The sequence below is a fragment of the Panthera leo genome, chromosome A2, assembly GCF_018350215.1.
Source record: "Panthera leo isolate Ple1 chromosome A2, P.leo_Ple1_pat1.1, whole genome shotgun sequence".
NCBI classification, from domain to species: Eukaryota; Metazoa; Chordata; class Mammalia; order Carnivora; family Felidae; genus Panthera; species Panthera leo.
In genome coordinates, this window is record NC_056680.1 from 10594667 (window position 1) to 10664839 (window position 70173).

Sequence of the window (70173 nt, forward strand, 5' to 3'; positions counted from 1 at the left end):
TTCGTACTTGAACAGTGGTACATTTACAAAACAAACTTGCTGTGATTTTTCAGACGCTTCTCATAAGCTCCTTTCCAGTTTCTCCTGTTATGAATACATCCTCTCTCTTACACATGTTACTTTTAATTGTCCTATCTGTTGACCTTCCACATGCAGTGACTTTTTCCTCAGTCTTCCTTTGTTCTTGAAGCAATTGATAGTGCTAAGAGTACTGGTCAGGAGTGCTGTGAAAAAAATCTTTTGGGCTTGTCTTCTTCTTCTTGTTCTCCTCCTCCTCCTTCTTCTTCTTCTTCTTCTTCTTCTTCTTCTTCTTCTTCTTCTTCTTCTTAATGAGAAGACTGGGACATGGATGTTGGACAAGGAGACTGGAGAGGGAAAGAGGCATGTTCATTTCCTGACATCAAGGGTACACATTATCAAAATGACTATTTCTCATTGGTGTTGATATCGATGTCCTGGCTGACATGATATTTGTCAGATTTGTCTTTCCCCTTTCTTTCCATCCTGTCCTCCTGTAGGAAGTTTCTATGCACAACCCCATCTTTAAGTAGTGGTAGTTATCTCACACCTCCTTAAGTGTAGAATATTTCTGTAAATCATTAGTTTTCTTCTACACTGGAGATTGTGTCTTCCTTATTTTTTTCAATTATTTACATTATATACTCTGTGTTATAACCCAATACTACTTTATTTTGTTGCTCAAATTGTTTCAGCTTTGTCAAAGGAGAGCTCCTTCAGTTACTGATATGTCCCTTTGGCATGTCCCAACATTCTTGGCTCTTTGGAGGTATCATTTCATTACTGTCTTACAGGGGAAGATGCTTCAGCTTCACCTTCAGCTTATTGTATGTTCCTCTGGAGTTCTACGATGAGTCGTTTCTGCAAGGACCCCTGTTTTATTTTATTGGATCATGGGATAAGATTCAAGATCTTGGTACCTGCTGTGCTTTTTGCTACCAGATTCTCTATATCCCATCAACTGACCTGGCAAAGACACATACACATTTACTACTCTGTGTATATGCAGACATCCATACATGTATCTGTATGTAACCCTCCGTATTTTTATATAAGCTGAAGCAAGTTCATACTGATGGCTCTAAAACTAATTTATTACCAGGGGATCATAAGAGCTACTCCACCTTGCTTACATGTGAAGTCCCACGCCAAATGTGATCACCTCTTTCCCACCATTTACTATTCATTTCCTTATGTGTTCAATCAGTTCACACGTGCAGGAGTATCAGAATTGTTAACAGTATCCTCTGGGACACATTTTATCAAGAATGGTGCAGTGCTTCTCTGCAGTTTCTTTCATGCCCAGTTTTACACACTCTTCTCCTTTCCCAGGTCTTGTTTTTCTGCACTTTTTTTGCCCTCCTGTGTCACTGAGATTGTGTCCTACAGTTGTAATATAGATTGTTTTTTTCACATGTACATTCCAGTGTAAGATTCCATCTGTCACTTGGGTTTGATGTTTGCATTGATTTCTATTCTGCATTATGCAGATTTATATTGATTTATTATATTTTATTATATTTACATATATAATATAATAATATTGTAATACATTTATTATATTTATAATATAATATTATATTGATTTATATTCTGCATTATATTCACATGTTTGCATTAATTTATATTCTGAATTTATTACTCTAAGAGTTTTTCCTGTTTTTGATGCTTTCTTACTTTCATTTTTATTTATTGAAAAAATTTGAAAATATTTATTTATGTTTGAGAGAGAGGGACAGAGCGTGAGTGGGGAGGGGTAGAGAGAGATGGAGACACAGAATCCAAAGCAGACTCTAGGCTCTGAGTTTTAGCACAGAGACTGATGTGAGGCTCGAACCCATGAACCATGAGATCATGACCTGAGCTGAAGTTGGACGCCCAACTGACTGAGCCACTCAGGTGCCCCTTAATGTTTTTTTTTTTTTAATATGAAATTTATTGTCAAATTGGTTTCCATACAACACCCAGGGCTCATCCCAACAGGTGCCCCCCTCAATGTCCATCACCCACTTTCCCCTCCCTCCAACCCCCCATCAACCCTCACTTTGTTCTCAGTTTTTAAGAGTCTCTTAAGGTTTGCCTTCCTCCCTAACTTTTTTCTTCTCCTCCCCCATGGTCTTCTGTTAACTTTCTCAGGATCCACATAAGAGTGAAAGCATAAGGTATCTGTCTTTCTCTGTGTGACTTATTTCACTTACCATCACACTCTCCAGTTCCATCCACGTTGCTACAAAAGGCCAGATTTCATTCTTTCTCATTGCCAAGTAGTATTCCGTTGTGTATATAAACCACAATTTCTTTATCCATTCATCAGTTGATGGACATTTAGGCTCTTTACACAATTTGGCTATTGTTGAGAGTGCTGCTATAAACATTGGGGTACAAGTGCCCCTATGCATCAGTACTCCTGTATCTCTTGGGTAAATTCCTAGCAGTGCTATTGCTGGGTCATAAGGTAGATCTATTTTTAATTTTTTGAGGAACCTCCACACTGTTTTCCAGAGCGGCTGCACCAGTTTGCATTCCCACCAACAGTGCAAGAGGGTTCCCGTTTCTCCACATCCTCGCCAGCATCTATAGTCTCCTGATTTGTTCATTTTAGCTACCCTGACTGGTATGAGGTGGTATCTGAGTGTGGTTTTGATTTGTATTTCCCTGACGAGGAGTGACATTGAGCATCTTTTCATGTGCCTGTTGGCCATCTGGATGTCTTCTTTAGAGAAGTGTCTATTCATGTTTTCTTCCCCTTTCTTCACTGGCTTAGTTGTTTTTTGGGTGTGGAGTTTGGTGAGTTCTTTATAGATTTTGGATACTAGCGCTTTGTCTGATATGTCATTTGCAAATATCTTTTCCCATTCCGTTGGTTGCCTTTTAGTTTTGTTGATTGTTTCCTTTGCAGTGCAGAAGCTTTTTATCTTCTTGAGGTTCCAAAGTTAAATTTTGCTTTTAATTCCCTTGACTTTGGAGATGTGTCAAGTAAGAAATTGCTGTGGCTGAGGTCAGAGAGGTGTTTTCCTGCTTTATCCTCTAGCGTTTTGATGGTATCCTGTCTCACATTCAGGTCCTTCATCCATTTTGAGTTTATTTTTGTGAATGGTGTAACAAAGTGGTCTAGTTTCTTCTGCATGTTGCTGTCCAGTTCTCCCAGCACCTTTTGTTAAAGAGACTGTCTTTTTTCCATTGGATATTCTTTCCTGCGTTGTCAAAGATTAGTTGGCCATACTTATGTGGGTCCAATTCTGGAGTCTCTATTCTATTCCATTGGTCTATGTGTCTGTTTTTGTGCCAATACCATACTGTCTGATGATTACAGCTTTGTAGTAGAGGCTAAAGTCTGGGATTGTGATGCCTCCCACTTTGGTCTTCTTCTTCAATATTACTTTGGCTATTTGGGGTCTTTTGTGGTTCCATACAAATTTTAGGATTGCTTGTTCTAGCTTCGAGAAGAATGTTGGTGCAATTTTGATTGGGATTTTTTTGAATGTGTAGATAGCTTTGGGTAGTATTGACATTTTAACAATATTTATTCTTCCAATCCATGAGCATGGAATGTTTTTCCATTTCTGTATATCTTCTTCAATTTCCTTCATAAGATTTCTATAGTTTTCAGCGTACAGATCTTTCACATCTTTGGTTAGGTTTATTCCTAGGTATTTTATGCTTCTTGGTGCAATTGTGAATGGGATCAGTTTCTTTATTTGTCTTTCTGTTGCTTCATTATTAGTGTATAAGAATGCAACTGATTTCTGTGCATTGATTTTGTATCCCGTGACTTTGCCAAATTCATGTATCAGTTCTAGCAGACTTTTGGTGGAGTCTATCGGATTTTCCATGTATAATATCATGTCATCTGCAAAAAGCGAAAGCTTGACTTCATCTTTGCCAATTTTGATGCCTTTGAGTTCCTTTTGTTGTCTGATTGCTGATGCTAGCACTTCCAGCACTATGTTAAACAACAGCGGTGAGTTGGACATCCCTGTCGTGTTCCTGATCTCAGGGGGAAAGCTCTCATCTTTTTCCCATTGAGGATGATATTAGCTGTGGATTTTTCACAAATGGCTTTTATGATGTTTAAGTATGTTCCTCATATCCCGACTTTCTCGAGGGTTTTTATTAAGAAAAGATGCTGAATTTTGTCAAATGCTTCTTCTGCATTGATTGACAGGATCATACGGTTCGTTTATTTTCTTTTATTAATGTGATGTATCACGTTGATTGATTTGCGAATGTTGAACCAGCCCTGTATCCCAGGAATGAATCCCACTTGATCATGGTGAATAATTCTTTTTATATGCTGTTGAATTTGATTTGTTAGTATCTTATTAAGAATTTTTGCATTCATATCCATCAGGGACATTGGCCCGTAGTTCTCTTTTTTTACTGGGTCTCTGTCTGGTTTAGGAATCAAAGTAATGCTGACTTCATAGAATGAGTCTGGAAGTTTTCCTTTCCTTTCTATTTTTTGGAACAGCTTGAGAAGGATAGATATTATCTCTGCTTTAAATGTCTGGTAGAATTCCCCAGGGAAGCCATCTGGTCCTGGACTCTTATTTGTTGGGAGATTTTTGATAACCGATTCAATTTCTTCGCTGGCTATGGGTCTGGTCAAGTTTCTATTTCTTCCTGTTTGAGTTTTGGAAGAGTGTGGGTGTTTAGGAATTTGTCCATTTCTTCCAGTTTGTCCAGTTTGTTGGCATATAATTTTTCATAGTATTCCCTGATAATTGCTTGCATTTCTGAGGGATTGGTTGTAATAATTCCATTTTCATTCATGATTTTATCTATTTGGGTCATCTCCCTTTTGTTTTTGAGAAGCCTGGCTAGAGGTTTATCAATTTTGTTTATTTTTTCAAAAACCAACTCTTGGTTTCATTGATCTTCTCTATGGTTTTTTTTGATTCTATATTGTTTATTTCTGCTCTGATCTTTGTTATTTCTCTTCTTCTGCTGGGTTTGGGGTGTCTTTGCTGTTCTGCCTCTATTTCCTTTAGGTGTGCTGTTAGATTTTGTATTTGGGATTTTTCTTGTGTCTTGAGATAGGCCTGGATTGCAATGTATTTTCCTCTCAGGACTGCCTTTTCTGCATTCCAAAGCATTTGGATTATTGTATTTTCTTTTTTTTTATTGTAAAAATTTTTTTAACGTTTATTTATTTTTGAGACAGAGAGGGACAGAGCATGAACGGGGGAGGGTCAGAGAGAGAGGGAGACACAGAATCTGAAACAGGCTCCAGGCTCTGAGCCATCGGCACAGAGCCTGACGCGGGGCTTGAACTCACGAACCGTGAGATCATGACCTGAGCCAAAGTTGGACACTTAACCGACTGAGCCACCCAGGCGCCCCTGGATTATTGTATTTTCATTTTCATTTGTTTCCATATATTTTTAAATTTCTTCTCTAATTGCCTGGTTGACCCATTCATTCTTTAGTAGGGTGTTCTTTAACCTCCTTCAAGTTTCATAGCATTGTGGTCTGAAAGTGTGCATGGTATGATCTCAGTTCTTGTATACTTATGAAGGGCTGTTTTGTGACCCAGTATGTGATCTATCTTGGAGAATGTTCCATGTGCACTCGAGAAGAAAGTATATTCTGTTGCTTTGGGATGCAGACTTCTAAATATATCTGTCAAGTCCATCTGATCCAATGTATCATTCAGGGCCCTTGTTTCTTTATTGATCCTGTGTCTAGATGATCTATCCATTGTTGTAAGTGGGGTATTAAAGTCCCTTGCAATCACCACATTCTTATCAATAAAGTTGCTTATGTTTGTGATTAATTGTTTTATATATTAGGAGGCTCCTGAATTCAGCACATAGACCTTTATAATTGTTAGCTTTTCCTGATGGATAGTCCCTGTAATTATTGTATAATGCCTTTCTTCATCTCTTGTTACAGCCTTTAATTTAAAGTCTAGTTTGTCTGATATAAGTATGGCTACTCCAGCTTTCTTTTGACTTCCAGTAGCATGATAGATAGTTCTCCATCCCGTCACTTTCAATCTGAAGGTGTCCTCAGGCCTAAAACAAGTCTCTTGTAGCAGCCAATAGATGGGTCTTGTTTTTTATCCATTCTGATACCTTATGTCTTTTGGTTGGAGCATTGAGCCCATTTAAATTTAGTGTTATTATTGAAAGATATGGGTTTAGAGTCCTTGTGATGTCTGTAGGTTTCATGCTTGCAGTGATGTCTCTGGTACTTTGTTGTCCTTGCAACATTTCACTCACAGAATCCCCCTTAGGATCTCTTGTAGGGCTGGTTTAGTGGTGATGAATTCCTTCAGTTTTTGTTTGTTTGGGAAAACCTTTATCTCTCCTTCTATTCTGAATGACAGACTTGCTGGATAAAGGATTCTTGGCTGCATATTTTTTCTGTTCATCACATTGAAGATTTCCTGCCATTCCTTTCTGGCCTGCCAAGTTTTAGTAGATAGGTCTGCCACTACTCTTATGCCTTTGTAAGTTAGAGCCTGTTTATCCCTAGCTGCTTTCAGAATTTTCTCTTTATCCTTGTATTTTGCCAGTTTCACTATGATATGTCTTGTGGAAGATCAATTCAAGTTACATCTGAAGGGAGTTCTCTGTGCCTCTTGGATTTCAATGCCTTTTTCCTTCCCCAGATCAGGGAAGTTCTCAGCTAGGATTTGTTCAAGTACACCTTCAGCCCGTTTCTCTCTCTCTCTTCCTCTTCTGGAATTCCTATGATACAGATATTGTTGGTTTGATTACATCACTTAGTTCTCTAATTCTCCCCTCATATTCCTGGATTTTTTTTCTCTCTTTTTCTCAGCTTCCTCTTTTTCCATAATCTTATCTTCTAATTCACCTATTCTTTCCTTTGCCTCTTCAATCCGTGCTATGGCCACCTCCATGTTATTTTGCACCTCATTTATAGCATTTTTTAGCTCCTCGTGACTATTTCTTAGTCCCTTGATCTCTGTAGCAATAGATTCTCTTCTGTCCTCTGTACTTTTTTTTCAAGCCCAACGATTGATTTTATGACTATTATTCTAAATTCTTGTTCCGTTATATCGGTTAATTGTTTTTGATCAATTTGTTAGCTGTCACTACTTCCTGGAGTTTCTTTTGAGGAGAATTTTTCCATTTCGTCATTTTGGGTAGTCTCTGGGGTGGCGGGGAACTGCAGGGCTCTTCCTCTGTGCTGTCCGGAGTAACTTGTGTTGGTGGGCGGGGCCACAGTCAGACCCGATGTCTGCCCCCAGCCCACCACTGGGGTCAAGGTCAGACTGGTGTGTACCTTATCTTCCCCCCTCCCAGGGGCAAGACTCACTGTGGAGTGGTGTGGCCCCTGTCTGGGCTACTTGCACACTGCCAGGCTTGTGGTGCTGCTTCGATGGGATCTGGTGTATTAGCCGGGGTGGATCCGCAAGGTGCACAGAGATGGGAGGGGCAGGCTTAGCTCGCTTTGCTGTCAGTAGTCCACTGTGGGAGGTGTCCCGCAGCACTGGGAGGGAGGCCGACCCATTGGAGGGATGGATCCACAGAAGCACGGTGTTGGGCATTTGTTGGGGAAGCCAGTTCGGTGATGGGAACTGGTTTCCTTTGGAATTTCGGCTGGGGAATGGGAGAGGGAGATGGCACTGGCCAGCGCCTTTGTTCCCTGCTGAGCTGAGCTCTGTCTTCTGGGGCTCAACAACTCTCCCTTCCAGTGTCCTCTCGCTCTCCCTGCTCTCAGAGTGCAGAGCTGTTGACTTTAACATTCCAGATGTTAAGTCCCGCTGGCTGCCAGAACTCATGGAGTCTGGCCCCTCTGCCTCTGCAAGTCAGACTCAGGGGCTCTGCCTTGCCCGGCGGGCTGCCCCTCCACCACCCCGGCTCCCTCCTGCCAGTCCATGTAGCATGCACCGCCTCTCTGCCCTTCCTACCCTCTTGTCTACACTTGGCTCTGGAGAGTCTGTTCTGCTAGTCTTCTGGCAGTTTTCTGGGTTATTTAGGTAGGTGTGGGTGGAATCTAAGCGATCAGCAGGACGAGGTGAGCCCAGCGTCCTCCTATGCTGCCATCTTCCCCTCTGAGTCCCCCAATTTTTTTTTTAAGTAAGATCAATTTCTTTTAAAGAGAAATCATATTACTCCTTCCATTCTAATTTTGATTCCTTTTATTTCCTTCTTTTTCTTTCCTTTTTTTGGCGAGTTGCTCTGTCTGGAACCTGCATTATACCACGTTGTATATAAGGGTATGAAAAACAAACATGCTTATCCTGCCTTATCTCAGGGGGTCACTCTCAGTGTTTCACTTTTCAGAATTATTTTAGAGGTGGGTTTACATACATGACCTATTTCGTGTTGTGGAAGTTTCCTTCTCTTCTTAGTTACTTGAATGCTGTCAGTCTAAGGAATGCTCCATTTTGTCACATTTTATTTACCATCTGTGGACATACTTATGTTACCCTTTATTCTGTTAATGTGGTGTATTACACTGAGGGAGTTTTATCGCCTTCCTGGAATAAATGCCATTTGGTCATGATGCATAATCCTTTTCTACACCATGTTCAGAAGGCTGCTATGCTTGAACCGGTTCACATGAATATACCTTGGGATTATTGCTCTCTACTCTTGTTTTCTTGCAATGTCTTTTCATGGCTTTGGTATCAGTGTAATGCTGGACTGATGGAATAAAGTAAGAAGTGTTTCCCATTTGATTTTTTTTTTGGAAGACGCTGACAATGATTGATGTTAATTCTTCTAATTCTGTGTGGTTCTTGTGTACCTTAAGCATGACTACTCCACTGGAAAGCCTACATCACAAACTTCAGTTCTGCTATGAGAAAGAGTCTCTTTGACTTATGGTGTAGCCTGTCCTCTGCTTTCTAAAAAGTGTGCTTCAGCTACAAGAATATACAGTAGTACCACAATAATGGAGAACTCTCTCTGTCTCTTTCCCTACCCACATGTGTGTGTGTATGTGTGTGTATAGATCAAAGAGAACTTATCAATGAAGTACACACCCATTAAGTATTTACAGCAACCTGAAACTGTCTTATGCAATAGAAAATGCAGAATTTAGACCAACTGGAGACCTAGAGTAAGGGAAGAGAGAAAGACAGAGAATTATGGAGAAATGAATTATGTTCCATTTGCTTACATTACATAAAATGTATCCTGTTGTAGACAGACATCATATATAACATATATAACTGTAGTGTCCAGTGCCTTAGAATGTTTCCACAGATACAGGAGTTTTTGAGTTCTTCTCTCTTATTTACATACAACTCCTACTCCTGTTGTGTTACCTGCTTTGCTCACAACATTTTCTTTGATGTTGCCTGATGATTTGGGGTGAGCTCTTGACTCAAGATCTTTGCATATGCAATTTCTCTGCCTTAACTGGTTTTCTCAAAGTTATACACATGGGTCACATATCCCTTAGTTTTCCAGCTCAGAAGCCCCTGATTAGACATGATACAATGACAGGTTTCCCTTCTACTTAGAACTCCTTTGTCCTGAATTATTTTCCTTATTAGTTGTAACCACCATTTGAAACATCATTGATTCATTTATTTATATTATATTCCTCCCTCTGACACGCACATGTGCACACACACACACACACACACACACACCTAATACTAAGTATTGTTAAGTTCAAACACACATCATTACTTTTTGCAATGCTTTCAACAAAACTTGTCACAAGATATTTTGTTAAATTTTGTTGGGTGAATAAAAAGATCTCAGGAAATTTATGGAGGAGAACATTGTTTTGAATTATGTTTTTTTATTTGGATCAAGAACTGCTAACAGTTTCAGCCTCACAGAAAACATGGAGCATTTGAGAGTCCCTGAAATTTTCTGGTACATATTCGAGATTGGTAGAGAATGTGTAAGAATTAATGAGTGCATCATGTTGAAAACACAGCATTGCTCTTAATTCTATGATCACAGCTGGTGCCTTATCAATGCTCTTATCTCTGTTCCAGCTGTTTTCATCAGTTACATGGAAGAAAGAAATCAAACTCACGTTACAGAATTTATCCTCCTGGGACTCTCAGACCAGGGGGAACAGCAGTCTCTGCTTTTTTGGCTGTTCCTGTCCATGTACCTGGTCACCTTCACTGGGAACCTGCTCATGATCCTGGCCATTATCATGGACTCCCGCCTCCACACGCCCATGTACTTCTTCCTCTCCAACCTGTGCTTTTCAGACATCTGTTTCACCTCCACCACCGTCCCAAAGATGCTGCTGAACATCCAGATGCAGAGCAAAGTGATCACCTATGAAGGCTGCCTCAGTCAGATGTACTTTTTCATGCTTCTTGGAGTATTAGACAACATACTCTTGACAGTGATGGCCTATGACCGGTTTGTGGCCATCTGTCACCCATTGCACTACATGGTCATCATGAACCCCAAGTTCTGTGGCATCCTGCTCCTGGGATCCTGGATACTGAGTGTTCTTGACTCTCTATTACATGACTTACTGATTTTGCGACTCTCTTTTTGCACCGATCTGGAAATCCTTCACTTTTTCTGTGAACTTAAGCAGGTGATCCAACTTGCTTGCTCTGATAGGTTCCTCAATGACCTGGCAGTGTATTTGGTAAGTGGACTTCTGGGTGTTGTTCCACTCACTGGTATCCTGTTCTCTTACTCTAGAATTGTCACTTCCATTTTGAGAATTTCATCAGTGAGGGGCAAGTATAAAGCATTTTCCACGTGTGGGTCTCATCTCTCAGTGGTCTCTTTGTTCTATGCTACAGGCCTTGGGGTGTATCTGAGTTCTGCTGCTGCACAAAACTCCAGGGCAAGTGCCATAGCCTCAGTCATGTACACGGTGGTGACACCCATGTTGAACCCCTTCATCTATGGCCTGAGGAACAGAGACATCAAGCAAGCCCTGGGAAAACTCTTTAGCAGAGGGACGTTCTCTGCATATAGGATTCTTTGTTTTAAGGTAAAGTTATGAATAACAGGGCTTAAAACCCTAGAAGACCTAGATCATGTTATTTAACTCAATTCAGAGACTGACAATCTGCAGTTTATCTTTCTACAGTATTCAGTTGCTAAAAGTTTTTCATACACTATAAGCAACATTTCTTCTGAAAATTTTTAAAGTTTATTTATTTATTTTGAGAGAGAGGGAGCAAGAGCGTGTGGGAGGAGCAGATACAGATTGAAGATATATCCTATACTGTGTCCATATTGTCAGCGCAGAACCTGAAGTGGGGCTCAATCTCAGAAAGCATGAGATCTTGAGGTAAAGCGAAATCAAGTGTTGGACGCTCAACTGACTGAGCCACCCAGGCACCTGTCTTCTGCATTTTAAAAAGTTTTTACGCCTCTCATTAAATTCCATTGCATGGGTTTAAAAATATTTTTTATTGTTTATTCATATTCTCTGTGTGGATGTGTGTGTGTGTGTGTGTGTGTGTGTGTGTGTGTGTGTGTGTTTGTGTGAGAGTGAGAGAGAGAGAGAGAGAGAGAGAGAGAGAGAGAGAGAGAGACAGCGTAGTGGGGGAGGGGCAGAGAGAGAGGGAGACACAGAGTCAGAAGCAGGCTCCAGGCTCTGAGCTATCAGCACAGAGCAAGACGCAGGATTTTAAACCATGAATTGTGAGATCATGAGCTAGGCCAAAGTCAGACGCTCAACCAACTGTGCTACCACGTGCCCCCATTGCATGGATTTTTAAGAACATAGACATAATACAGCAAATTAAATACTTGTAATGTAATAGGAAAAGCAGTGGAGCAAATGTGAAATGCTTCTTCTTTGGGTTGAAAGCACGTATTTGTTAGCGTCTCTGCTTTTGGAAGAAAATCTTTGAACATATCAGAGGTTGTATACAAGTTTCCAGGGTTTTATGTCAATCTACCTTGGAAGACAATCACATCTACAAGAGCAGAGGCACCTGGAACCCTGTGTGATTAGTTTACAATAATCCACCTTCAGGACGCAATCGTTAGTTTTCCCTCACACAGTCCAAAACATAAATGAAGTGTGAAGGTAATAGAATTGCAACTCCTAATGTTTCCGGCCTTGAAGGTGTCATTCTTCGCGGTTGCCCAGGGATGCGTTATTATTTTTCCTTTAATGTTTTGGTAGGCAGCAACGCTGTCCTGTGATTTCCCTCAGCACCTCCTACCGTAATAGGCTCTTCACAGATCTCACACACAATATGGCTACTCTGCCTATTGCCACCGCCATCTTTTCTAATGCTGCATCCCAGAAATTAGGCAGTGTGAGCAGGAGACACTCAAGGACCTAACCTGTGTTGTGTGAGACAGACTAAGACGAATGTCTCCTTATCACCTGACCCCGGAAGCCACCACTGGGATTGTCAGCCATAATGGTAATCTCCTCTTACCTGATTCACAGTGTTCCAGCTAAACGTCCACAGGTCCCTCCAAACACTAGTATGCAGATAAATGTTCATGGACCTATCTCTCAGAAGCAAAGATGAAAAGAAACAGGGAAAGCAGGAAGAAAGGAAGAAAATGAGAAGAAAGGATTAAGAAGAGAGCTTACTCTTCTTAACATTTGCCAGTTTCTATGGGATAATTGCTCTCATCTTGCCCAATATCAAGGTGTCAATTTTAGTTCAGACCACAGTCCTCATGAACCATTATAAGCTAGCCAGTGCCATCATCTCAGAGCCTTTGGGTTGGGTTTGGAGGAAATGTAAAGCATTTGTTGCCGTTTTACAGCCTTCCATCAGGTGTAAATGGTTCCATCAATCGAAGATCTGGGCAGTGAACATACTCAGGACTGATAGTCTGGTAGAGATTATGACCCTTCATTGTGGTGACTCAGGTCAATCTTTTCTTCATGATCATTGGAGATGGTGTTTTTTATTTTTATTTCTTGGTTTTGGTTAGCTTATATTTTTAGTTACATAAATCGGGTGTGCCCTTAGTAAGCTGCCCATTATATTTTTGCGTGGAAATGCTGAACTCTGCTAGTGCAGAGCCTGATAGGGGGTTCAAACTCACAAATTGTTAGATCATGACCTGAGCCAAAATCAAGAGTTGAATGCCTAACAGACTGAGCCATCCAGGCACCCCTGAAATTCTTTTAAAGTATGTCTCTCTTTTTTTCATCTTTGTTTTTTTGGTCAGGGTGAAATATACATAAAATTTTTATTTTAAACATTTTGAAATATACTTATGGGGCCTTAAGTACTTTCCCACAGTTGAGCAACCTCTATCCACCTCCAGAACTCTCTCATATTCTCAAAATGAACCTCTGTCTACTTGAAATACTAAGTTTGTGTTGCCCCTCTGCCCAGCTGCTGTCTCCCACCACCCTACCCTCTGTCTCTAAAACTGTTCACTCTAGGTATCTCATATATGTGTAATTGTATAATATTGGTCCTTTTGTGCCGGCTTTCTTTCAGTTAGCCTAATGTTTGTGAGGTTCACCCAAGTTGTAGCCCGTGCCAGAATTCCACCCATTGTAAAGGCTGAATGATGTTCCACTCTATGTGTTCACCACACTTTGTTCATCCGTGAGTTTGTTGATGGACATCCAGGCTGTCTCCACATTTTGGTGACTGTGAACAAAGGTGATCATTCTATGTTTACACTTTGAGGAACCGGCACAATCTTTTCTACGGTAGCTGTGCCACGTTTCATTGGCATCAGCAAGTGCCACCAGGTTGCAATTTCTCCTTATCCTCACCAACAGTTATTTTTTGTTTTGGGGTTTAACAATAGACATTCTAGTACGCATTATACCGTACTATACATTCTAGTATGCATTCTAGTAGGCATTCTAGTACCCATTATACTATACTATAATCACATTGTAGGTTTGATTTGCATTCCCTAATGATTAGTCATGTTGTGCGTCTAAGTAGCCATGCCTCGATCTTCTTTGGAGAAGTGTCTATTTGAGTCCATAGTCCATGTTCTTTTTCTTTCACCATTACTTTTGTTTTTAAATTTATTTAAAAATTTTAATTCCAGTACAGTTAACATACAGTGAATTATTAGTTTCAGGTGTACAATATAGTGATTCGGCACTTCTGTACAACACCCGGTGCTCATCATGAAAAGGACACTCCTTAATCCCCATCACCTATTTCACCCATCCCCCATGCGTCACCCTCTCGTAACTATCAGTTGGTTCTCTATATAGTTAAGAGTCTGTTTCTTGGTTTGCCTTTTTTCCCTTTGCTCATTTGTATTGTTTCTTGAATTCCACATGTGCGTGAACTCCTATGGTATTTGCCTTTCTCTGAATTGCTGATTTCGTTTAGTAATACTCTCTAGCTCCGTGGACCTGATGCCAAACGCAAGATGTCATTTTTGTTTTCACCGGCTGAAAAATATTCCATCCTGTGTCTACATGTACCATATCTTCTTTATTCATTCACATATCGGTTGACACTTGGGCTGCTGCCACCCTTTGGTTATCGCAAATGATACTACTATAAATATAGAGGTGCAAGTGTCCCTTTGAATTTTTTTTTTTTTTTTTGGTATGTTTTGGGTAATGACCCAGTAGTGCAGTTACTGGATTGTGGGGAAGCTTTATTGATGCCTTGAAGGAACCTCTATACTCTTTTCCACGGTGGTGGCTCCAGTTTTGATTCCCACCAACAATACCAGAGGGTTCCCTTTTTTCCCCAAACCGTTACTCACACTGGTTGTTTCTATTTTTAAAAAATTTTTAACGTTTTTTTATTATGGAAGCATTGAATCCCTGTATAGTACACCAGAAACTAATATTACAGTGTATGTTAAGTAACTGGGATTTAAATAAAAGGATTTCGTTAAAAATTTTTTTAATGTTTATTTCTTTTTGAGAGGGAGAGAGAGAGAGAGAGAGACAGATAATGAGCAGGGAAGGGACAGAGAGGAAGACCCAGAATCTGAAGTGGGCTCCAGGCTCCAAGATGACAGCACAGAGCCTGACGCGGGGCTCGAACTCACAAACCATGAGATCGTGACCTGAGCCGAAGTTGGACACTTAACTGACTGAGCCACTCAGGCACCCCAAAAGGATTGGCTTTTTAAAATTGAATTGTTTGGGGTTTTTAGCTGTGGAATTTTTGAAAATTTTTACATATTTTGGATATTAATCTGTTACCAGGTGTGTGCTTTGTCAATCTTTTTTCCATTTTGTTGGTTGCCTTTTTACTTTGTGCCCTTTCATGCACAAAAATTTTAATTCTGCCAAAATAATTGCTTCTCTAATTGCCTGTGTCTTTGGTGTTCTAAACAGGAAATCTTTGTCCAATCTAGTGTCATAAAGATGTACCTCTGTATTTTTCTTTTTAGTGCCTATAGGTATATTTCTTATGCTTCAGCCTGTGATCCATTTCGAGTCATGTTGGTAGATGGTGGACAGAACAGTTAGCTTCATATTTTTGCATGGGGATATCCAGGTTTTCCATCACCATGACTTGAAAAGGCTGTCTATTTACTACTGAACTGTCCTGGCACTCTTGGCAAAAATCATTCAATCATCATATTTGAGTTTATTTCAGGGGCCCCTCGTTTTCCATTGAGTTATATTTCTGTTTTTGTCGCTGTTGTTGGAAACAGATCAGTTTGAAATTATAATGTGGTAAATCTGAAAATCATATTTTCTCCCTTCCCTGGGCATTATTTATATTGAGGTATAATTTACAAGTGTTGTATTAATTTGACGTGTACAATGTAATGCTTAACAATTCTATACACTGTTCAGTGCTCAAGGACATCAGTGTATTCTTAATACCCTTTATCTATCTCACCCATCCCCACCCACATTCCCTCTTGCAACCACCTATTTGTTTTCTGTGTTAAAGAGTCTGTGTTTATGTCTGTCTTTTCTTGTTTGGTCCTTTCTTTTAGTTCTTATATTCCACATATGAGTGACATCAAATGGTATTTGTCTTTCTCTGGCTGGCTCATTTCACTCGGCACTCTGCCTTCTAGGTCCATCCAATTGCATTCTTACATAATATTTTATTATGTCTTTTCACCTTTTAAAAGTGTCCATTCCTTCCCTATTTTTCCATCTACAGTTTTCTTTGACTATTGTCATATCAAGAGTCTGTGTCTAACATGATTGCATGGTGAGTTTTCCACAGGGAGGACTTGATCCTCGACATCTCATCATGAAATCTGCACTGAAACTCCACTATTTTCATAAGTATGTGTCAAACCTGTAGCAAAAATACAAGCATCTCTGCTCTCTGCAGGCTAACTGCTCAGGGTCATGTTTGAATTGTCCTACTTGCCCCCTGATTATTGGCCAGCAAGTATGAAGTATTTCCCACATTGGCTGCCCAGATACTTCCTCTTGGAGTGCCTTATCCCTTTCTCCCTCATCAAGAGTTGGGACAAAGAGAAGCTTGTTTGTGCGGCCTTCACTCAACTCTTCTGGAAAAGTTGACTAGGGTTGTATTCTTTTTCTCATGTGTCGGTGCCCCTTCAGGGTAGTTCATTCATGTATGTTTTATTTTATTTTCAAATTTATATTTTAGGTGGTTAACATAGAGTGCAATACTGGTTTCAGGAGGAGAATTCAGTAATTCATCACTTCCATACAGCACCAGGTGCTCATCAAAAGTGCTCTCCTTAACCCAACACTCATCTAGCCCATCTCCCTCCCACCTCCCTCCATCTGACTATTGTCTCTTGTGGTCTCTTTCCCTTTCTCCTCTTTCCCCCTTCACACACGTTCATTTGTTTTGTTAATTCAATTCCAATATGAGCGAAATCATGTGGTAGTTGTCTTTCTCGGATTCTTATCTCTGTTCACATAATGCATTCTACCTCCATCCACGTCACTGCAAACGGCAAATTTGCATTTATTTTTATGTTTCTTGTCCTGTTGAGACTGTGAGGTCCTCAATAGAAGGGACCCTTCTTACACTTGTCTTCCTCCTACCACGTTGCTTAGTGCCTACTGCCCTACAGCTGCTAATGAGCGGTTTAGAGGATGCCCAAAAGCAAATGGTCAAGTGATGTTAAAAAGATATTGCCATTGAAGGAGAATGAGAAACAGGAAGAAAAGAGAAGCACTCTGGGGCCTGGGTGTTCCATGATTGTGAGCTAACAGAAGGGGTGCAGATGGGAGAAAGAAGAGATTTAGGATACACAGAATTCTTCAAAACCAGAATTGGATAGTTACTACAGTGGCTATGGCTTATTAATGAGAACCTCTAAAGACAGGGCACCTCCTTCTGGGATAAGAGAGTTAAAATGGGATAAGAGACAATCTGGGAATGCCAAGTCTGTGTCCCCATACCAACAATGGGATAAGTTTGCGTTCTTCTATTCTCTCCTAGCGCTAGAGAACCAAGTCTTGTAAAGGGAAGAGAGACAAAAGAATATGTTATTAATGAGACTCATGGGAATTCATTCCCTACAGCTACAGAAATTAAAATGCCTTTGCTGCACCCAGGAAGTCGACTCTTGTAACCTCAGGTGATATGAACACATAGCTGTGTCCTCCAGAGCCTTCATGAGTGGGGCCATGTCTTTTCCCTTCCTAAGGATATAACTTCCAACCACATCACTCATCCATGGGAGAGACTGGGTCATTGATCTCCCGCTGTTCTGTGGTAACATCTGGGTGAGCCACGGCCTCTTCAGAAGTCCTGGGGAAATGAGTTATGATGGGAGGGTCCCCTTGTATCAGTAGTTATTTTGGGGGCCTCAACAGGGACAATAAATTAAGGAGAGTTTAGTAATGTCAAGCCATGCCCATGAGGCTTTGATTCTGGAGGGCAACTCTGGATACACTAAACCATTTCTCCCTGATCCGTCTCCTCCAAGGTTAGTGCTTTATCAATGGGCCTTCATCTCTCAACAGTCTTTCCCCTGTTTTCATTGCTGCTTCTTCCATTGTTGGGAGTGACTGTTTATTGTTATTGAAACAGTGGTTAATAGCAGTCATTCAAGAAACATTTTTTCAGAAACTTATGTATGGTAGACAGTACCATGTATTCTGGGACTAAATAAATGACTACGACAGTATTTCTTTTCTCAAGATACTCACTGTAGAAACAGAATGAGAGATGTAAAAATAAATTAATGTTATAATGTGAAATTGCATTGAAATCTGGGGAAGCAGATCCCCCAAAGTTGACTGTTTATTTTATTCTTAATTGTTTTCAAAAAGAGGGCTCTTTCATGGGAGTCAGTGAACACTTCATAGACAAGCTTATAGGTACTTAGCCTTGACGTTAGTGTTGGGGTCCTTCCAAGGGATAAGGGAGGTGAGAAGTCCAGGGAGAAACAGCAGAGGGGAAAAATTAGAGATGAAGTAAAGCGGAAGTTGTGCTGCTGTTATTAGAAATACTCCTTACTGTCTCACCAACAATCAGGAGCAGGGTCTACAATCTGCAAAATGAACCCATAGAAGCCTGGCTGGGTAGGCATCAGTCAGATGACCAAAGAAATGTATGTTTTGGCTGGAGGGTTGAAATTTAACTCTGAAATTAGTAAAGAGTATGTACAGGCCTTATGTCAGGGGATTAACTATGAACAGGTACTCTCCATGTAAAAATGACCCAGTATTGTGAGGAAAAAATTATTGCTGCATTCAGGATGTAAGAAGCATATTTAGGGATACAAATGGCACCATGAGTGTGAGAGGGGAGGCAAGACGGGTCTCTGAGGGGGTGGCAATTGTGGATAAAAAACCTCAGATGGACTTTTTTTATTCATTCTTAAATGTTTACTAGAAACAATGCCAGATATCTATAGTCATCAAGTTATTGAAATGTTTCCCAAACTATTTCTGTGGTATCATTATTTTATTTTATTGATGGAAAGCGACAGCAGTGATACTGCTTATACACAGCAAATAATGAAGCCTGGAGCTCTTCACGCTCAGAGCTCAGTGCTCCCAAAGCTTTGCATTTCATTAATATCTCTCATTTTTCATCCCCTTTAATATTTGAACAGTTGTACATTTACAGAAACAATTTGCTGTGATAGATCAGGGAGTTATCATAAGCTCCCTCCCCAGTGTCTGTTGTTTTGATCACAGCCTATCTCTTCCACATGTTAGTTTCAATTCTTGTATCTCCTGAGCCTCCACACATAGTGACTGCATCTCAAGCTTGCTTTATGATTGAAGCAATTGATAGTTCTGAGGACTACTGGTCAGGTGTTCTGTAAAATAATCTCCTTTTGGACACACCTTATTATTCTCTTTTTCCTGACTATACTGGGACTGTGGAAGTTGGACCGGAAGACCAGAGAGGGAAACTGCCCTGCTCATCTCGTGACATCAAGGGTGCGCACTGTCAACATGACTATTTCTCATTGGGGTTGCTATTGATGCCGGCTGTGACAGGGTTTGTCAGATTTCTCTTTCTCCTTTCTTTCCATCCTGTCCTCCTGTAGCGACTTTCTATGCAGCCCCATCTTAAAGTAGGGTGAGTTAGGGGCGCCTGGGTGGCGCAGTCGGTTAAGCGTCCGACTTCAGCCAGGTCACGATCTCGCGGTCTGTGAGCGGTCTGTGAGTTCGAGCCCCGCGTCAGGCTCTGGGCTGATGGCTCGGAGCCTGGAGCCTGTTTCCGATTCTGTGTCTCCCTCTCTCTCTGCCCCTCCCCCGTTCATGCTCTGTCTCTTTCTGTCCCAAAAATAAATAAAAAAACGTTGAAAAAAAAATTAAAAAAAAAAAAAAAAAAAAAGTAGGGTGAGTTATCTCACACCTCCTTAAGAGTAGAATATTTCTGCAAATCATTGGTTTTCTTCTGCACTTGGTGTTGTGTCTTCCATATTTATTTTTCAAGTAGTTACATTATATGCCCTGGGTTATAACCCAATACTACTTTATTTTGGTGCTCTAATTGGTCTTACTTTGCATTGGGGAGCTTCTTCAGTTAGCTAACATGTCCCTATCATTCTTGACTATTGGGGGTAGCAGTCTTACAGGAAAAGATGCTTCAACTTGAGCATACTGTATTTTCCTCTGAGCCCTACAAGCAGTCATTTCTGCGAGGAGCCCTGTTTTATTTTATTGGATCATGGGATGAGATTCAAGATCTTGGTGCCTGGTGGCATATTGCTACCAGGGTCTCTATATCTCCTCGATTGACCTGGCAAGGACACAGGAGTGCTTACTACTCTGTGTATATGCAGACATCTATACATGAGTCTATATGTAACCCTCTGTATTTTTATATAAGCTAAAGCAAGTTCATACTGATGGCACCAACTCTAATCACCAAAGGATTATAAGAGCTATGCCACCTTGCTTACATGTAAAATACCACATCACATGTGATACCTCATTCCCACCATTTACTCTCCATTTCCTTACATGCTCAACTTCAGTTAACATGTGCAGAAGTATCAGCGTCGTTAACAATACCCCACGGGATGCATTTTATCAAGTGTAGAGCAGTGCTTCTGTGCAATTTCTTTTATGTCTGGTTTTACGGTCTTTTCTTTTTCCCCAGATCTTGTTTTTCTGCACTTCTTTTTGCCCTCCTGTTTCACTGAGATTGTCTCATACAATTGTAATAGAGTTAGATTGTTTATCTTCCACATGATCCACTCCATTCTAGGATTCCATCAGCCACCTGAGTTTTATGTTTGTTTTGATTTACACTCTGCAAAAGTGCTGAATTCGTTTATTACTCCAACGGTTTTTCTTGTTTTTAATGCTATATATTTTTTTTAAAAATAAGATCACCTTCTTTGGGAAGAGAAATCATATTACATCTTCCATTCTAATTTTGATGCCTTTTGTTTCCTTTTACTTTTCTTTCTTTTTTTTGCTTAGTTGCTCTGTCTGGAACATGCAATGCCATGTTGCATAAAAGGTATGAAACAGACATGCTTATCTTGCCTTATCTTAGCGGTTGCTCTCAGTGTTTCACTGTTGAGAAGGATTTTAGAGGTGGGTTTTCATATATGACCTATTTCGTGTTGTGGAACTATCCTTCTGTTCATAGTTTCTGGACAGTTATTACTATCAAGGTATGCACCATTTTGTCACGTTTTATTTGCCATATGTTGAGATAATCATATGCTTTTATCCTTCTTTTTGTCAACCTGTCGTATTACACCAAGGGAGATTTATTAGTTAAACCATCCTTGCCTTCCAGGAATAAATCCCACTTGGTCAGGATGCATAATCTTTTTCTACATCATGATCAAAGGCTGCTGTGCTTGAATTAGTACTATTTAGTCGAAGATTTTCACATAAATATTCTTTGGGAATATCATTTTGTACTTTTCTTTTCTTGCAGTGCCTCTTCTTGGCTTTGGTACAGTGCAATGGTGGCCTGAACAATTAAAGTAGGAAGTGTTTCCCATTTGAATTTTTTGGAAGCAGTTGAGAAAGATTAATGGTAATTCTTCTAATTCTGGGTGGTTCTCGTGATTCGTAGCCGTGACTACTCTACTGGAATGCCTACAACAAAATGCAATTCTCATCAGAGAAAGAAACTCTTTGACTAATGGCATAGCTCGTCCCCTGATTTCTAAAAAGTTGTGCTTCAGCTGTAAGAGTACACGGTACCACAATAATGGAGAACTCTCTCTCTGTTGCTTTCCCTACCCACGTGTGTGTGTGTGTGTGTGTGTGTGTGTGTGTGTAGAACAAAGAGAATTTATTAGTGAAGTACACACATATTAAGCATTTGTAGCAAGCTGAAGCTGCCTTTGAGGTAAAAACTACAGAAATTACACCAACTGGAGACCTAGAGTAAAGGTAGAGAGAAAGACAGAGAATTATGGAGGAATGAATTATGTTCCATTAGTATACATTACATAAAATGTATCGTGTTGTAGACAGACATTATATATAACATATAAATATAAAAACGACACTGAACTGTTGTGTCCACTGCCTTAGAATGTTTCTAAAGATGCAGGAGGCTTTGAGCTCTTCTCTCTTGTTTGTTTGTCTCTTCTCTCTCCCATTGTGTTACCTGCTCCGCTCACAACTTTTTCTTTGATGTTGCCTGATGGTTTCCGGTGAGCTCTTGACTGAAGGCCTTTGCATATGCGGTTTCTCTGGCTTAACTGGTTTTCTCAAAATAATTGGGAAGGTTCATATATCCCTTAGTTTTCTAGGTCAGAAGCCCCTGTTTGACTTGACACATTGGCAAGTTTCCCTTCTACTTAGACTAATTTTTCCTGAATTATTTTACTTATTAGTTGTAACCACCACTTAAAACATCATTTATTCATTTATTAATCTTCTATTCCTCCCTCTTCACACACATAAACGTCTAAGACTCAGTGTTGTTAAGGGCAAACACCCATCACTACTTTTTGTAATGCTTTCAACATTACTTGTTACAAGATATTTTTGTTAAATTTTGTTGGGCGAAAAAAAAGATCTCAGGAAATTTATGGAGAACATTGCTTTGAAATTATTTTGATTCAGAACAAGAATTGTGAACAGTTTCAGACTCACGGAAAACATGGAGCATTTGAGAGTCCCTGAAATTTTCTGGTACATATTCGAGATTGGTAGGGAATGTGTAAGAATTAATGGGTGAAGTGTGTTGAAAACGAAGCATTTCTTTCAATACTGTGATCACTGCTGGTGTCTTTACAATGTTCTTGTCTCTGTTCCAGCTGTTTTCGTCAGTTACATGGAAGAAAGAAATCAAACCTGTGCCACACAATTTATTCTCCTGGGACTCTCAGATGAGGGGGGGCTGCAGTCACTTCTCTTTTGGGTGTTCCTGTCCATGTACCTGGTCACCTTCACTGGGAACCTGCTCATGATCCTGGCCATTATCACGGACCCCCGCCTCCACACGCCCATGTACTTCTTCCTCTCCAACCTGTCCTTTTCAGACATCTGTTTCACCTCCACCACCGTCCCAAAGATGCTGCTGAACATCCAGACGCAGAGCAAAGTGATCACCTATGAAGGCTGCCTCAGCCAGATGTACTTTTTCATGCTTTTTGGAGTATTAGATAACATACTCTTGACAGTGATGGCCTATGACCGGTTTGTGGCCATCTGTCAGCCACTGCACTACATGGTCATCATGAACCCCAAGTTCTGCGGCATCCTGCTCCTGGTATGCTGGTTATTGGGTGTTTTTTACTCTCTATTACTTGACTTACTGATTTTGCGACTCTCTTTTTGCACAGATCTGGAAATCCTTCACTTTTTCTGTGAACTTAAGCAGGTGATCCAACTTGCTTACTCTGATACTTTCCTCAATGACCTGGCAGTGTATTTGGTAAGTGGACTTCTGGGTGTTGTTCCACTCACTGGTATCCTGTTCTCTTACTCTAGAATTGTCACTTCCATTTTGAGAATTTCATCAGTGAGGGGCAAGTATAAAGCATTTTCCACGTGTGGGTCTCATCTCTCAGTGGTCTCTTTGTTCTATGGCACATGCCTTGGGGTGTATCTGAGTTCTGCTGCTGCACAAAACTCCAGGGCAAGTGCCATAGCCTCAGTCATGTACACGGTGGTGACACCCATGTTGAACCCCTTCATCTATGGTCTGAGGAACAGAGACATCAAGCAAGCCCTGAGAAATCTCTTTAGCCGAGAGACATTGTCTGCATGTAGGATTCTTTGTTGCAAGATAAAGACTTGAGTAACAGGGCTTAAAACCCTAGAAGACCTAGATCATGATATTTGTATCAGTTCAGAGGCTGACAGTCTGCAGTTTATCTTTCTACAGTATTCGGTTGCTAGAAATTTTTCATACTTTACGCACAAATATTTCTTCCGTAGTTTGTAAGGTATTTATTTTGAGAGAGAGTAAGAGCAAGTGGTGAGGGTGAGAGAGATTGAGGGAATATCACAAGCCATGTCCATGCTATCAGCACAGAGCCTGAAGTGGGGCTCAATGTCAGAAATTTTGAGATCATGACTTGGACCAAAATCAAGAGTGGGGCGCCTATTGGCTCAGTCACCCAGACACCCCTCTTCTGTATTTCTCTAAAACTGTTTAGGCCTCTCATTAAACTTCATCCCATGGATTCTTAATTGTTTTAATGTTTATTCATTTTTTGAGGGATGGGGGAGTAGGGGCAGAGAGAGAGAGGAAGGCACAGAATCAGAAGCAGTCTCCAGGCTCTGAGATGTCAGCACAGAGCACAGTGCAGACTCAAACCCATGAATTACAAGATCATGACCTGAGGCAAAGTTGGATGGTCAACCAACTGAGCCATCCTAGTGCCCCGATTGCGATATTTAAGAACATATACCTAATATAGCAAATTGAGTACTTTTAATGTGATAGGAGGAGCTACTGAAGTTAATGTGAAATGCTTTTGCTATGGGTTTAAAGCAATATCTTTATAGCATATATTTATATATATACAGATATATTAGATTATCTTCTTTTGGAGGAAAACCATTGAACATATCAGAATTGATAGATGAGTTTCCAGGGCTTTATGTCAATCCACCTTGGAAGGAGATCACATCTGCAAGAGCAGAGGCCCCTGGAACCCTCTGTGATTAGTTTGCAATAATCCATCTTTGCTATGCAATCTTCAGTTTCCCCTCACACAGTCCTAAACATAAATAAAGTGTGAAGGTAATAGAAATTGCAACTCCTGATGTTTCAGGCCTTGATGGTGTCATTCTTGGTGATTTTCCCAGGAATGCATTGTCATTTTTCCTTTAATGTTTTGGTAGGCAGCAACGCTGTCCTGTGATTTCCCTCAGCACCTCCTACCGTAATAGGCTCTTCACAGATCTCACACACAATATGGCTACTCTGCCTATTGCCACCGCCATCTTTTCTAATGCTGCATCCCAGAAATTAGGCAGTGTGAGCAGGAGACACTCAAGGACCTAACCTGTGTTGTGTGAGACAGACTAAGACGAATGTCTCCTTATCACCTGACCCCGGAAGCCCCCACTGGGACTGTCAGCCATAATGGTAATCTCCTATTACCTGATTCACAGTGTTCCAGCTAAATGTCCACAGGTCCCTTCAAACACTAGTATGCAGATAAATGTTCATGGACCTATCTCTCAGAAGCAAAGACAAAGAGAAGCGGAAAGCAAGAAGAAAGGTGGAAAATAGAACAAAAGATTAAGAAGAGAGCTTACTTGTAGCATTTGCCAGTTTCCACGGTATCATTACTCTCATTTTGCCCAATAGCAAGGCGCCAATTTTAGTTTAGACCACAGTCCTCATGAACGATCATAAGCTAGCCTGTGCTATCACCTCAGAGCCTTTGGGTTGGGTTTGGAGGAAAATGTAAAGCAATTGTTGCCATTTTACAGCCTTCCACCAGGTGTAAATGGTTACACCAATTGAGGATCTGGGCCGGTGGACAGTCTCAGGACCGATAGTCAGGTAGAGATTATGACCCTTTATTGTGGTGACTCTGGTCAATCTTTTCCTCATGATCATTGGAGGTGGTTGTTTTATTTTTTTGTTTTCTTTTTGTGTTCTTTATTTTTCTACTTACACAAATCGATGGGCCCTTAGTAAACTGCTCATCATTTTTGTTTCTTGGAGACACCATGATGAATTTTCCTTTTGCAAAAATCCATGTGGTCCCCCCAATGTTGATGAGAGTGGTTAATTCTTACACACTATGAATAACAAACCTAGAATCATTTTGGACTGCTGACATGGCCTCTGGCAATTCAGGAGGGGCTGAACTCAGGACAAAGGCATTTCAATTTCAGCATGTCCATGGTAAGTCTATCACATGAGGGAGAAGCTCTGTAGAGCTTGTCAAGGAAGACATTATAGCCCTCCCCAAGCTATTTCTCAATGACCTTATGAATTTTATGTCCTCTGATTCCTTAGTTTGAGTGTACTTTGTGGTCGAGGTATTGAATCACACAAGATAAACCCATCACCATGCACTTGTCTCCTTGTACTTTGGATTCCTTTCTCTATATCCCATTAAGCCTTTATGGAACTGAAATTCTTTTTTTTTTAAGTTCATTTATTTACTTTGAGAGAGAGAGAGAGAGAGTAAGCTTGGGAGGTGCAGAGAGAGGGATAGACAGAAAATCCCAAGCAGGCTCCACTCTGCCAGCACAGAGCCCAGTGTGGGTCTCGAAGTCACAAATTGTTACATCATGACCTGAGCCAAAATCTAGAGTTGGATGCCTAACTGACTGAGCCACCCAGACCCCCATGAAGTTCTTGTCAAATATGTCACTCTTTTTTTCATCCTTGTTTTCTCAGGGGAAAATACATATAAATATTAAACATTAAACGTTAAACATTTTGAAATATACTTCTGTGTCATTAAGCGCTTTCTCACTGTTGAGCACCCACCACCTCTATCAATCTCAGAACGTCCTCATTGTCTCAAACTGAACTTCTGTCTCCTTGAAATACTAAATTCGTATTGCCCCTCTGCCCAACCCCTGTGTCCCACCATCCTACCTTCTCTTTAGGTTTACCTAAAGAGATTACCCTAGGTATCTCATATACATGTAATTGTATAATATTGGTCTGTTTGTGCCGGCTTCTTTCAGGTCGCATAATATTTGTGAGGTTCACCCAAGCTATAGCTCGTGTCAGAATCCCATTCATGTTAAAGGCTGAATGATGTTCTGCTGTATGTGTTCACCACACTTTGTTCATCCATGAGTTTGTTGATGGACATTTGGGTTGTCTCCACATTTTGGATACTGTGAATAAAGGTGTTTTGAAAATTGGTGTACAAAAATCTGTTCTAGTAACTGCTCTAAATTCTACTGGGACAGAGGACCCTGGGTGTCTCAGTTGGTTGAGCCTTCAGCTCAGGCCATGATCTCATGGTTTGTGGGTTTGAGCCTTGGGTCGGGTTCTGTGCTGACAGCTCAGAGCCTGGAGCCTGTTTCAGATTCTGGGTCTTCCTCTCTCTCCCCTGCTCATGTCTGTCTCTCTAAAAAAAACATTAAAAAATTAAAAATAAATAAAAATAAATTCTTTTGGGACATATAAGTAGGTACATAAGCAGGAGTGAAACTCCAAATGATCATTCTATGTTTACATTTTAAGGAACTGGCACAATCTTTTCTACACTAGCTGTGCCACTTTTCATTCTCATCAGCAAGCACCACAGGGCTGCAATTTCCCTTATCCTCACCAACAGTTATTTTCTGTTTAGTTTTAAAAAAATAGCCATTCTAGTATGTGTGTTGTGGTATCACATTATGGGTTTGATTTGCATTTCCCTAATGATTAGTCATATTTGCCTCTAAATATCCATACCTATATCTTCTTTGGAGAAGTGTCTATTTGAGTCTATTGCTTTCTTTTTCTTTTCACAATTTTTTTTAAATTTATTTAAAAATTTTAATTCCAGTACAGTTAACATACAGTGTAATATTAGTTTCAGGTGTACAATATAGTGATTCGGCACTTCTGTACAACACCCGGTGCTCATCATGACAAGGACAGTCCTTAATCCCCATCACCTATTTCACCCATCCACCCCCCCCCCCCCCAACACTCTCTGGTAACCATCAGTTTGTTCTCTATAGTTAAGAGTCTGTTTCTCGTTTTCTCTGTCCTTTCTTCCCCTTGCTCATTTGTACTGTTTCTTAAATTGCACATATGAACGAAAGCATATGGTATTTGTTCTTCTCCGAATGACTAATTCCATTTAGCATAAGACCCTCTAGCTTATGCTAAGGTTGAAAAGCAAGATTTCAGTTTTTTTTTTATTGGCTGAAAAATATTCCATTGTGTGTGCGCACGCGCGCGCGCGCGTGTGTGTGTGTGTGTGTGTGTACATACCACATCTTCTTTATTCATTCATCTGTTGGTGGACACATGAGCTGCTTCCACAATTTGGATATTGTAAATGATGCTGCTGTAAGCATAGAGGTGCAAGTATCCCTTTGAATTTTTTAAAAATATTTTTGGGGTAATGACCCCGTAGTGCAATTACTGGATTGCAGAGAGGCTTTATTTATGCCTTGAAGGAGCCTCTATACTCTTTTCCGCAGTGGCAACTCCAGTTTCTATTTCCACCAACAATATCAGAGGGTTCTCTTTTCTCCAAATCATTGCCCGCACTTACTGTTTTTTCTTTTTAATCTTTTTTAAAAGTTTTTATTATGGAGGCATTGAGTCAGTCGATTGTACACCTGAAATGAATATTATACTGTATGTTAAGTAACTGGAATTTAAATTTTAAAATTGCTTTTTAAAAATTGAGTTGTTTGTGTTTTTTTGGTTGGTGGAATTTTTGAAATTCTTTATATATTTTGGATATTAATCCATTACCAGCTATGCGATTTGCCAGTCTTTTCTGCATTTTGTTGGTTGTCTTTTCACTTGGGAAATAGTGCCCTCTAATGTACAAATATTTTTAATTTCGCCAAAATGCTTTTTTCTCTAATCGCCTGTGTTTTTGGCGTTACATTTGGGAAATTATAGTCAAATCCAGGGTCATATAAATGTACTTCTGTATTTTCTTCTAAGTGCTTGCAGTTATATTTCTTAGGCTTCAGTCCGTGACCCACTTGGAGTCATGCTGGTAGATGGTGGCTGGAAGGGTCGACTTCATCTTTTTGCACGTGGATATCCATGTTTCCCACCACCATTTCTTGGACAGGCTGTGCATATGTCATTGAAATTTCCTGACACACGTGTAAAAACCATTCAGTTGTATATATTTGAATTTACTTCTGCACTCCCTTGTATTCCATTGGGTTATATTTCTGTTTTTGTTGTTGTTGTTGAAAAACAGATCAGCTTGGGGGAGGGGCCAAGATGGCGGAACAGCATGGTAGTTTTTTTTTTTTTTGTCATCTCTCGTCCCTAAAATGCAGCCAGATCAACATGAAACCATCTTGCACACCCAGAAAACTGATTTGAGGATTAACACAACAATCTCCACCACCTGAACACAGAACTGGACAGTTATGTGGCGCGGAGTGGTGAACTGGGGGAGAGAGAGGCCACGGAGGGCAGGGAGCTGTTTTTGCTTGTGAAGAGAGGATGGAGACAAGGGAGAGCACATGGGAGACATGGGAAAAGCACAACACCCCCTCCAAAGCAGCTGGAGATAGAAAGGAAGAGTGGAAATAGCCCCAAGGGAATGGACAAAAAAGGGAGAAAGGAGGGGATTTAAATTCCATTAAGACTCTATAAACAGGGAGTGCAGAGTTCTGAAACTCCACAGCTCAATACCTGGTAGTGTTCTGGTGGGAAGGGCGAATCCCCAGGAGTAGAGAGCAAGGTCTGAGGGGTTCTTGGGTCACAAGGGGAGTGGTGGTTCCCTTGCTGGTAGGACATTCAGTAGAGGCTGTGCAGCCTCCCCACAGGTGAAGATCCCAGCAGACCCTGGAGAACGACCTCTTTCATTGGTGTTGAAACAAGGACGTTAAAGGTGAAGCTTGGCACCAGATGTGTGTTGTGATTTTCCATAATCCCTGAAACGCTGCTGCTACATGATCACACAAACTTTTTCTGGTGCAGGCTTGCAGCCAGATGCAGTCTCTGGATATGTGCATCAGCATGGTCTCACGAACGTTTCTAGGTGCAGGCTGGCACCCGGCCATTGCTCAGTGAGACTCTCCCCAGAGGGTCTGAGCGGGTCAAACCTGCAGTCCCTCAGAAGTGCTGTGTTGGGAAACAACCCCATCTGAGATAAATCCCAGGAGGGAGGGGCCGCCTGGCAAGCTGACAGCTTGGTCATGGACAGTATAGAAGCAGGGAGTGGAGGAAAGCCAGAGACAAAGGAGAGGTGCTTGATTGCCTGTCAGGGAGAGAACAGAGTTTTGATACTAGACCCTAGGTAGAGGGGTAATGCCATTTTTACCCCTCCCGCACATGTGCCTACATGCCTACATGTACCACAACAATCTGCCTCAGTAAGCTAAGCTGTTGTATCTAGTGGACAATGAAGTCGTTACACTAAGCCTGGCCAAACTGGACCAACTGTGCTGTTGAGGAACACCAGAAGTCTCTCTGCCTGCTTAGTTTACAGTCTATAAATTGCTTCATAGTTTGACTTCTAGGAAAAAAACCCGGATATAATTTCAAACGTATTTCATTCTGTTTGCTGGTCCATCTATTCAATTTTTTCCCTTTTCTTCTCTTTTCTTATTCTTGCATACAGACAGGGAAAAATTTATTTTTATTTTCCATTTTTATTAAAAAGATTTTTCCTCAATTTTTTCTATTATATTTTTTAATTTTTTGTAAAATTTTCAAATTCTATTTTACTCCCATTATTTAATTTATTGTATGTTATTATATTCATTTTTTTCAAATTTTCAAACCTTTTCTTTTTTCTTTTTCCTTTTTTCTCTTCTCGCATCCTTCCCTTTTTTCTCTAATCTATCAAGCTCCCTTTAACAACCACACCAAAACACACCTAGGATCTAGCCTCCTTTATTTCATTTTTGTGTGTTGTTTTCAATTTTTATTTTTTTACTTTATTAATTCCTTTTCTTCCTTCACAATGATGAAATGAAGGGGTTGACCCCAAAAGAAAGAAAATGAAGAAATGACAGCCAGGGACTTAATCAACACAGATACAAGTAAGATGTCTGAAATATAATTTAGAATCACGATAATAAGAATAGTTGGGGTTTAAAATGATTAGAATCGCTTTCTGCAGAGATGAAAGAAGTAAAAGCCAGTCAGGATGAAAAACAATGATATAACTGAGCTACATTCTTGAATGGATGCCACGGTGGCAAGGATGGATGAAACAGAACAGTGAATCAACGATATAGAGGACAAACTTAATGAGCATAATGAAAACAGAAAAAAAGAGGAAACTAAGGCAAAAGAGCACAATATAAGAATTAGAGAATTCAGTGACTCATTAAAAAGGAATAACATCCCAATCGTAGGGGGTCTTAGAAGATGAAGAGAGATAAAAAGGGATGGAAGGTTTATGTAAGCAAATCATAGTAGAAAACTTTCCTAACCTGGAGAAAGACACAGACATAGAAATTCAGGAAGCACCTCCCATTAGATTCAACAAAAACCGAGCATCAACAAGGCATATCATAGTCAAATTCACAAAATACTCAGGCAAGGAAAGAATCATGAAAGCATCAAGGGAAAAATGTCCTTAACCTACAAGGGAAGACAGATTAGGTTCACAGCAGACCTATCCACAGAAAGTTGGCAGGCCAGAAAGGAGTGGCAGGATATATGAATGTGCTGAATAGGAAAAATATGCAGCCAAGTATTCTTTATCCAGCAAGGCTGTCATTCAAAATAGAAGGAGAGATAAAAGATTTCCCAGACACACAAAAATTAAAGGAGTTCATGACCACTTAACCATCCCTGCAAAAAATTTTAAGGGGGACTCTCTGAGGGGAGAAAGGACAAAAAGAAAAAGAAAAAAAAGAAAAAAGAAAAAGACCAAAAAGCAACAAAGATTAGAAAGGACCAGAGAACAACACCAGAAACTCCAACTCTCCAGGAAACATAATGGCAATAAATTCATATCTTTCAGTACTCATCCTAAATGTCAATGGAATAAATGCTTCAATCAAAAGACATAGGATAACAGAATGGATAGGAAAACAAGATCCATCTATATGTTGTTTACAAGAGACCTGTTGTAGACCTAAAGAAACCTTTAGATTGAAAGTAGGGGATGGAGAGCCATCTTTCATGCTAATGGTCACTATAAGAAAGCCAGAGTAGCCATACTTACATCAGACAAGCTAGATTTTAAAATAAAGACCATAACAAGAGACGAATTGGTCTATCCACCAAGATATAACAATTGTAAACACTTATGATCCAAATGTGAAAGCACCCAAATATATAAATCTATTAATCACAAACATAAAGAAACTCATTGTTAATAATACCATACTAGTAAGGGACTTCAACATGCCACTTACAACAATGGACAGATCATTTAATCAGAAATCAACAATGAAACAATGGCTTTGAATGACACACTGGACTAGATGGACTTAACAGATATATTCAGAACATTTCATCCGAAAGCAGCAGAATACACAATCTTCTCAACTGCACATGAAACGTTCTCCAGAATAGACCACATACTGGGACACAAATCATCCCTCAACAAGTACAAAAAGATCGAGATCATACATGCATATTTTCAGACCACAATGCTATGAAACTCGAAACCAACCACAAGAAAAAATTTGGAAAGATAACTAATACTTGGACACAAAGGAACATCCTACCAATGAATGAACGGGCTAACCAAGAGGTTAGAGAGGAAATTAAAAGTACATGGAAGCCAATGAAAATGATAACACCTCAGCCCAAAACCTCTGGGACGCAGGGAAGGCAGTCATAAGAGGGAAGTATATAGCAATCCAGGCTTTCCTAAAGAAGGAAGAAAGGTCTCAGATACACAACCTAACCTTATACCTTAAAAAGCTGGATAAAGAACAGCAAATAAAACCCAAAAACCAGCATAAGACAGGAAATAGTAAAGATTAGAGCAGAAATCAATGCTATTGAAACCAAAAAACAGAACAGAACAATGAAACCAGGAGATGGTTCTTTGAAAGAATTAACAAAATTGATAAAGACCTAGCCAGTTTGGTCAAAAAGAAAAAGGAAAGGACCCACATAAGTAAAATCAAGAATGAAAGGGGAAAGATCACAACCAACACTGCAAAAATACAAGACAATAATAAGAGAATATTATGATTAATTATATGCTAATAAAATGCGCAATCTGGAAGAAATGGACAAATTCCTAGAAGCATATAAACTACCAGAACTGAAACAGGAAGAAATAGAAAATTTGAACAGTTCCATAACCAGTAAAGAAATTGAATTAGTAATCAAAAAATTTCCCCAAAACAAGAGTCAGGGCCAGGTGGCTTCCAGTGGGATTCTACCAAACAGTTAAAGATGCATTAACACCTATTCTTTTGAAGCTGTTACAAAAAATAGAAATAGAAGGAAAACTTCCAAACTCTTTCTATGAAGCCAGTATTACCTTGACTCCAAATCCAGAAAGACCCCAACAAAAAGGAGAACTACAGATGAATTTTCCTGATGAACATGGATGGAAAAATCCTCAACAAGATACTACTCAACTGGATCCATCAATACATTGAAAGAATTACTCACCATGACCAACTGAGATGTAGGCTTGTTTGATATCTGCAAAACAATCAATGTGATACATCACACGAATAAAAGAAAGGACAAGAACCACATGATCCTCTCAACAGATGCAGAGAAAGCATTTGACAAAATACAGCATCCTTTCTTGGTAAAAACCATCAGGAAAGTAGGGATAGAAGGATAATACCTCAAGATTATGAAAGCCATATATGAAATACCTACCACTAATATCATCCTCAATGGAGAAATCCTGAGAGCTCTCCCTCTAAGGTCAGGAACAAGACAGGGATGTCCACTCTCACCACTGCTATTTAGTGTAGTATTGGAAGTCCTAGCCTCAGCTATCAGACAACACAAAGGAATAAAAGGAATCCCAATCAGGCAAGAGGAGGTCAAACTTTCACTCTTTGCAGATGACATGGTACTCTCTATGGGAAACCCAAAAGATTCCACCAAAAAACTTATAGAACTGATCTATGAATTCAGCAAAGTTGCAGGATATAATATCAATGCACAGGAATTGGTTGCATTCCTATAGACTAATAATGAAGCAACAGAAAGAGAAATCAAGGTATTGATCCTATTTACAATTGCACCAAAAACCGTAAAATACCTAGTAATAAACCTAACCAAAGTGATGAAAAATCTATACATTGAAAACTATTGAAAGCTTATGAATGAAATTGAAGAAGACACAAAAAAATGAAAAAATATTCCATGTCTCTAGATAGGAAGAAAAAATATTGTTATAATGTCGATACTACCCAAAGCAATCTACATATTCAATGCAATTCCTATCAAAATATCACCAATACTCTTCACAGACCTAGTACAAACAATCCTAAAATTTTTATGGAGCAAGAAAAGACCCCTAATACCCAAACTAATCTTGAAAAAGAGAACCGAAGCTGGAGGCATCACAATCCCAGACTTCAAGACGTGTTACAATGCTGTAGTCATCAAGACAGTATGACACTGGCAAAAAACAGACACTCAGATCAATGGAACAGAATAGAGTACCCAGAAATGGACCCACAAATGTATGGCCAACTAACCTTTGAAAATGCAGGATAGAATACCCAGTGGAATAAAGACAGTCTCTTTAGCAAATGGTGCTGGGAAAACTGGACAACAGCATGCAGAAAAATGAACCTGGACCACTTTCTTGCACCATACACAAAAATAAACTCAAAATGGATGAAAGACCTAAATGTAAGACAGGAAGCCATCAAAAATCCTCGAAGAGAAAGCAGGAAAAAACCTCTCCGATCTCGGCTGCAGCAACTTCATACTCAACACGTCTCCGGAGGCAAGGAAACAAAAGTAAAAATGACCTATTGGGACCTCATCAAAGTCAAAAGCTTCTGCACAGCAAAGGAAACAATCAGCAAAACTAAAAGGAAACCAACAGAATGAGAGAAGATATTTGCAAATGACATATCAGATAAAGGGTTAGTATCCAAAATCTATAAAGAACTTATCAAACTCAACACCCAAAAAACAAATAATCCAGTGAAGAAATGGGCAAAAGACATGAATAGACACTTCTCCAAAGACATCCAGATGGCTAACAGACACATGAAAAAACGTTCAACATCACTCAGCACCAGGGAAATACATATCAAAACTACAATGAGATACCACCTCACACCTGTCAGAGTGGCTAACATTAACGACTCAGGCAACAACAGATGTTGGCGAGGATGCAGAAAAACAGGATCTCTTTTGCACTGCTGGTGGGAATGCAAACTGGTATGGCCACTCTGGAAAACAGTATGGAGGTTCCTCAAAAAATTAAAAATAGAACTACCCTATGGCCCAGCAACTGCACTACTAGGTATTTATCCAAGGGATCCAGGTATGCTGTTTTGAAAGGGCACATGCACCCCAGTGTTTATAGAAGCACTATCAACAGTAGCCAAAGTATGGAAAGAGCTCAAATGTCCGTCAACAGATGAATGGATAAAGAAGATGTGGTATATATATAAAATGGAGTATCACTCAGCAATCAAAAATAATGAAATCTTGCCTTTTGCAACTACGTGGATGGAACTGGAGGGTATTATGCTAAGAGAAATTAGAGAAAGACAAATATCATATGACTTCACTCATATGAGGACTTTAAAATAAAAAACAGATGAACATAAGGGAAAAAACAGATGAACATAAGGGACGGGAAGAAAAAATAATATAAAACCAGGGAGGGAGCAATACATAGAGACTCTTAAATATAGACAAGAATCAGAGGGTTGCTGGAGAGGTTGTGGGAGGGGTGGTGGGCTAAATGGGTAAGGGGAATTAAGGAATCTACTCTTGAATCATTGTTGCACTATATGATAACAAACTTGGAAGTAAATTAAAAAAATTAATTAATTAAAATAATAAATTAGTTAAAAAAGGATTTAAAAAAAGGAAAACAGGTCACTTTCAATTGTAATGTGATAACTCTGAAAATCTTATTTTCCCCCTTCCCAGCCATTGTTTTTATTGAAGTATAATTTACATTTAGTGTTATATTAATTTGACGTGCACAATGTAATGTTTAACAATTCTATACACTGTTGAGATCTCATGGAGATTAGTGTACTCTTAATATCCTTTATCTATCTCACCCATCCCCACCCACATTCCCTCTGGCAGCCACCTTTTTGTTCTCTGTGTTTAAGAGTCTGATTTTTTTGTCTGTCTTTTCCTTGTTTGTTCCTTTTTAAATTTATTAAATTCCACATATGAGTGTCATCACATGGTATTTGTCTTTCTCTGACTGGCTCATTTCATTCAGCACTATACCCTCTAGGTCCATCCAAGTTGCAAACTTACATCATACATTATTATTATTTTATTAATCACTTACATACAATGCTCAGTGCCGTCAAAATTGCCCTCCTTAGTATCCAACATTCATCTAGCCCATCTTCCTCTCACCTCCCTACATCAACCCTGAATTTGTTTGCCATCTCTAAGAAATTCTTAGGATTTATTTCCCTTTCTCTTCCCCCTCCCTTTCATATATATATATATATATATATATATATATATATATATATATATATATATTGTTTCTTAAATTCCACATATGAGAGAAATCATATTAGAACATATTAGAATGGTTCTTTGGAGAAGAGAGAAAAAAGAATATTTCATTAATGAGACTCATGGGAATTCAGCACCTTCAGGCAGAGAAATTGAAACTGCCTCCGCTGCACCTACTGAAGTGGACTCTTGTAATCCCGGGTGATTCTGTGTCTTCCAGAACCTTCACAAGTGGGGCCATGTCTCTTCCCTTCCTGGGGATATAACTACCAAAGACACCAATCATCCATGGGAGAAAGAGGGTCATTCATGTCACACTGTTCTGTGCTAACATCTAGGTGAGCCACGGCATCTCCAGAAGTGCTGGGGAAATGTGTTATGGTGGGAGGGACCCCGTTATAGGTGATTATTTTGAGGGCGTCAAAGGGACAATTAGTTAAGGAGAGTTTAGTGATGCCAGTTTTGACCAATAAGGCTTTGATTCTGGAGGGCAACTCTGGATACACTAAACCATTTCTCCCTGATTTGTCTCCTCCTTAGTGCTTACTCTATGGGCCTTTAGTTCTCAACACTCTTTCATCTGTTTTCTTTTTTCTTTTATTGTTTTTTATTTTTATTATAATTTTTAACGTTTTTACTTATTTGTGAGGGAGAAGGAGACAGCATAAATAGGGGATGGACAGAGAGAGAGGGGATGGACAGAATCTGAGCTGTCAGCACAGAGCCTGATGTGGGGCTTGACCCGCAATCATGAGAATCATGACCTGAGCCAAAGTCCAATGCTTAACTGAATGAGCCACCCAGGCGCCCCTCCTCTGTTTTCATTGCTGGGTCTTCCATTGTTGGGAGTGACTGTTTACCATTATTGAGTCATTTGTTAATTGCAGTCATTCAACAGACATTTTTCAGCAATTAATGTATGGTAGACAGTACCGTTTATTCTGGGAATAAATAAATGACAAAGACACTGTTTCTTCTCTCAAGGTAGTCACTGTGTAAACAGACTGAGAGACGTAAAAATAAATAAATGTGATGCGAGGTTGCATTGGAATCTGGGGAAGTAGATCGTCAAAATTTGACTCTTTATTTTTTTTTTAATTGTTTTCAATAAAGAGGGCTCTTTCATAGGTGTCAGTTAAGGCTTCACAGAGAAGCTGGTAGGTACCGAGCCTTGGAAGGCAGTGTTTCCGTGGGCACAGGGGATGTGAGAAGTCCAGAAGGAAACAGCAGAGGAGGAAATTCAGAGATTACGTAAAGCGGAAGTTGTGCTGCTGGAGTTAGAAATACTTCTTACTGTCTGACCACCAATCAGGAGCAGGGTCTGCGGGTTCTGCAAAAGGAACCCACAGTAGCCTGGTTGGGTAGGCAACAGTCAGATTACCCAAGAAATTTACGTTTTGGCTAGAGGGTTGGAGTTTCATTCTGAAATTAGTGAAGAGTGTGTGCCGGTTTTATGTCAGGGACAGCTCTGAACAGGTCTTCTTGATGGAAAAGTGACCCAGGTTGTTGTGAGGAAAACTCTACTGCTGTGCTTAGAGTGTGAGTGATGGAAAGAGTACCATGAGCATGAGATGGGAGGTAAGGAATGGGTCTCTGAGGGGGTGGAAATCGTGGATACAGAAACTCAGATGAAGTTTTTTATTCATTCTTAAATGTTTACTAGAAACTCTGCTAGACCTCTTACAGTCATCATTTAATTGAAAAATTTCAAAAACTATGTGTGTGGCATCATTATTTGATTTTACTGATGGAAATTGAAAGCAGTGATACTAATTTATACACAGCAAATAACAGAGCCTGGGGACATGCTCAGAGCTCAATTTTTCCAGAGATTTTGCTAGTCATTAATAATTTTAATTTTTAATAAACTTGATTTTTGAACAGTTGTACCTTTGCAAAAAAAAACAAAAAACAAAAAACAAAAACGTGCTGTGTTAGTTCAGAGGGTGGTCATAAGCTCCGCTCTCAGTTTCTGAAGTTATGAACACATCCTCTCTCTTACACCTGTTACATTTAATCGTCATATCTGCTGAGCTTCCACACGCAGTGACTTTTTCTCAGGCTTCCTTTGTTCTTGAAGCAATTCATAGTTGTGAGGAGTAATGGTCAGGAGTTTCGTAAAATAATCTTCTTTTGGAGTGGCCTTCTTCTTTTGTTCATGAGTAGACTTACGACTGTGGATGTTGGACTGGAAGACCAGAGAGGGAAACTGACATCATGACATCAAATGTACCCACTGTCAACATGACTAATTCTCATTGGTGTTGATATTGATGTCCTGGCTGGCATGGGGTTTGCCCAATTTTTCCACTGTGGTTAGTCTTTCCCCTTTCCTTACATCCTATGCTCATTAGGGACTTTTCTATCCTAAGTACTGAGAGTTCTCCACCTCTCTGAGAGTAGACTATCTTCTTAAATCATTGTCATTCTTCTGCACTTGAGATCGTTTCTTCTCTTTATTCCTTAATTATTTATTTTGGTGTGCACTCCTTGATATGCAGTATATACTCTGGGTCATAGCCCAATACTACTTTATTTTGTTGCTCAAATTGGTCCAGCTTTGGCAATGGGGGGCTCCTTCAGTGAGCTGATATGTCTCTCTAGCATGTCCTTATCATTCCTAGCTTAAAAATTTTTTTTTTACATTTATTTTTGAGAGACAGAATGAGACAAAGCATGGGCGGGGGAGGGGCAGAGAGAGAAGGAGACACAGAATCTGAAGTAGGTTCCAAGCTCTGAGCAAGCGGTCAGCACAGAGCCTGATGCGGGGCTCGGACCACGAACTGTGACATCTTGCCCTGAGCCGAAGTCTGATGCTCAACCAACTGAGCCACCCAGGTGCCCCCATGATTCCTGGATTTTTAAAGGGAGTGTAGTATTTCATTACTCTCTTACAGAAGATGATGCTTCAGCTTCTTGTGTTTCCCTCCTGAGCCCTAGAAGCAGTCATTTCTGCAAGGAGCCCGGTTTCATTTTATTGGGACGTGGGGTTAAAACCAAGACATGGGTTCCAGGTGTGCTTGCTGCTACCAGGTTCTCTATATCCCCTGACCTGACCCAGCAAGGAAACATATAAATGTTTACTACTCTGTGTATATGCAGACATCCATAGAGGTATCTATACGTAAGCCTCTGTATCTATGTTAAGATAGAAGCAAGTTCATGCTGATGACATCACCTCTATTATCACAAGGATCATACTAGCCTCTTGCTTCCGTGTAAAGTCCCACAACAAATGTGATTACCTTATTCCCACCATTTTCTCTGTTTCCTTCTATGTTCAATTACAGTGCACATGTGCAGAAGTATCAGTATTGTTAACAATACCCTCTGGGATACATTTTATTAAGTATGGAGCAGTGCTTCTGTGCAATTTCTTTCATCTCCAAATTTCAGAATCCACTCATATTCCAAATCACATATTTCTGCACTTTTTTTTTTTTTGCCTACCTGCTTCACTGAGATTGTCTCGTACAATTGTAATACAGTTAGTTTTTTTTGTTCACATGGTGCATTCCATGCTGGGATTCGCTCTGCCATGTAAATTGTGTGTGTGTGCTGATTTGTATTCTGCAACTTTGCTGAATATGTGTATCAGCCTAACAGGTTTATTTGTTTTTACTGATATCCTCTTAGTTTATTTTTACATTTATCTATCTACTGTCTGTCTGTCTATCTATCTATCTATCTATCTATCTATATCTTGATAGAGAAGGAGAGGAAGAGAGTGCACAAGTGGGGAAAGGGCATGGAGTGGTAGAGAGAGAAAATCTCAGGCAGGCTTTGTGCTGCCAAGGTAGTGGGACATGGGGTTCAGTCTCACCAACCATAAGATCCTGACGTAGCTGTAACCAAGAACCATGCTTAACTGACTGCCAGTTGAGCCACCCAGGTGCCCTGATATCTTATTTCTTTTTAAATAAGATCACCTTTGTGGGATGCCTGGGTGGCTCAATTGGTTAGGCATCTGACATAGGCTCAGGTGATGATCTCCTGGTTCATGAGTTTAATCCTGTATGTTGTTCTCTGTTGTCGCTTCACAGATTGCTTCAGATGCTCTGTGTCTGTCGCTGTCTCTGTCTCTGTCTCTGTCTCTCTCTCTGTGCTCCTCCTTCCCCCTTTCCCCCTTCCCTCCTCTGCATGCACTGTCTCTCAAAAATAAATAAATAATAAAAATATAAATAAATATGATCACCTTTGTGAACAAAAATCATATTCTTCCTTTCTAATTTTAATGACTTTTATTTCATTTTCTCTCTCATCCCTCCCTCCACTCTTTCTTTCTTTCTTTCTTTCTTTCTTTCTTTCTTTCTTTCTTTTCTTTTCTTCTTCTTCTCCTTCTCCCTCCTTCCTTCCTTCCTTTCTTTCTTTCTTTCTTTCTTTCTTTCTTTCTTTCTTTCTCTTCTTCTTCTCCTTCTCCTTCCTTCCTTCCTTCCTCTTTCTTTCTTTCTTTCTTTCTTTCTTTCTTTCTTTCTTTTCTCTTTCTTCTTCTTCTTTTCTCTCTCTCTCTCTCTCTCTCTCTCTCTCTTAGCTAATTGCTCTGTCTGGAACTTTCAATGCCATGTTACATAGAAGGTATAAGGCAGACATGCTTGTCTTGTTTTTACCTTAGAGGTCACTCTTAGCCTTTCACTATTGAGAATGATGTTAGAAGTGGGCTTTCACATATGATCTATATCATGTTGAAGAAGTTTCCTTTTGTTCTTAGCTTCTTGAATGTTGTTATTATGAAAGAAGGTCCAATTTTGTCTATTTTCTGCATCAGTGGACATAAGCATGCACTTTTATCCTTCATTCTGTTAATGTGGTGTATCACACTGACGAATTTTCATAAGTAAAACCATCCTTGCATTCCAGGAATAAATCCCACTTGGTCATGATGCATTATCCTTTTGTACACCATGAACAAAAGGCTGCTATGTTCTGTTTGGTAGTATTCAGTAAAATATTGTCACATCAGTATTTGTTGGGAATATTGTTGTGTACTTTTCTTTTTTTGCAATGTCTTTATTTTGTCAGTATTAACGCAATGTTGGCCTCTTGGAATAAAGTAGGACGTTTTAACCTTTGAATTTTTGTAAGAGTTTGAGAAAGTTTGGTGTTAATTCTTCTATTTCTGTGTGGTTTTTGTGATTCTAAGCCATGACGACTCAATTGGCACACCTACATTGCAAAATGCAATTCTCTTAGGAAAAATAAGCTCTTGACTCATGGTGTATCCTGTCCCCTGCTTTCTAAAACAGCTGTGCTTCAGCCACAAGAGTACACAGTACCACAAAGATGGAAAACTCCCTCTCTGCCTCTCTTCCTACCTGCACTGTTTGTGTGTGTGTGTGTGTGTGTGTGTGTGTGTGTGTGTAGGGAATAGAGACGTTATCAGTGAATATACACACATGAAAAACATTTGAAGCAAGCTGAAACTATTTTATGAAATTAAAAAGTGCATAATTTAGACCAACTGAAGACTGACAGTAAGAGTGAGAGAATGTGAGAGAATTATGGAGGAATGAGTTATGTTGTATCTGTACACATTACATAAAATTTATTCCGTGGTATACAGACATCATATATAACATATAGGTATAAAAACAACAATGGACTGTAGTGTCCACTCCCTTAGAATGTTTCCACAGATGCAGGAGGCTTTGAGGTCCTCTCTTTCTTATCTTACACCCCACCCCCGATCCTTTTGTGTTACCTGCTTTGCTCTCAGCTTTCTCTTTGATGTTGCCTGATGGGTTTGGGTCTTGACTTAGGGTCCTTGCACAGGCTTTTTCTCTGCCTTAATTGGTTTCCTCAAAGTTATCTGCATGGTTCATATATCCACTGCCCTCAGTTTTTCAGCTTTGAAGCCCCTCATCAGAGATGATACAATGGCAAGTTTCCCCTTCATTTAGGATTCCTAGTGTGGCATTGTTTTACTTACTGGTTGTAACCACCACTTGAAACATCATTCTTCATTTAGTAATATTTGCTGCCTCTGACACACACACATCTGAAACTCAGTCTTGTTAAGGTCAAATGCACATCACTGATTTTTTCAGTGCTTTCAAAAAATCTTGCCAACGAAATAATAGGTTAAAATATTTGTTGGGTGAACAAAAAAAGTCTCAGGAAATTTATGGAGGAGAACATTGCTTTGGATAAATGTTTTGATTCAGGACAAGGATTGTGAATCAGTTTCAGCCTCATGGAAAACATGGAACATTGGGATTCCCTGAAATTTTCCGCTCAATTTTCTAGATGGTAGGTAATGTTTAAGAATTAACTACTGAAACACGTTGGAAACATAAATTGCAGCATTCTTTCGATTCTGTGATCACTGCCTGTGCCTTTACAATGCTCTTGTCTCTGTTCCAGCTGTTTTCACCAGACACATGGAAGGAAGAAATCAAACCTGTGTTACAGAATTTATCCTCTTGGGGCTCTCAGACGAGGGGGGGCTGCAGTCCCTGCTCTTTTGGGTGTTCCTGTCCATGTACCTGGTCACCTTCACTGGGAACCTGCTCATGATCCTGGCCATTATCACGGACTCCCGCCTCCACACACCCATGTACTTCTTCCTCTCCAACCTGTCCTTTTCAGACATCTGTTTCACCTCCACCACCGTCCCAAAGATGCTGCTGAACATCCAGATGCAGAGCAAAGTGATCACCTTCGAAGGCTGCCTCAGCCAGATGTACTTTTTCATGCTTTTTGTAGGATTAGACAACTTCCTCTTGACAGTGATGGCCTATGACCGGTTTGTGGCCATCTGTCACCCATTGCACTACATGGTCATCATGAATCCCAAATTCTGCAGCATCCTGCTTCTGGTTCCCTGGATATTGAGTGTTCTTACCTCTCTATTACATGACTTGATGATTTTGCGACTCTCTTTTTGCACAGATCTGGAAATCCTTCACTTTTTCTGTGAACTTATTCAGGTGATCCAACTTGCTTGCTCTGATACCTTCCTCAATGACCTGATGATCTATCTCACAAGTGGACTTCTGGGTGTTGTTCCACTCACTGGTATCCTGTTCTCTTACTCTAGAATTGTAACTTCCATTTTGAGAATTTCATCAGCAATGGGCAAGTATAAAGCATTTTCTACATGTGGGTCTCATCTTGCAGTGGTCTCTTTGTTCTATGGTACAAGCCTTGGGGTGTATCTGAGTTCTGCTGCTGCACAAAACTCCAGAGCAAGTGCCATAGCCTCAGTGATGTTCACAGTGGTGACGCCCATGCTGAACCCCTTCATCTATGGTCTGAGGAACAGAGACATCAAGCAAGCTCTGAGAAGACTCTTTAGCTGAGAGACATTCTCTGCATATAGGATTCTTTGTTTCAGGATGAAGACTTGAGTAACAGGGCTCAAAACCCTAGAAAACCTAGATCATGATATTTGTGTCCGTTCATAGGCTGACAATCTGCAATTTGTCTTTCTACAGTTTGGGTTGGTTTATGTTTTTCATACATTATGAGTCACCATTTCTTCTGTATCTCTTTTCTTGTTGAAGTTTATTTATTTTGAGAGATAGAGAGCAGGGAGGGGCAGAGAGAGGGAGAGGGAGAATCCTAAACAGGCTCCTTGCAATCACTGCAGAGTCTGATGTGGGGTGTGATCTCACAATTGATGAGTTCATATCATAAATTGAGCTGATATCAAAAGTTGATGCTAAATTCCTGAGCCACCCAAGTGCTCCTCTTCTGTATTTCTTTTAAACGGTTTAGACTTCTCATTAAATTCCATCGCATGGATTTTCAGCAACAAATAAAGGCTATAGGAAATGGAGTACTTATGATGTGATAGGAGAAGCCAGTGGAGTAAATGTGGAATCCTCCCTCTCTGAGATGAAAGCAGGTGTCTGGTAGAGTAGCTGCTTTGGCAGTAAAATCATTGAACACATCAGAGGTTATATACCAGGTTCCCGGGTTTTCTGTCAATCCACCTTGGAAAGAGCTCACATCTGCAAGAGCAGAGGCCCCTGGAATCCTGTGTGATTCATTTACAATAATCCACATTCACTGTGCAATATCTAGTTTCCCCTTGCACACTTCAAAACATTAATTACGTGTGAAGTTAATAGAAATGACAGCTCCTGATTTTTCAGGCATTGATGGTGTCATTGTTGGTGCTTATCTCAGGCATGTACTATTACTTTCCTTTTAATATTTTGGTAGGCAGCAACCCTATCTTCTGATTTCCCTCAGCACCTCCAAACTATGATAAGCCCTTAACAGATCCCAACCACAATATGGATAGTCTGCCTATTGCCACCTCTGTCTTTTCTTTAAAATTTTTTTAAATGTTTTTATTTATTTTTCAGACAGACAGAGCATGGGGGTGGGGGCAGAGGGATGGGCAGAGAGAGAGGGAAGCACAGAATCTGAAGCAGGCTCCAGGCTCTGAGCTGTCAGCACAGAGCCTGACGTGGGGCTTGAACCCACAAATTATGAGATCATGACCTGAGCTGAAGTCGGATGCTTAACCAACTGAACCACCCAGGTGCCCTTACCTCTTTCTTTTCTAATGATGCATCCCAGAATTTAGGCATTGATAGCAGGATATACTTATGGTTCTAGCCTGTGGTTTATGAGGCAGAGCAAGTGAAAGTCTCCTTATCACCTTACCCCAGAAGCCACCAGTTTGATGGTTGGCCGTAATGGTAATTTCCTATTACCTGATTCACAGTTTTCCAGGTAAAAGTCCACAGGTCCCTTTAAGGACTAATATTCAGAGAAATGTTTAAGGGGCTCTCACTCAAAAGCAAAGAGAAGAAGAAACAGGGAAAGCAAGAAGAAAGAAAGAAAGTGAGAAAAATAGAATAAAGAAGAGAGCTTACTTATAACATTTGCCAGTTTCCATGGTAAAATTACTCTCATCTTGCCCAATATCAAGCTACCAATTTTGGTTCAGACCACAGTCCCCATGAACCATTATAAGTTGGCTACCACCATTACCTTAGAGTCTTTGGGTTGGGTTTGGTGGAAAATGTAAAGCATTTGTTGCTATTTTACATTCTTCACTCAGGGGTAATTGGTTCCAACAACTGAGGATCTGAGTCAGTGAACAGTCTCAGGTCTGAGAGGCAAGTAGAGATTATGACCCTTCATTGTGGTGACTCAGGTCAATCTTTTCTTCATGATTATTAGAGGTAGGTGTTTTGGTTGTTGTTTTTGTTTTCCTTGTTTTTCATAGCTACACAACTTGGATGAACCCTTAGTAAGCCGCCCATCATTTTGTTTCATGGAGACACCTTGATGAAAATGCCAGTTCCAGAAATCTCTTTGGCTCAACCAATGTTGATGAGAATGATTAACTCTTATATGCACTATAATACTATACCCTGGGTGGTTTCAGACTGTTGACGTGGCCTCTGGCAATTCAGTGGAGGGGGCAGGGGCTGAACTCAGGACAAAGGCATTTCAATTTCAGCATGTCCATGGTAAGTCTGTCATACTGGGGAGAAGCTCTGTAGAGCTTGTCAAGGAAGACATTACATCCCTCGCCAAGGTGTTTCTCAATGCTTTATGAATTTTATATTCTCCAAACTCTTATTTTGGGTGTACTTTGTGGTTGAGGGGGGTGTTGGGGTCTCATAGGGTAGAATCACACAAGATAAACCCATCACAACACTCTTGTCTCCTTGTACTTTGGATTCCTTCCTCTACATCATCAAGCTCTTTATGGCACTGAAATTCTTTTAGAATATGTCACTCTTTTAGTTCCTTTTTTGTCAGGGTAAAAAATATATAAAATTTATTATTTTAAACATTTTGAAATACACTTAAGTGGCCTTGAGTACTTTTTCACTGTTGTGCAATCACCACCTCGATCCGTCTCCAGAACTTTCTCATCATCTCAAACTGAATCTTTGTCCACTTGAAATACTAACTCCCCATTGCCCCTTTTTCCAGTCCCTGTCTCCCACCATCCTACCTCTTTCTCTAAAACTGAATACTAAAGGTTCCTTATGTAGCTGTTATTGTTTAATATGGATCCTTTTACATCCTTCCTTTCACTTAGCATAATGTTTGTTTCTCCCATGTTGTTGCCTATGCCAGAATTCTATTCATATTAAAGCCTGAATGATATTCCACTGTATGTTTTCACCACATTTTGTTCGTCTGTGAGTTTGTTGATGGACATTTGGGTTGTCTCCACATTTTGGCTACTGTAAATAAATCTGTTATGAAAAGTGTTGTACAAAAAAATCTTTTCTAGTCACCGCTTTAGTCTTTTGGGGCATATAAGTGGGTACATAACCAGAAGTGAAACTACTGGATCAAATGATAATTCTATGTTTACATTTCTGAGGAACTAGCACACCGTTTCCTCCGGCAGCTGTGCCCCTTTTTAGTCTCCAATTTCTCCACAATCTCACCAACACTTATTTTCTGATTTAATTTTTACAACAGCCGTACTAGTGTGTGTGAGTTGGTATCTATGCATTATGGTTTTGGTTTGCACTTCCCTAATGATTAGTTATGTTGCGCATCTTTCATGAGCGAATTAGTCATTCCTATATCTTCTCTGGAGAAATGTCTAATGACATTGCCTGTTTTTTAACTGAGCTGTTTTGCTGTTGAATTTTTGAAATTCTTGAATACATTGTTTTTGTTTTCTTTTTTCAATGTTTATTTTTGAGACAGAGAGGGACAGAGCATGAACAGGGGAGGGTCAGAGAGAGAGGGAGACACAGAATCGGAAGCAGGCTCCAGGCTCTGAGCTGTCAGCACAGAGCCCGACGCGGGGCTCGAACTCACGCACTGCGAGATCATGACCTGAGCCGAAGTCCGATGCTTAACCAACTGAGCCACCCAGGCGCCCAGAAGTTTTGCAATTCTTTACATATTTTGGATATTAATCTATTATCAGGTGTGTGATTTTCCAGTCCTTTCTCCATTTTGTGGGCTGCCTTTTTCACTTGGGGAATAGTGCCCTTCAATGTCCAAATATTTTTTTTTTATTTTGCTGAAGTAATTTTTTCTCTAGTTGCCTGTGTCTTTGGTGTTATATTCAGGAAAACTTTGTCAAATCCAGTGTCATGGAGGTGCATCTCTCTCTGTGTTTTCTTCTAAGGGGTTACAGTTTTATTTCTTTTTTTATTATTTAAAATTATTTATGTAAGTTCAAGTAAGTTAACATGCGGTGTAATATTGGTTTCAGGAGTAGAACCTAGGGATTCATCACTTACATATAACACCCAACAAGTGTCCTACTTAATGTCCGTCACCATTTAGCCCATCTTCCCTCCCACCCCCCCTCCAGCAACCCTCAGTTTATTCTCTGTATATAGGAGTCTCTTATAGTTTGTCTCCCTCTCTGTTTTTATCTTATGTTTCCTTCCCTTCTCCTATGTTCATCTGTTGTGTTTCTTAAATCCCACGTATGAGTGAAATCATACGGTATTTGTCTTTTTCTGATGGACTTATTTCACTTAGCAGGATATACCCCAGTTTCATTCACATTGCTGCAAATGACAAGATTTCATACTTTTTGGTGACGGAGTAGTATTCCATTGTATATATAATACCACCTCTTTTAAATAGAACTGCTGTATGACCCAGCGGTTGCATGACTGGGTATTTATCCAAAAGATACAAAAATGCTGCTTCTAAGGGGCACATGCACCCCAGTGTTTATAGCAGTGCTAACAACAATAGCCAAATTACAGTTTTATTCCCTATGGTTAGGTATGAGGTCCATTTGCAGTCATGTTTGTAGATGGTAGATGAAAAGGACACTTTCATCTTTTATTTATTTATTCTTGCATGTGGATATCCAGGTGTTCCACCACCATTTTATGTATGTATGTATGTATGTATGTATGTATGTGTTTATAGAGTGAGAGAGTATGAGCTGGGGAGAGGGGTAGAGGGAGAGAGAGAAAGAATATTTATCGGTCTCCACACTCAGTGCAGAGCCCAATGTAGGGATTGATCCCACCACACTGGGATCGCGACCTGAGCCGAAATCTGAGGTGGGTGCTCAGCTGACTAAGCCACCCAGGTGCCCCATCACGATTTCTTAGAAAGACTGTACATTTATTTTTGAACTTTCCTGGAACTCTTTTCAAACATCATTCAGTTGTATGTATGAGAGTTTTTTTCTGGGCTCCCTCCTATTGCACTTAGTTATATTTCTGTTGTTATTACAATTGAGTTATATTTGTTTTTGTTCTTAACAACGAAAACGGATCATTTAAAAATATAATGTGGGTGGTGCCTGAGTGGTTCAGTCAGTTAAGCGTCCAACTTGAGCTCGGGTCATGATCTCACAGTCTGTGAGTTCAAGCCCTGCATCAGGCTCTGTGCTGACAACTCAGAGCCTGGAGCCTGCTTCGGATTCTGTGTCCCCCTCTTTTTCTGCCTCTCCCGCGCCTTGCGCTCTCTCTCCCTCATCTCAAAGATGAGTAAACATTTTTTAAAAAATTAAAAAAATATAATGTGGTAACTCTGAGAATCATATATTTCCCCCCTTCTCCAGGCATTATTTTTATTGATGTATAGTTTACATACAGTGTTATATTAATTTGAGGTGTACAATGAATAACTTCAACAATTTATACATTGTTCAATACTTATGGAGATAAGTGTACTCTTAATCCCTTTATCTTTTTAAGTATTGTTTAAGAACATTTTTATCTCAGAGACAGAGAGAGCACAAGATGGGGAGAGGGGCAGAAGGAGAGGGAGGGAGAGAGGGGGATTGAGAGAGAGAGAGAGAGAGAGAGAGAGAGAGAGAGAGAATCTTAAGCAGGCTGCACCCTCTGTGCAGGGCCCAAAGCAGGGCTGTATCCCATGACCCTGGAATCATGACCTGAGCTGAAATCAAGAGGCAGTCGTTCAACCAACTGAACCACCCAGGCACCCATTAATCTCTTTTATCTATCTCATCCACCCACCCCACCCCCTTCCTTCTGGGAACCACTAATATGTTCTCTGTATTTCAGAGTCTTTTTTTAAAATATATATTTTTTAAGGGGCACTAAGGAATCTACTCCTGAAATCATTGTTGCCCTATATGCTAACTAATTTGAATGTAAAATTATTTGTTTATTTATTTATTTATTTCAGAATTTATTGTCAAATTGGTTTCCATACAACACCCAGTGCTTATCCCAACAGGTGCCCTCCTCAATGCCCATCAACCACCCTTCCCTCCCTCCCACCCCCCATCAGCCCTCAGTTTGTTCTCAGTTTTTAAGAGTCTCTTATGGTTTGGCTCCCTCCCTCTCTAACTTTTTTTTTCCTTCTCCTCCCCCATGGTCTTCTGTTAAGTTTCTCAGGATCCACATAAGAGTGAAAACATACGGTATCTGTCTTTCTCTGTATGACTTGTTTCACTTAGCATAACACTCTCCAGTTCCATCCACGTTGCTACAAAAGGCCATATTTCATTCTTTCTCATTGCCAAGTAGGATTCCATTGTGTATATAAACCACAATTTCTTTATCCATTTGTCAGTTGATGGACATTTAAGCCCTTTCCATAACTTGGCCATTGTTGAAAGTACTGCTCTAAACATTGGGGTACAAGTGCCCCTATGCATCAGCACTCCTGGATCCCTTGGGTAAATTCCTAGCAGTGCTATTGCTGGGTCATAGGGTAGATCTATTTTTAATTTTTTGAGGAACCTCCACACTGTTTTCCAGAGTGGCGGTACCAGTTTGCATTCCCACCAACAGTGCAAGAGGGTTCCCGTTTCTCTACATCCTCACCAGCATCTATAGTCTCCTGGTTTGTTCATTTTAGCCACTCTGACTGGCGTGAGGTGATATCTCAGTGTGGTTTTAATTTGTATTTCCCTGAGGAGGAGTGACATTGAGCATCTTTTCATGTACCTGTTGGCCATCTGGATGTCTTCTTTAGAAAAGTGTCTATTCATGTCTTCTGCCCATTTCTTCACTGGGTTATTTGTTTTTCAGGTGTGGAGTTTGGTGAGTTCTTTATAGATTTTGGATACTAGCCCTTTGTCTGATATATCGTTTTCAAACATCTTTCCCCATTCCATCGGTTGCCTTTTAGTTTTGTTGATTGTTTCCTTTGCAGTCTTCTGTACTTCTTTAAAACTGTTGAGACCTCTCATTAAATTCTACTGCATGGATTTAAAAAAAAATTAATGTTTATTCATTTTTTGAGAGAGAGAGAGAGGGAGAGAGAGAGAGAGGAAGGCCAGGGACAGAGGGAGACATAGAATCAGAAGCAGGCTCCAGGCTCTGAGCCGTGTGCACAGAGCCTGATGCTTGGCATGAACCCAGGAATTGGGAGATCATGACCTGAACCAAAGATGGACACTCAACCAACTGAGACCCCCAGGGGCTCCCATTTCATGTATTTTTAGAAACATATAAATAATATAGCAAATTGAATACTTAAAATGTGATAGGAGACAGGGAGTAAATGTGAAATGCTTCTTCTGTGGGTTGAAAACAGGTACCTGTTAGAGTATCTGCTTTTGGAGGAAAATCATTGAACATGCCAGAATTTATAGATGAGTTTCCAGGGTTTTATGCCAATTCACCTTGGCAAGTGATCATATCTATAAGAGCAGAGCCACCGGGAACCCTGTGTGATTAGCTTACAATAATCCACATTCAGTATGCAATCTGTAGTTTCCCCTCACACAGTCCTAACCATAAATTAAGTGTGAAGGTAACAGAAATTGCAGCTCCTGCTGTTTCAGGCCTTGATGGTGTCAACCTTGGTGATTCTCCCAGGGATACATTATTACTTTTCTCTTAATATTTGGTAGGGGGCAGCACTGTCTCGTGATTTCCCTCAGCACCTCCTACCGTAATAGGCTCTTCACAGATCTCACGCACAATAAGGCTACTCTGCCTATTGCCACCTCCATCTTTTCTAATGTTGCACCCCAGAAATTAGCAGTGAGAGCAGGATACACTTATGGACCTAACCTGTGCTGTGTGAGACAGAGTAAGACGAATGTCTCCTTATCACCTGATGCCAGAGTCCCCCACTTGGATTGTAGGCGATAATGGTAATTCCCTATTACCTGATTCACAGTTTTCCAGCTGAAAGTTCACAGGTCTTTTCAAACACTAGTATGCAGATAAATGTTCATGGAATGATATCTCAAATGCACAGACAAAAAGAAACAGGGAAAGCAAGAAGAAAGGCAGAAAATAAAAACAAAGGAATAAGAAGAAAGCTTCTTTATAGCATTTGCCAATTTCCATGGTATAGTTGCTCTCATATTGCCCAATATCAAGGCGCCAATTTTGGTTCAGACTACGGTCCCCATGAACCATTATAAGCTAGCCAGTGCCATCATCTCAGAGCCTTTGGGTTGTGTTTGGAGGAAAATGTAAATACTTGTTGTCATTTTACAGCCTTCCATCAGGTGTAAATGGTCCCATCAATTGAGGATCTGGGTCAGTGAACAGTCTCAGGACTGATAGTCAGAGATTATGACCCCTTATTGTGGTGACTCAGGTCAATCTTGTCTTCATGATTATTAGAGGTGGATTTTTTTTTTTTTTAGTTACACAAATCAGATGTGCCCTTGGTGAGCTGCCCATCAATTCTGTCTCTTGGAGACACCCTGATGAATTTGTCATTTCTAAAAATCCCTGTGGCCTCACCAATTTGGATGAAAATGATGAACTCTTACATGCACTATGAATAGCATACCTCAAATGGTGTTGGACTGCTGCTGACATGGCCTCTGGCAGTTCAGGAGGGGCTGAAGTCAGGACAAAGGCATTTCAATTTCAGCATGTCTGTGGTAAGTCTGTCATATGGAGGGCAAGCTCTGTAGAGCTTGTGAGGGAAGACTTTAGGCGCTTCCCAAGGTAGTTCTCAATGACCGTATGAATTTTATGTTGTCTGAAACCTCAGTTTTGGTATACTTTGGGGTTGAGACATTGAATCACACAAGATAAACATATCACGATGCCCTTGTCTCCTTGTATTTTGGATTCCTTCCTCTACGTCATATTAAGCTATTTATGGCACTGAAATTCTTTTTTTTTTTTTTTAAGTTTATTCATTTACTTTGAGAGAGAGAAAGAAGTAGCTGGATTGGGATAGAAAGAGGGAGAGTGAGAAAATCCTAAGCAGGCTCCATACTGCCAGTGAAGAGCCCAATGTGGGGCTGGAACTCAGGAACCTGGCCTCAGGTCAGATCATGACCTGAGCCGAAATCTAGAGTCAGATGCCTAACCAACTGAACCACCAGGCACCCCTGAAATTCTTTTAGAACATGTCACTCTTTTAAAATTCTTTTTTGTTAGGGTAAAGTCTATATAAAATTTATTATTTTGAACACTTTGAGATATACTTATGTGGCATTAAGTATTTTCTCTCTGTTGAGCAACCACCACCTCTATCAATCTCCAGAACTTTCTCATTGTCTCAAACTGAAACTTTGTGCCCTTGAAATACTATATCCGCATTGCCCCTTAGCCCAGCCCCTGTCTCCCACCCTCCTACCTTCTCTCTCTAAAACCGAGTACTCTAGATACCTCACGTAGATGTCACTGTGTGAAACTGGTCCTTTTGTGTCTGGCTTCTGACACTTAGCCTTGTGTTTGAGAGTTTCACCCATGTTGTAGACTATGCCAGAATTCCGTTCATTGTAAAGGCTGAATGCTGTCCCACTGTCTGCGTTCACGACACTTCGTTTATCTGTGAGTTTCTTGATGGACATTTGGGTTGTCTGCACATTTTCATTACTGTGAATAATCTGTTATGAAATTGGTGTAGAAATATGTGTTTTGCTCCCTGCTTTACATTCTTTGGGGGTGTTTAAGTGGGTATATAAACAGAAGGAAAACTACTGCATCGAATGAAATTCTACCTTTTATTCTCATCAGCAAAGCACAACGGAGTTCCAGTTTCTTCACCTCCTCACCAACACTCATTTTCTGTTTTGGTTTTACAACAGCCATCCTAGTGTGTGTGGCGTGGTATCACGCTATGGTTTTTATTTGCATTTCTGTAGTGATTAGTCATGTTGGGCATCGTTCACGTGCTAAGTAGCCATTGCTATAAATTCTTGAGTCCATTGCCTTTTTTTGTTTTTCAAAATTAGCTTTAGTTTTTTTATAAATGTATTTTTTATTTTTTAACTTTGTTTATTCTGAGAGAAAGAGAGAGAGAGAGAGAGAGAGAGAGAGAGAGAGAGAGATCACACGAGCATGAGGAGGGGAGGGGCAGAGAGAGAGGGAGAGAGAGAACCCCAAGCAGGCTCCATGCAGTCAGTGCAGAGCCAGACGTGGGGCTCGAACTCACAAACTGTGAGATCATGGCCGAGCTGAAACCAAGAGTCAGACATTTAACCGACAGAAGCAACCAGGCTCCCCATTAGTTTTACTTTTTTAAAAATTTATTTAACAGTTTTATTTCCCATGTAGTTAACATACAGTGTAATATCAGTTTCAGGTGTATAAGGTAGTGCTTCAACACCTCCATGAAACACCCAGTGCTCATCACAGCAAATGCACTGCTTGATCCCCATCACCTATTTCCCCCATCTCCTCCTTTCCCCTCTGGGAACCATAAGCTTCTCCTCGCTCTCTTTTCCTCTTGTACTCATTTGTTTTGTTTCTTAAATTCCGCATATGAATGAGGTCATGTGGTATTTGTCTTTCTCTACCTGACTTATTTTGCTCAACGTTATACTCACTGACTCCATCCAAGTTGTTGCGAATGGGAAGACATCATTCATTTTTATGGGTGAGGAGTATTCCATTGTACGTCTATACCAGATTTTTATCCATTCATCTTATCAATGGACATGTCGGCTGCTTCCATTATTTGGCCACTGTAAGTGATAGCGCTAAAAACATAGAAGTGCATTTATCCCTTCGAATGAGTGTTTTATATTTTGGGGGGTAATGACCCAGTAGTGTGATTACTGGATTGTAGGGTACCTCTGTTGTTTTTCTTCCAAGATTTTATTTAAGTTCAAGTTAGTTACCATAGAGTACACTATTAGTCTCTGGAGTAGAATTTAGTGATTCGTTGTCTGCATAGAATACACGGTGCTCATTGCAACAGGTGCCTCCCTTAATGCCCATCACCCATCTAGTCTCTCCCCCATCCACCTCTCTTCCAGCAACTCTCACTTTGTTCTCTGTGGTTAAGAGTCTCTTATGGTTTGCTGCTGTCTATGTTTTTATCTCATATTAGTTTTCTCTCCCTTTCCCTGTTTGTCTGTTCTGTTTCTTAAATTCCACATATGAATGATATTGTATGAAATTTGTTTTTCTCTGACTTATTTTGTGTGGCACAATACATGCTAGTTCCATCCATGTCATTTCAAATGGCAAGATTTCATTCTTTATGACGGTGAAGCAACAAATGCCCTTCTATTTTTCACTTTTTGAGGAATCTTCATACTGTTTTCCACAGTGGCTGCAGCAGTTTGCCTTCCCACCATCAGTGCAGAGGTTCCCCTTTCTCCACATCCTCATGGGCAGTATTTTTTTTTAATATATATTGTAAAAGTTTGTATTATGGAAGTATTGACTCACTGTATTGTACACCTGAAACTAATATGACACTGTGTGTTAACTAACAGGTATTTAAATAAGTTTTGCCTTAAAAAAAAAAAAAGTTTAAAGAGAGAGAGCATGTAAGTGGGATAGAGGGGCAAGGGAGAGAGAGAATCCCAAGCAGGCTCCATGCACAGCACAGAGCCTGACACAGGGCTCGATCCAAGAATCCTGGGTCATGATCCAAGCCCAAATCTAGTGCAGACGTTCAACCGACTGAGACACCAATTTGCCCCAGCGCCACCTTTTTAAAATTGAGTTGGGTTTTTTTTTTTCAAGAATTCTTGAAATTCTGTACACAGTTTGGATATTAATCTTTTATCAGGTGTGTGATTCAGCAATAGTTTCTCCATTTTGCGGTTGCCTTTTCATTTGGAAATAGTGCCCTTCAGGCACAAATATTTTGATTTTGCTGATGTAATTGTTTCTCTAGCTGCCTGTGTCTTTGATGTTATATCCAAGAAATCTTTGTCAAATCCAGAGTCACAAAGATGTATCTGTATGTTTTCTTCTAAGTGTTTATTTACAGTTTTATATCTTATGTTTATTTTTTATTTTTTTAATATAATTTATTGTCAAATTGGTTTCCATACAACACCCGGTGCTCATCCAAGTGCCATCCTCAATGCCCATCACCCACTTTCCCCTCTCCCCTACCCCCCATCAACCCTCAGTCCATTCTCAGTATCCAGGCCTCTTATGGTTTGCCTCCCTCCCTTTCTGTAACTTTTTTTTCCCTTCCCCTCCCCCATGGTCTTCTGTCAAGTTTCTCAAGATCTTATGTTTAGATCTGTGACCCATTTGGAGTCATGTTTGTAGATGTGGAAAGAAGGGTCGCCTTCCTCATTTTGCACGTGGATATCCAGTTTTCCATCACATTTGCTTCAAAGGACTGCCTATATACCATTGAAATATGCTGCAGTCTTGTCAAAAGTCATTTAGTAGTATGTATGAGGATTTATTTCTGGGCTCCCTCCTATTTCATTGAGTTATATATCTATTTTTCTTGTTGTTGTGAAAGCTGGTCATTTAAAAACTAAAATGTGGTAACTCCTCTGAGTATTATATTTTCCTCCTTACCCAACCATTATTTTTATTGAAGTATACTTTACAGACAGAGCTATATGACTTTCAGATGCACAATGTAATGCATCAGCAATTCTATATACTGTTCAGTGCTCATGGGGATAAGTGTACCCTTAATTCCCTTTATCTATCTCACCCAACCGTAGCCACCTTTTCTCTGACAACCACCAGTTTGTTCTCCGTGTTAAAAGTCTGGTTTTGTTGTTTCTCCTTTTTTCCATGTTTGCTCATTTGTTTTGTTTCTTACATTCCACACAGGAGTGAAATCAAATGGTGTTTGTCTTTCTCTGACGGACTCATTTCCCTGAGCACCATACCCTCTAGGTCCTTCCAAGTCGCAAACTGACATAATGTTTATTACTTTTTTGCTCTTCACTGGGGTCCATTGATTCCCTATTTTTCCATCTACACTTTTCTTAGGGTATTGTAGTAGCAACAGTCTCTGTCTAACATTGTTGCAGGATGAGTTTTTCACAAGGAGAGCTTGGTCCTGGACATCCCGTCACGAGATCTGCACTGACTTGCAGCTATTTTCCTAAATACGTGTCAAGCTGAGAGCCAAAATATCAGCATCTCTGCTCTCTGAATGCTGTCTAACGGCTCAGGGTAATTTTTGAGTTGTCACTCTTGCCTTCTGATTGTTGGTAGCAAGTATGAAGTATTTCCCTCATTGGCTGCCGGGCTTCATCTTGGAGTGCCCTTACCACCTTCACCCACATGAAGACTCGGGACAATTAGTGGCTTGTTTGTGCTCCCTTCACCCATCTCTTCCGGAAGAGGTGACTATGTTGGTCTTCTCTTCATCAGGTGTCAGTGCCTCTTCAACTTAGCACATTCATTTATCTTTTTTTCTCACTCTGTTGAGACTGTGAGCTCCTCAAGAGAAGAGACCATTTCTTACAACTTTCATCCTTCCCAGGATGTAGTTTAGTGCCTAGTGTAAAGCAACTGCTAATGAAGAGTTAGTAAGATGCTTAAGGAAGCAAATGGTTGACTGATATTAAACAGACATTGCCCACAATGAAGGAGAAAGGAGAAGGAGGAGAAAAGGAGAGACACTGTGGAGGCTGGGAGTTCCACGATTGTGAGCTAACAGAATGTGTACAGATGGGAGAAAGAAAAGAGTCAAGGAACACAGAATTCTCTGAATAAAGAATTGTATACCTATGACGGGGTGCTATGACTTATTGGTGAGAATGTCTAAAGACAGTGGATCTCCTTTTGAGATAAGAGAGTTTAATGGCATAAGAGACATTCAGGGAATTCCAGGCTGTGTTCCAACACTGGGATGAGTTTGCATTCTGTTTTTCTCTCCTAGCTCGAGACCCTAGGCTCATAAGGGAAAGAGAGACAAAAGATTATTTCTTTAATGAGACTCATGGGAGTTTATTCCCTGCAGGTACAGAAATTGAAAATGCCTTTGCCACACCCAGGAAGTCGACTCCTGTAATCTCTGATGATATGAGCACATAGCCGTGTTCTAGAGCCTTCACGAGTGGGGCCATGTCTCTTCCCTTCCTGGGGACATAACTTCCAACCACATCACTCATCCATGGGAGAGACTGGGTCACTGATCTCCCGCTGTTCTGTGCTAACATCTGGGTGAGTCAGGGCATCTTTAGAAGGACTGCGTAAATGTGTTATGGTGGGAGGGACCCCTTGTATCTGTAGTTACTTTGGGGACATCAACAGGGACAATGAGTTAAGGAGAATTTTGATGCCAAGTCCTGCCCATTAAGGCTTTGATTCTGGAGGGCAACTCTGGATACACTAGACCATCTCCCCTGATCTGTCTCCTCCATAACACATGTCCTCCCCCTAACGTTGTCTCTTTATTTTATTTGTAATTGTTTTCATGAAAGACCACTCTTTCACAGGAGTCAGTGAAGGCTTTGCATAGAAGCTTATAGGTGCTGAGCCTTAAAGGGGTGTTGGGGATTTTTCATGGAGACAAGGGATGTGAGAAGTCCAGGAAGAAAGAGCAGAGAAGGAAATTTAGAGATTAAGTAGAGTGGGAGTTGTGCTGCTGGAATTAGAAATACTTCTTACTGTCTAACCAACAGTCAGGAGCAGGTCTGCAAAGTGAACCCAAATGAACCTGGCTGGGTAGGCAATAGTCAGATTAAGAGACAATCTTACATTTTGGCTACAAGGTCAAAATTGAAATCTGAAATTGTGAAGTGTCAGTGCCGTTTTTATGTCAGGGGACAGCTATGACAAGGTCTTGTCTATGGAAAAACGACCCAGGTTATTGTGAGGAAGAAACTATTGCTGCATTCAGAGTGGGAGAGTGTTATTGAGGGATAGAAACAGCACCAGGCACAGAACGGGTCTCGGAGGGGTGGAAATCGTGAATCCAGAAATTCAGATGAATTTTTTCATTCATTCTTAAATGTTTACTAGAAACAATGCAGATACCGTATAGTCATCATTTCATTGAAACATTTCAAAAACTGTACGTGGTATGATTATTTAATGTTACTGATGGGAAGAGTTACTGACAGCAGCGACACTGGTCATACAGGGCACCTACCAGACTCTTTGGGACAATCTCAGAACACGGTGTTTCCAAAGATTTTTTAAATTCAATAATAATTTTAACTTTAATCGGCTTTCATATTTGAACAGTGGTACATGTACAAAACAAACTTGCTGTGATTTTTCAGACGGTTCTCATAAGCTCCTTTCCAGTTTCTCCTGTTATGAACACATCCTCTCTCTTACACATGTTACTTTTAATCGTCCTATCCGTTGACCTTCCACATGCAGTGACTTTTTCCTCAGTCTTCCTTTGTTCTTGAAGCAATTCATAGTGCTAAGAGTACTGGTCAGGCATTCCGTAAGTCTTTTGGACTTGCCTTATTATTCTTTCTATTCATGAGAAGACTGGGACGTGGATGTTGGACAAGAAGACTAGAGAGGGAAAGAGGCATGTTCATTTCCTGACATCAAGGGTACACACTATCAGCATGACTATTTCTCATTGGTGTTGATATCGATGTCCTGGCTGACACGGGATTTGTCAGATTTGTCTTTCCCCTTTCTTTCCATCCTGTCCTCCTGTAGGAAATTTCTACGCACAACCCCATCTCTAAGTAGTGGTAGTTATCTCACACCTCCCTAAGTGTAGAATATTTCTGTAAATCATTGGTTTTCTTCTATGCTCAAGATTGTGTCTTCCATATTTTTTTCAATTATTTACATTATATACTCTGTGTTATAACCCAATACTACTTTATTTTGTTGCTCAAATGGTTGCAGCTGTGGCAATGGAGAGCTCCTTCAGTTACTGATATGTCCCTTTGGCATGTCTCCATCATTCTTGGCTTTTGGGGGGTAGCATTTCATTACTGTCTTACAGGAAAAGATGCTTCAGCTTCACCTTCAGCTTACTGTACTTTCCTCCAGAGCTCTACAGTCAGTCATTTCTGCAAGGAGCCCTGTTTTATTTTGTTGGATCATGGGATGAGATTCAAGAGATTGGTACCTGCTGTGCTTGTTGCTACCAGGGTCTCTATATCCCCTCAACTGACCTGGCAAAGACACATGAGTGTTTACTACTCTGTGTATACGCAGACATCCATACATGTGTCTATATGTAACCCTCTGTATTTTTATATAAGCTGAATCAAGTTCATACTCATGGTTCCAAAACTAATTTACCACCAAAGGATCATAAGAGCTACACCACCTTGCTTACATGTAAAATGACACAACAAATGTGATACCTCATTCCCACCATTTACTATCCATTTCCTTATATGTTCAAATTCAGTTCACATGTGCAGGAGTATCAGCATTGCTAACAATAACTTCTGGATACACTTTAACAAGTATGGTGCTGGAGACCCATGGGGGAGGGGATGGAAAAAAAAGAGGTTAGAGTGGGAGAGAGCCAAAGCATAAGAGACTCTTAAAAAGTGAGAACAAACTGAGGGTTGATGGGGGGTGGGAGGGAGGGGAGGGTGGGTGATGGGTATTGAGGAGGGCACCTGTTGGGATGAGCACTGGGTGTTGTATGGAAACCAATTTGACCATAAATTTCATAAGTTTAAAAAAAAAACAAGTATGGTGCAGCACCTGTGTGCAATTTCTTTCAAGTCCAGTTTTACACTCTTCTCTTTTCCCAGTTCTTGCCTTTCTTCACATTTTTTTGCTTCACATTTTTTGTTTCACTGAGAATGTGTCATGCAATTGTAATACAGTTAGATTGTTTATTTTCACTTGGTGCACTCCATTCTAGGATTCCATCGGCCCCCTGAGTTTTCTGTTTGCATTGACTTATATTCCGCAACTTTACTGAATTCGTTGATTACTCTAACAGTTTTTCTGGTTTTTAATGTCTTTTTTTAGTAACACCACCTTTTGTGAAGAGGAATCATATTACTTCTTCCATTCTGATTTTGATGCCTTTTATTTCCTTCTTTTTCTTTCTTTTCTTTTTTCTTTTTTTGGCTAGTTGCTCTGTCTGGAACAGGCAATGCCACGTTGCGTAAAAGGTATGAAAACAAACATGTCGTCTTGCCTTATCTTAGGGGTCGCTCTCAGTGTTTCACTACTGAGAATGATTTTAGAGGTGGGTTTTCAAATGACCTATTTTGTGTTGTGGAATCTTCCTTCCATTCTTAGTTTTTGAATGCTGTTACTATTAAGGAGCGCTCCACTTTTATTTTATTTTACCATCAGTTTTATTTACCATCAGTTGATATAATCATGTGCTTTTGTCCTTCATTCTGTTAACGTGTTGTACTACACTGAAGGAGAGTTATTAATTAAACCATCCTTGCCTTCCAAGTATAAATCCCACTTGGTCCTGATGCAAAATCCATTCCTACACTATGATCAAAAGCCTGCTATGCTTAAATAAGTTCTCATCAATATTTCATGGGAATATTGCTCTGTAGTCTTCTTTTCTTGCAATGGCTTTTCATGGCTTTGGTATCAGTGCAATGCTGACCTGATAGAATAAAGTATGAAATATTTCCCTTTGAAGACTTTGAGAAAGACTGGTGTTAATTCTTTTAATTCTGTGTGGTTCTAGTGGTCCTTAGCCATGACTAGTACATTGGAGTGCCTACATTACAAAGTGCAATTCTCCTAGGAGAAAGGAGCTCTTTGACTTATGGTGTAGCCTGTCCTCTGCTTTCTAAAAAGATGTGCTTCAGATACAAGAGTATACGGTACCACAATAATGGAGAACTCTGTCTCTCTCCCTACCCACACTCATGTGTGTGTGTGTGTGTGTGTGTGTGTGTGTGTGTGTGTGTGTAGTGCAAAGAAAATTTATTAGTGAAGTACACACCCATAAAGCATTTATAGAAAGATGAAGCTGTCTTATGCAATAGAAAATGCAGCAATTAGACCAACTGGACCCAGAGTAAAGGTAGAGAGAAAGACAGAGAATTATGCAGGAATGAATTATGTTCCATTTGTATACATTACATAAAATGTATCCTGTTGTAGACAGACATCATATATAACATATACATATAAAAATGATGGTGAACTGTGGTGTCCATTGCCTTAGAATGTTTCCACAGATGCAGAAGGCTTTGAGCTCTTCTCTCTGTTATTTGCATCCAACTCCTACTCCTGTTGTGTTACCTGCTCTGCTCACAACATTCTTTTTGATGTTGCCTGATGCTTTCATGTGAGCTCTTGATTCAAGTTCTTTCCACATGCGATTTCTCTGCCTTAAGTGTTGTTTTTTTCAAAGATATCTGCACGGTTCATATATTTCTTAGTTTTCCAGCTCAGAAGCTCCTGATCGCACATGATACAAAGGCAGCTTTCCCTTCCACTTAGGAAAACGTTGTCCTGAATTATTTTACCAGTTACTTGTAACCACCACTTGAAACGTCATTTATTACTTTATTAATATTCTATTCCTCCTGTGAGACACACACATCTTAGACTCAGTCTTGTTAAGGTAAAACACACATCACTACTTTTTGCTATGCTTTCAACAACACTTGTCACAGTATAATTTGTAAATTTTGTTGGGTCAAAAAAAAAAAGGTCTCAGGAAATTTATGGAGAAGAACATTGCTTTGAAAAATTGTTTTGATTCAGAACAAGAATTGCAAACAGTTTCAGACTCATGGAAAACATGGAACATTCAGATTCTCTGAAATTTTCTGGTACCTATTCAAGAATGGTAGGGAATGTATAATGATTAATGGGTGAAGTATGTTGAAAACGCAGCATTTCTTTCGATTCTGTGATCACTGCCTGTGCCTTTACAATGCTCTTGTCTCTGTTCCAGCTGTTTTCGCCAGACACATGGAAGGAGGAAATCAAACCCGTGTTACAGAATTTATCCTCTTGGGACTCTCAGATGAGGGGGAGCTGCAGTCACTGCTCTTTTGGCCGTTCCTGTCCATGTACCTGGTCACCTTCACTGGGAACCTGCTCATGATCCTGGCCATTATCACGGACTCCCGCCTCCACACGCCCATGTACTTCTTCCTCTCCAACCTGTGCTTTTCAGACATCTGTTTCACCTCCACCACCGTCCCAAAGATGCTGCTGAACATCCAGACGCAGAGCAAAGTGATCACCTACGAAGGCTGCCTCAGCCAGATGTACTTTTTCATGCTTTTTGGAGTATTAGACACCTTCCTCTTGACCGTGATGGCCTATGACCGGTTTGTGGCCATCTGTCACCCACTGCACTACATGGTCATCATGAATCCCAAGTTCTGTGGCATCCTGCTCTTGGTATCCTGGGTATTGAGTATTTTTAACGCTCTATTACATGACTTACTGATTTTGCGACTCTCTTTTTGCACAGATCTGGAAATCCTTCACTTTTTCTGTGAACTTAATCAGGTGATCCAACTTGCTTGCTCTGATACCTTCCTCAATGACCTGATGATCTATCTCACAAGTGGACTTCTGGGTGTTGTCCCACTCACTGGCATCCTTTCCTCTTACTCTAGAATTGTCACTTCCATTTTGAGAATTTCATCAGTGAGGGGCAAGTATAAAGCATTTTCCACGTGTGGGTCTCACCTCTTAGTGGTCTCTTTGTTCTATGGCACATGCCTTGGGGTGTATCTGAGTTCTGCTGCTGCACAAAACTCCAGGACAAGTGCCATAGCCTCAGTCATGTACACGGTGGTGACACCCATGCTGAACCCCTTCATCTATGGCCTGAGGAACAGAGACATCAAGCAAGCCCTGGGAAAGCCCTTTAGCAGAGGGACGTTCTCAGCATATAAGATGCTTTGTTTCAGGATAAAGACTTGAGTAACAGGGCTCCAAACCCTCGAAAACCTAGATCGTGATATTTGTATCAGTTCATAGATTGACAAACTGCAGTCTATCTTTTTACAGTATTTGATTGATAGAAGTTTTTCATACATTACGAGCAACTATTTCTTCTGTCATTTTTAGTGTTTATTTATTTATTTTGAGAAAGAGAGCAGGAATGGGTGTGGAGGGACAGAGGGGTTGAAGGAATATCCCAAGCCACATCTATCCTATCAGCACAGAGCCTGAAGTGGGCTCAATGCCACAATTTGTAAGATCTTGACCTGAACCAAATCAAGAGTTGGACACTTAACTGACTGAGCCACCCACGCACCCCTGCCATAAAATATTTAATAAAGGAAATTGGGTGCATATTAAATGACAGGAAAAGGCAAAGGAATGAGGGTATGCTGTTATTCCTGCCAGGGGAAGGCATCTACCCCCTTAGATTATCTGCTTTAGGAAAAAGGAAATTTGTTATACCCAAGTCATACCAAGTATGAAAGTTTATGTTAAACACTCTAGGAAAAGGTCATATCTGGAACTGGAATCAACATGAAATTAACTCTATAACAACTCATATTTAGTCTGCAAGATCTAATTTTCTTCAACACAGTTGAAAATAGAACTTCATTGAGGATAAAAATAGAAATCACAACCCATGATTCTTCAATTACTTTGTCACTGATCTACGTGATTCCCCTCGGCAGGCATTACTGGATTTCTACTAATGTTTTGATAGACGGGACCATCCTCAGGATATATTCCTTGTCAGTTCCTACCATAATAGTCCTCATTTATAGATCACAAAAGCAAGGTGGGTATTCTGTCAGTGGCCAACTTTGTCATTTCTAAATATGCATCTCGGAAAGTGGGTATGAATAACAGAATATCTGTGGACTTGCCATGGTCTTTGTGAGACAGAGTAAGTGAACTCCTTCATTCACCACGCAACCTTTATGCCACCACTTTGATTGGGAAGCTGCAATGGAATTTTGCTTTAGTGTTAGAGCCAGAATCCAGTTTTCAAAAAAAAATGATCTTAGTATTTTCCTTTTTACCCCATTCACTCTTTTCCAGGTAGAAGGCCACAGGTCTTTTGAATTCTAGCATTTTGGTCAATGTTAACTCTTGCTAAGAAAACAAAGAGAGAGAATGCACAGAAGGGAGGGAGAAACAAAGGAGTGATGGAAGAAGGGAATAAAGAAAAATAGAAAGAATGAAAGAATGAGAAACAAGTTGAAGCCAATTTCTATGGAATAAATAGTCCCTCTATGACCATTAAGTGAGCAATGTGCTGTCACTAAGGCAGGAGCAGAATGGCAGTGTCGTACAGCTGGCATTCATGAAACATTAGGAACCTGCTGCTTCACGTCAATGTCTTTGGGTAAGGTTAGGAGGAAAATGTTGATCATAATGCATGGCGGTTTTAGAAGTCCATCCTCAACAGGGGTGGGGCCTGGGTCACTGAAAAGTCTCAGGTCTGACAATCAAGTGAGAGATTGTGACTCTTCCTTTGGGTGACTCATGTCAAACCTTCTCAACTCGGAACTAGAGTTGTTTTTCTTTTAAGTTTATTTATTTATTTTGAGAGAGACAGAGAAACCTGCAGTTTCACTGCCAGTGCAGAGCATGACTTGGGGCTCGAGCCCATGAACCATGAGATCATGACCTGAGCCAAAATCAAGAGTCTGCCGCTTAACTGACTGAGCCACCCAGGCACCCCGAACTAGAGTTTTTATATTTACATAGATTGTTAGGTCTTTGAAAATTCTATTTTATGCATCCAAATACCATGATCAATCGCCTTTTCCAAAGATCCCAGTGGCTTAATGTGTTGGAAGAATAAGCTGGCTGTCTTGCTTATCACATTAATGCCTCTGATGGCCACGTGAGTCACATATGGTGTTCGCAGTTCCGGACCACATTCTGTCTCCTGGGGTCAGAAGGAACTCATGTCAACTTCAGCAGCTCCCATCTTAGCTCTATCATACGTGGAAAACCACTACACAGCTGCTGTACTCCTCACAAATTCTTTTCTCAATCTCTTGGTGAATGTAATGACCTTTGAATCCATCTGGAGTGATATTTGGGTAGCGAGTGATTGTGCAAACATGAGAGATCTAATGCCACATTCCTGTTGGCTTGTACCTTGCTTTCCTTGTTATATATAGCTCTGTATAGCGGTACGTAGTTCTCTCCCTCTCTCTATCTATATATATATAGATAGATTAGATAACTAGATTATCTAATTTGTTGGCGTACAATGTTTCATAACATTCTCTTATGTTCATTTTTCTATGGTCCACACTAATGTCCACACTTTTATCTCTTACTTCAGTAACTTATGTCTACTCTCTTCACTTCATTTCAGTTTATCTTAACTTCTGTTATTTTTTTATTATTGTTCTCAACAAACCAACTTTTCATTTCATTGATTTTCTTTCTTGTTTTACTGGTTTATATTTTTATTATCACAAATCTTTATTATTTCCTATATGCATACACATATATACTGTATAATAACATACTAGGACCCTGAACTGCTTTTAGAACAGGCCATCACTGAATCCACACTTCAGTCAACTAAGCGATAAAAATATATTTAAATATGCTCATTTGTTCAAGCTGCCATATGGACCTGGGTTTCTGATAATCACTCCATCAAAATATTTGGTTTGCTCAAAAATTCCTTTCCATATTCCATCAAGCATGATCAGTAGAATTCATTCTGTTGTGCATTCATTACATTTTTTATTAAAAAATTAGAAAAATCTCACAACTACTTGGATACCTTAATTTCCATCATATATATATACATATACATATATATATATGTATATATATATATATAAATGTTTGTTTATTTTTGAGAGAGAGAGGGAGAGAGCAGGGGAGGGGCAGAGAGACAGGGAGACACAGAATCTGAAGCAGGCTCCAGGCTCTGAGCTGTCAGCACAGAGCCCAATGGGGGGCTCAAACTCATGAATCACGAGATCATGACTTGAGCCTAAACTGGACACTTAACCAGTTGAGCCAGCCAGGTGCCCCTTAATTTAATCTTATCTAAACTTTGCATTTACCTCTGTGGTGTCCTGAGATCTGACGTCAGATGTTGGTTCAGGGAAGAGGAAAAGGAATGGACATGACAAGAATCGGCAGGCATCCCCTTGCAAGGTGAATGTGTTTTAGGTGAAGTGATTACAAAGCTTTTAGACAAGGTACCGTGTGGCTCATCAGACAGGTCAAGATGTGCTGTGTGGGCCAAACTGAAGCCTCTGTGTAGTTGGACAAATCAGAGTATTTGAATTTACCCAAATCCTAGATTCTTTCTACTCATTATTGTTCTCAACTGCCTCTTTGCAAATGATGCCTTGAATTTTATAAAAGATATTTAGCAGGCTATGAATTCAGCTTATTTTGTAGCACATCCATATATGAGATCTGACTTTGTTTTTGTTCCATTCCCATACTGAGATACAGCTTTGAGAGATCAGAGATTTGATTTATGCAGTTCTGTATATGTCCTGATTATTGTATTCTAAATAATCTGAGGATCTAAAACCCCTATCTTTGTCATGTCTTTCTGTAGCCTCTCCAGTGCAATTGAAAGCACTCAGCACACTCCCAACTTTATTCCTTTTCATGGCTGGATAACATCCCATGTGTGGATAGACTACTGTTTGTTTGTTCATTCACCATTTGATGACCATGTGGGTAGTAACCATCTGTTGGCTACTGCCGATCTTTTCCCCACGTAACTACTTTACATTCCAATCAGCAATGCATGAGGCTCCCAATTTCTCCACATCCTTGTAAACATTTCTCATATTCCATTTGAAAAATAGTAGCCTTCCTATGAGTGTGATTTGGTATCTCACGGTTGTGAGTTGTAGTTCCCTAATGACTGTTGATGTTGAACACGTGCCTCTTGACCCCTTGTATGTCCTCCTTGGGGAAATGTCTACTTAGGTCTTTTGTCCGTTTTCAAATTGGGCTGTTACTTCTGTTGTTGAGTTTTTGTACTTGTTACATATTCCTGATATTCAACTCTTACCAAATGTATAATTTGCAAACATACTGTGCTCTCCTATGGGTTGTATTTCTGCTCTCTTCATAGTGTCTACTGATACGCTAAAGGGTTCAATGTGGTCCCATTTTCTTTTCTTTTTCTTTTGTTGTTTGTGCTTTTGGTGTCATATTTAAGAAATCAGTGTCAAAATTCCCCTTGGTCACAGTGTAGGATCCTTTTAACATGTTCCTAGATTCCATTCGCTAGTACTTTGTAGAAGATTTTTTCAGCTACACTCATAAGAACACTGGACTGTAATTTACATTTCTTGTTTTCTTCGGTTAGGTGTCAGGGCGGTCATGGTATCATCAAACATGTTTTGGAAGAGTTTGAGAAAGTTCAGTATAAATTAAGGTTTGATAGGATTAACCAATGAAGCCATCAGATCCTGGACTTTCCTCTGTTGGAAAGGTTTTTTTTTTTTTTTTTTCTTAAATTATTATTATTGTTCTAATATCCTTATTTGTTATAGATCTATTCAGATTTTTCATTTCTACTTGAGCCACTTTGTTAGTGTATTTCTAGGAATGCATCCATTCAACTAGATTATCTAATTTGTTGGTGTACAATGTTTCATAACATTCTCTTATGTTCATTTTCTTATGGTCCATACTAATGTCCACACTTTCGTCTCTTACTTCAGTAACTTATGTCTACTCTCTTCCCTTCATTTCAGTTTATCTTAACTTTTGTCATTTTTGTCAATGTTCTCAACAAACCAACGTTTCTTTTCATTGATTTTCTTTCTTGTTTTACTGGTCTATATTTTTATTATCATGAATCTTTATTATTTCCTTAGGTAGCTTGGAGTTGAGTTTGCTATTATTATTATTAATTATTATTATTAATTATTTCTTTAAGGTGTAAAATTAGGATATTGATTTGAAGTCTTTCTTTTCTTTTTTTTTTTTTTAGATGTAGACATTTATAGCTATAAGCTTACCCTCTGATCATTGCTTTTGCCAAATTCATAAGTTCTGGGAGGTCGTATTCTTGTTTTTGTTCTTTTTTTAAAAATTAATGTTTATTTTTGAGAGAGAGAGAGACAGAACACGAGTGGGGAGGAGCAGAGAGAGAGGACGACATAGAATCCAAAGCAGGCTCCAGGCTCTGAGCTGTCCACACAGAGTCCGGCATGAGGCTTGAACTCATGAGCCGTGGATCATATCCTGAACCAAAGTCGGATACTTAACTTACTGAGCCACACAGGTGCCCCTTGTTTTTGTTTTTATCAAAGTGTTTTGTAATATCCCTCATTGTTTCTTCTTGGACTCACTGGTTGGTTAAGTGTGTGTTTTTGAACCTTCATGTATTTGGCAATTTTCTAGTTTTCCTTCTGATACTGATGTCTAGTTTCCCTTCATTTGATTGGAGAAGATATTTTATATTATTTTAAACTTTTAAACATTATTGAAACATATTCAACATTTTGATGTAGTAACAGGAATCATCAGAGTCTCCACTCTCCACCCCCCTCCCCCACCCAGGAATTATCTCATTGTTTGCTGGGGGTTATAGTCTGTTGAGTATTATTCTGAACTGTTTTTGTAATGACTGCATTCTCTTTCATGTGTGATCTCCGATGTCTCTGTTCTTTTAGCTTGGGTGTCAGCCTGCAGTTTGAAAGAGAATTTGTTTAATGTCATGATTGAGGACAACACCAGAGAAAATAGATGGGAGAAAGAAGATATTCTGGTATAATCATAGTGTCCCTCCAGAATCAAGGCTAGAGCAGGCATTGTGGGTTTCTCTGCATTACAGCGGCCATACCTAAAAAGTGGTGGTCTTTTTCTGGGAGGAAAGAGTCCAAAGAGATAAGAACCCCAAAGATGTCTCCCAGGATTAAATCCCGCACATGAGCACATGTTTGCACCGTGGTTTTCTCTTTTAGCTCCAGGGAACAAAATCTCTCAAGGTATAGAGAGACAAAAGAATACTTCATCAACAGGACTGTTGGGAATTCATCTCCTAAAGCCACAGAAATTCTTAAATGCTTCCACTAGGCCCTCTAAAGTCAGTTCTACTAATTTCGGATGATGAGGAAACACAGTTGTGTCTTCCAGAGACCTCATGAGAGGTTCCATCACCCTGGCCTTTCTGGGGGCAAATTCATTAATCTCAGTGGGAAGGAACTTCATGAGTGAGCTCGGACATTTTTGTGATAATATCTGGGTGAACCACAGCATTTTCACAGGTACTGGGGAGCATGATAATGATGCATAGGACTCTCTTTATTGGCAGTAACTTTATGTTATACAAAAGGATAACAAGTAAAGAAATGTTTGTTAATACAAAATCCTGGCACGTTTAAGTCCCAGATTTTGGAAGTCAATAAGTGGGATGCACTAAAATACCTTTTTGCACCCATCGGTCTCCTCTGGTGTTGGCTATCCATCATGGGGCCTCCCTGTCTCAATGGTTTGTTCTGTTGTTTCACTGTTTCTTCCTTTTCCCTGTTAGTGGTATCTCTTTTTAATGCCACTCAACCATTCGTTCTTTCCACAAACATTTATTGAGAAATTACTGCATGGTAGGAACTAACATATTCTGGGAATAAAGAAATTAATAAGGTATTGTTTCTTCTCTCAAGGTGCTCCTGATCTAAACAGAGGAAGAAACATAGAAATAAGTAAATGCAATCTCTGATATGGTATTCCAATTCTGGTGAAGTGGGTCCTAAAATAGTAGACTTTTCCTGAGGAGATTAGTGAAGGCTTCACAGTCAAGGTTTTAAATGTACAGAGCTTTGGGGCATCTGGGTGGCTCAGTCGATTAAGCATCCGACTTGAGCTCAGGTCATGATCTCACCTTTTGTGGGATCGAGCCCCACGTTGGGCTCTGTGCTGACAGCCCAGAGCCTGGAGCCTGCTTCGGATTCTGTGTCTCCCTCTCTCTCTGCCCCTTGACGAAGGCCTTGATGAAGCTGGAGAATTGAATCCCTAAGTCTTCTTTGCCAGTGGAAGCTGCCTTTCTACCCCAATGGGTTTGACCTCCCCATGCCTAGTGATAGGGTCACCCGCCGCCCCAGTGGCAGTGGCCTCCATACCCACAGTGGTATCACCTCTCCACTTTAGTCTGAGGGGTTAACTCTGCTTTGCCTGAGGAAACAAATGCCTCCCCACCAGGCAGTTACCACCCAAGACAATGCCAAATCTCCTCATGTCCCACCCTTAACACTCCTCTTTGCTTCTAGATCCATAACTAGACTCATTTGCCGGCAGGCCCCTAAGGATAAGGTGCAGTGTGATCTGTGAGAAAGTGTTCTACACTCCAGAAGAACGACTTGAGTTTTCTAATTT

At 40.1% G+C, this 70173-nt stretch overlaps 3 protein-coding genes and 1 pseudogene across 3 annotated transcripts; all 4 read left to right on the top strand.

The window, feature by feature from the left end:
* Positions 1-9957: 9957 nt before the first annotated feature.
* Positions 9958-23113, top strand: LOC122213327 (olfactory receptor 7C1-like). Its single transcript, XM_042927450.1, has 2 exons — positions 9958-10926; positions 23046-23113. The coding sequence occupies exons 1-2, from the start codon at positions 9970-9972 to the stop codon at positions 23085-23087; spliced, it is 999 nt and encodes a 332-aa protein (XP_042783384.1). The 5' UTR covers positions 9958-9969; the 3' UTR covers positions 23088-23113.
* On the top strand, positions 22535-23495 carry LOC122213326 (annotated as a pseudogene).
* A 13921-nt stretch (positions 23496-37416) lies between these two features.
* On the top strand, positions 37417-43251 carry LOC122213328 (olfactory receptor 7A10-like). The gene is made up of 2 exons (XM_042927451.1): positions 37417-37531; positions 42314-43251. The coding sequence occupies exons 1-2, from the start codon at positions 37525-37527 to the stop codon at positions 43249-43251; spliced, it is 945 nt and encodes a 314-aa protein (XP_042783385.1). The 5' UTR covers positions 37417-37524.
* Positions 43252-57013: 13762 nt separating this feature from the next.
* LOC122214073 (olfactory receptor 7A10-like) lies at positions 57014-62803 on the top strand. Its single transcript, XM_042928714.1, has 2 exons — positions 57014-57150; positions 61814-62803. Exon 2 carries the CDS (start codon positions 61831-61833, stop codon positions 62797-62799), a length of 969 nt encoding a protein of 322 aa, XP_042784648.1. The 5' UTR covers positions 57014-57150; positions 61814-61830; the 3' UTR covers positions 62800-62803.
* The last annotated feature ends 7370 nt before the right edge of the window (positions 62804-70173 follow it).

Bases quoted from the DNA above. Each gene is read 5' to 3' on its own strand.
- LOC122213327 (XM_042927450.1), top strand. From the start codon at position 9,970: ATGGAAGAAAGAAATCAAACTCACGTTACAGAATTTATCCTCCTGGGA. The intron at 10,927-23,045 runs GTAAAGTTATGA...CTTTTTGCACAG, and splicing joins ATAGGATTCTTTGTTTTAAG to ATCTGGAAATCCTTCACTTT.
- LOC122214073 (XM_042928714.1), top strand. From the start codon at position 61,831: ATGGAAGGAGGAAATCAAACCCGTGTTACAGAATTTATCCTCTTGGGA.